This window comes from Myxine glutinosa, chromosome 5, assembly GCF_964187855.1.
Source record: "Myxine glutinosa chromosome 5, kmMyxGlut1.1, whole genome shotgun sequence".
NCBI classification, from domain to species: Eukaryota; Metazoa; Chordata; class Myxini; order Myxiniformes; family Myxinidae; genus Myxine; species Myxine glutinosa.
Window position 1 is genome coordinate 13,026,256 of NC_136265.1, and position 72,089 is coordinate 13,098,344.

A 72,089-nucleotide genomic window follows, 5' to 3' on the forward strand; every position below is an offset into this window, starting at 1 on the left:
TCATCACATTTTGCTGCTTGCTTCTTGCATCTTGCTGCTTGCATCTTCTGTGTGCACATATCGAACCGGCAAGCCCCCGGACCGGCATACAGGCCATTCCTGCTCTTCGGGGCTAAATAAACTTACAATTCTTCTTGTCCCTAGCACACAATACTAAAAATGCACAAAAACTGTGTTTATTGTATTTTGCCAGCAGGGCCAACCCTATATGGTCCGACTGCGTGACATTTATGCCACTCAAAACAAGTGGTCCAAAGATGCAAGGTGAATTTGCAGCAAGGTGCTACACAGCCGAAGTGTAAGGCCACAAAACTTGTGGTCCATAAGTGTAATGTAATGTGCAGCAAAGTGTTTGTGGCAGCAGGGTGCTGCACACATGCAGCAAAGTTATAACAAATGAAAAGCATATGGCAGCAAAGTGCTGCGCAATTCAGCTGCACAGATGTAGCAAAGTGCAGCAGGGATGCTGCACAGTTCGATGGTGCTGCACATTTCCACCTCCAAAATGGTCCTGGGGTGGGGGGAGAGACAAAGCACGACCAGCAAAGTGGAAATGGCACAAAGGTACACAGAAACACAAGGTAATGCAGCATGAGGGGTGCGGAAGAGCGAGCAGAGCAAGCTCGTCCCTAACCGTCCGTACCCCCCAACGTCGGCTTACACTACCCTGGCCCTTTTTGTATTTACAAATTCGTCTCTACGTCTTGTCTCCCATATCCCCCTCTAATACCAAATTCGTCTCCCAATCCCTCCCAGGAAGGAAGGAATGGAACAATCACAATGTCCCATTACGTCATGATGCGTCTTACACTCAAACTGTTCACTTGGCCTTGGTGCGGAGCTTCGTCCTCCTCGGTGAATGGATGTGGATGGCGCGAAGGGAATTTCTCTCATCCTAACTACTCTACTGACATTAACTCTGAAACTACCCGGGGTCGTACCCTGCCAATTGGCCATCCTTAATCTATGTGGTTCTAAAAACCGAATCCCCATTGACCACTCTGCGGTGCCATCCGAATTTGGGTCTCACTCACCAATTTTTCATACTGTGCCCTTGCACAATTTTGGGGCTGGGTCGAGTGGCTCCACTAGCAGGTTTACCTACCTGCGCACCTCCGCCACTGAAGTCGCCACCCGAGCTTACCTGCACCTGCGACGACCTAAACTGGGGAAGGCCCCTTCTGGCACTTTACCCCTTTGATGCCCTCCTTGGCATTGGGCAACCCGGTCCTTCCCTTGGATCCTCGGGCCCCACTGAACAACTCACAACTACTCTAACTGTCTCCCAGAGCCTACCTGCGGCCTCACCTGGCCGACAATCTACCAGTGGCGGAGTGCCCCAATAACCATACTCACCAATTAAGCCACACGCCCAGCCATTTCACTGACTCATGCACCCTCCAAAGCACTACTTTGCCACTACTCGCACCACAGGTGTCAATATCCAGACAATTTACCTAAGCCCACTACCTGACTTTACACTACCCACCCCAGGCATTCGTGAATGGGTCCATCTCCCCCCATTCACTCCTTCGCACCATGCATTCCACACCAAGCATTCCACACCACTCATTCGCACACCATTTATTTCACACACCTTTTGTCTCGTACACCTTTTGTGCTCACACACATTTTTCATACAACTCAAAACAATTGCATTTGTTTTAACACAATTCCTCTTGTTTTCCACACACACACAGCATCATCTATCGATCTGCTTTTCCCCATAAAACTCGTGCTTCCCAGTCATCCCATTAAACTATGCACTCCCTCGTCATTATCATCCTTCTAATCTCTCTACATCCCCACTACAGTACAATGTCCCTACTTAAATCTTTTGTCTTCTAAAGTCATGTAATTCCCTATCAATTATCCTAGCCCTCCCTCGACTAGCTTCGGTGCCCCATCGAGTACCACGTGGTCCGTGCAGTTTAGGTAGTGGAACCCGATTTGAGCGGTTCTATTCGTACCACGCTTAGCCAATGAGGAAATCACAGGAACGATCGAATGGAAAAAGGAAGAACACAGGTTTAATTATGATTCCCTCACGTATGCACAATGATCGGGGACGCAGAGACACAGAGCAGCACTTAATTGCGATTGGGCATGTAGAGAGTATGGAGGTTGTGGTGAGTGGGTTTGTGAGGAGGTGGTTGGGAGTGCCACGCTGTTTGACGAACATTGCCTTTTATGTTCAGGGTGGAAAACTCCAGTTTCCCTTGACATCATTAACCGAGGAGTTTAAGGTGGTGAGGGTGCGGGAGTTCATGATGTTGCGGGATTCAAGTGATGCAGTGGTAAAGAATGCTCTCCCAGAGAAGAAGGGAAGTCGGAAGTGGAATGCAAGAGCAGAAGGTGGACGAGATGGAGGAGCAGTTGCAACAGGAGGAGGTCATGGGGATGGTCCAGCATGGGAAGCATGGCTTGGGGTGGATGAAGCATGAGCGATGGGGGAAAGGCATGTGTAAAAGAGAGAAGGAAGATGGTTGAGAGGGAGGTGAGAAGAAAGGAAGAGGAGGGGAGATATGTGAAAGCAGTCGGTCAGGCACAGCAAGGTTCTTGGACTAGGTGGGAAGGTGTGCAGGTGAGGATGTTGAAGTGGCAAGAGATTTGGAGGATGGAGCCAATATTGTTGAATTTCCTGTTGCGGGCAACGTATGATGTGCTTCCGTCACCAGTAATCTTGAGATTGTGGGGGTTGTTGCAGGAGGAGAGATGTTATTTGTGTGGAGGTGTGGGGACGGTTCAGCATGCACTGAGTGTATGTTCAGTAGCATTGGCACCAGGACAATACAGGTGGCGACATGATCAGGTGCTGGCGGTGGTGGTGCAGATGGTGCAACAAGAGGTGCTGAGGTCGAGAGAAAGAAGAGTGGAGAAGGAGACTGATGGGGGAGAGGTGTGGTTTGTCAAAGAGGGCCAAGTGGTAAGAGGTGGAAGGAGGAGGAGGTGGAAAGCAAGAGGGCTGTCAGATGCTTGTGATTGGCAGGTGGTGGCAGACCTGAAGCCACAATTGGTATTCCCAGAGGAGATCTGTGTGACAAGGTTGCGGCCTGACATTGTCATTTGGTCAGGTGCAACAAGACAGGTCATCTTAGGAGAATTGTCGGTACCTTGGGAAGAGAACATGGAGGAGGTGCACGAGAGGAAGAGAGGAAAGTACAGTGAGCTGGAGGCAGAGTGCCGAGAGAAGGGTTGGCGAGTTTCGTGTCAGCCATTTGAGGTGGGGTGTAGAGGGTATATTGGCAATTCCTTTTCTGCATTTCTTGCTCGGCTGGGAGTGTGTGGGACAGAAAGAAGGAGGATGTGTGACAAGGCGGCCCAGGTTGCCTTGAAAGGCTCACTTTGGATATGGAGGAAGTTTATGGAGCCACGTCGAATGGTGTAGGTTGGTTGTTTTTTTTTTTGTTTTTTTTTGTTACTATTATTATTTCTTATTTTGTGTATATGAGTGAGTGGAAGAGGGTGTGTGTTTTTGCATGAGTGTGTGTTTTTGTATGTTGAGTGGTGTATGTTGTAAGGGTAGGTGGTTGGTGTTTTGTGTGTGTGTGTGTGTGTGTGTGTGTGTGTGTGTGTGTGTGTGTGTGTGTGTGTGTGTGTGTGTGTGTATGGGTGTGTATGTGTGTGTATGAATGATCTGGTGTGTTTTGTTGGTGAGTGGTGAAGTGTATAAAGGTGGGTGTTTGAGTGTTCCACCATGTTTGTTTGGTGCTGTGGATTCTGGATGCGGAGGTGTTGTTGTTGTAGTCTGTGTTCGCACTGGCTGGGTGTGGGGGTATGTAGGCATCCAGGTGTAGTTGCTGCATGTGGATGTGGATGTGCTACTGCTGGCCCACCTTAGCTGACCGTATCGAGGTTGAAGGGCCGAAACGGGATGATGCTGTGGACCTCGACTGAGGACCCGGTCAGTGCGGCACACTTGTGACCAGGTGTGTCTTGAACTTATATATATATTTTGTATACTGCATGAGTATGAATCGAGAATGGATCGAGGAATGGCTGGAGGGATGAGAAGGGCAGACGGTCCACGGAACGGGCGGCAAGGAGGTCCGGGGATCGCGGCACGACGTCGAGGTCCCGCCTGAGCGTCCACGCTCCGGTTCAGTGGCAAAAACCCGGTCGTCAGTGCTGGTTGGTATCACCGACGAGCGTGCCGACTCTCACTCGCCGCAGGATGTTTCGCCGCAGGATGTTCGCGCCACGAAATGAATGGTCGATCCTCTCTCCCACCTCTCTCAACTTCTCGGGTTGTGCTCCCAAATTGATCTGCTCTCACCGTGGCATCTGCATGAATCGAGGCTCGTGAAAGAGCTAACATTTACTTCACAAACAAATCAACCAGACAAACAAAATATATAAAAAGAGGGAGCGGAAGACAAGATGGGGAGAGAAGGGGAAGCACACAAACGTGTGGTGTGTGTGTGTATATATATATATATATATATATATATATATACATATATATATATATATATATATATATATATATATATATATATATATATATATATATATATATATATATACATACATATATACGAGGTGTGTTCAAAAAGTATCCGACCTTTGTTCATAAAAAATACTCGTATCCAGATACAACAAACTTACACTAATCTCCTTCAAAGTAGTCTCCTTGGGCTGCCACACACTTCTCCCAACGGTTCTGCCACTGTCGGAAGCAGCGCTGGAACGCCTCTTTTGGGATGGCGCGCAGCTGGTCCGTCGCATTCCGCATGATGTCTTCTCTGGACTGAAATCTGGTCCCTTTCAGGGGCATTTTCAGCTTGGAGAAAAGCCAGAAGTCACACGGAGCCATGTCGGGAGAGTAGGGAGCCTGACGAAGCACAGGTGTGTTGTGTTTGGCCAAGAAACTCTGTATCAAATGTGAAGAATGGGCGGTTGCATTATCGTGATGGAGCTGCCAATTGCCCGCTGCCCACAGGTCCGGCCGTTTGCGTCGCACAACGTCACGAAGGCGATGCAGAACCTATTGGTAATACTTCTTGGTGATGGTTGTGCCGTGTGGTGCGTACTCGTGATGAACCACGCCACTGGAGTCGAAGAAGACGGTTTCAGCATGACTTTGACATTGCTGCGGACCTGCCTTGATTTTTTTGGCCTCGGGGATGTTGGATGTTTCCATTGTGATGACTGCAACTTGGTTTCTGGGTCGTACCCATAAACCCAGGACTCATCGCCAGTGATCACTGTGTTGAGGAAGCTGGGATCGCTGTTCACAGTCTCCAGCATGTCCTGTGCGATCTCCAAACGGAGTTGCTTCTGCTCAATCGTTAGCAGCTTTGGTACGAACTTCGCTGAGATTCTCCTGAAGCCCAAATCCTCCTTCATAATGGAATGAATGGATCCAATGCTGACGCCCACCTCGTCTGCAAGTTCTCTGATCGTGATTCGACGATCCTGCATCACCAGGGTCCTCAATTGGTCAATGACGATCTCATTTCGGGATGTTGAGGGCCTACCCGAACGTGCTTCACTCTCCACTGATGTGCGGCCATCTTTGAAGCGGTTGTACCACTCCTTTATCTGTGTGGTGCTCATTGCTTTGTCCCCGAAGGCCTGTTGAATCTTGCGGATCGTTTCCACTTGGGAATCGCCAAGCTTTACACAAAATTTGATGCAGTAGTGTTGTTCAGGTTTTTCCGTCATTTTGTCAAAAACGAAAATCCGACGGCGCTCACTTACACTTCCTCACTCATCGGCGGTCTGCCGTCGAATGACAGCTTCTGCAGATGGGGAAAAATTCACGCGTGCGCATTAGGATCGCCTACATACGTGCACCAATCAACGCCTCCCTAGCTTCATTTGTTTACGCACGACAAATTAAGGTCGCATACTTTTTGAACACACCTCGTATATATATATATATATATATATATATATATATATATATATATATATATATATATATATATATATATATATATATATATATATATATATATAGTTACGTATATATATATATATAGTTACGTATATATATATATATAGTTACGTATATATATATATATAGTTACGTATATATATATATATATATATATATATATATATATATATATATATATATATATATATATATCAGTCACTATGCGACCTTCATATCATCAGTGGAGAACCGCCAGCAAGGTGTCCCATACAGCTGCTGCTGCACCTTGCTGGAAGCGATACGCACCGCCTGCCACGCGGTGACCTTATCTCTGGTATCCACTCATCATATGGAGTCGACCTGGTTGCGGTTGGGAGTTACTAATAATGGTATCTGTAATCTGGTTCTCCAACCTAATGAGCGGACAACATGACGTCATCGCCATGCACGTCCGCCTTGCCTGCAAAGTTCCAGAGGAACCATCTAGCAGTGCGTCATTACGGATTATAAATACAGATACTGTCACAAGTGCATGCAAAACTCACAGTTACCGACCTGGTTTCGCCCTTGTTGGGGCTTCATCAGGGCAACGCAGTGAGGCTTTCCATACACTTGTAACTCTGTGACCCTTTCGGTTTTTATATCAGTCACTATGCGACCTTCATATCATCAGTGGAGAACCGCCAGCAAGGTGTCCCATACAGCTGCTGCTGCACCTTGCTGGGAGCGATACGCTTAGATTAGGTTGGAGAACCAGATTACAGATACCATTATATATATATATATATATATATATATATATATATATATATATATATATATATATATATATATATATATATATATATATATATATATATATATATATGTAGTTACGTATATATATATATATATATATATTTATATGTATATATATATATATTTATATGTATATATATATATATATTTAGTTACGTATATATGTATATAGTTGGTATATATATAGTTGGTATATAGGTTGGTATATATATAGTTACGGATCCGGGGGGACGGCACTCCCGTTAGCAAGGGGGGGTTAAATCCCCTTGTCTTGTTAAGCTGGCCGTCCGACCGTTCCTGGGGGTATGACGTCACGCCCAGTCAGCGCTGAATAGGGTAGTAGGCCAATCCTTCCTCTGACCTAAGTACCAGCGCCTTCCGGTACGCGAGGAGATACTCCCGCCCGGGCCGCAGCGTAATAGATGGATAGCAAAGCGAGCTGCGACGCGGGCCGTTAACAAAGGACTAAACCCGATTATAAAGCGTTGGCCGAAATCGCGCCACCGGTACTCAATTGGGAAATCACTAAAGCGATCGGACAAGAAAGAAACCAAAGAAGAAGAAGGAACAGGGATTTATTAATTATTTACACAAAAACCAAAACCAAAGAAGAAGGGAACGAAAGTAATTCACAGAAGAAGAAGAAGAAGACACAGCGCTAATCCATAAACAGTCTTACTTAAACCCACAGGACAATACAGACAGACTCACACGAATAGGGAATTGCAGGCAGGAATGGCTGGAGGGATGAGAAGGGCAGACGGTCCACGGAACGGGCGGCAAGGAGGTCCGGGGATCGCGGCACAACATCGAGGTCCCGCCTGAGCGTCCACGCTCCGGTTCAGTGGCGAAAACCCAGTCGTCAGTGCTGGTTGGTATCGCCCACAAGCGTGCCGACACTCACTCGCCGCAGGATGTTTCGCCGCAGGATGTTCGCGCCAAGAAATGAATGGTCGATCCTCTCTCCCTCCTCTCTCAACTTCTCGGGTCGTGCTCCCTCACTCATCTGCTTCTCACCTTGGCTCTTGAACCTCCTCACGCGTCTGCCGAAGCAGTTCCTTGCAGTCCCTTTTATTGGCCTTGGCCGTATCAAGCCGCCAGCCCCGCTGACACGCCTACCGGTGGGCTCACCTCGGCGATGGTTGGTTGGCAAGGGCTCTCTGACTCCACCTTTGATGACGAGGTGGTGCCACGCCCGTGATTTGGCGGCGCCTCCCCCCTTCTTTCCGTTCTTGGCTTCGTGCGTAATAGAGTTTGGGGCGAAGAAAACAGCCCAATGCAACAGCGGCGAACGCCGCCTTACTGTTACTGGCACTTTGAAGAGATGATTGAGGATATTGAAAGGGGACCTATCTTAGTTGATTGATGCAACGTAGAGTCAACTATTGGAAACACAGCCTTACCTGGAACACATAATAATGACATAACTATTGAGAGATCCTAAAGTGTCCTAGGTGTTGTACATGGACTAACTAAGGTGCAATCGTTAATTAACAGCCAATTAAGGGGACATCTACACAGGGGTCATTTATAAGGGAATTTACTACTAAATTTACATGTGAAGGTTCTAAAATCCGTAACACAGCACCCTCATTCCTCACGGCACGGCTCGGGCCGAAAAAAAAACTTTAACTTAATGCGACACGCAGGTGTAATACCCCTCTACTATTAACCTTGCCCTTGAGTGCGACAGTTTAAAAACACAATTAAGTATGTCCCGCTTGCTACGTTGCATCCTGCCTAACAGATAGTCCATGGTCCAGGATCCCAAATTTCCAGTATCGGTACCACCCGGGGTGACTAATTATCTTTGGTGTTTTTAACTTGCTATATGTCTCTAGTTTGCATTTTGATATGATAGCCCTTGCAGACTCACAGCTTTTAGAGTTTATCACTTCTTGTAATGGACATGCCCCATGGATGAAAGGCGTGAACACACACTTTACCACTATCCTTTATTCTCACACCACAATCTTTCTGTTAAGAATCAGTTCAGTCACAGACAAGCATAAAATACCACATAGGGATCCTTTCTTACCAGTATCACGAATGTAGGCAGTCATTCTCGTACATAAAGGCAGATTTTGTAGATGAAGTGGGTTGTTTTCAAAAAAATTCGAACTTAACTTAACAAAATATTTATGCAAGTTGAACAAAATATTTATGTTTTTGTCAAGTCACACCCTGTGACAAATCAGACTCTAGGTTTCCTGTTTTAAGCAAGGTCTTTGATTCAGTAGAATCAACATGCATCCATGACACTTTTTCTTTGGCTCTTAACATTATTAAATGAAGTACAGTTTCACGTTTCTGTTTGTGCATAATTATGCCACCAAGTTATTCATCATCACCATCATCCATATCAGAGTCAGTTAAATCCACTTCTGGCTCTTCTTCACTGGCTTGGTTGCTGCATGTTTGTAGTTTGCACATGTCTGTGCACTTCAGGCCATTGCTGAGGCAGTTACCTGCTGGTAGTTTGCATGACCGCACACATTTGCAGGAGAGCAGCTGCAGCACAGCATCTGGTGCAGGCGAGCCATGCATCCACTCAACAGCCAGCTTCCCATCCTCATCAGTTGTCCAATCACAGTCCTTTGGGCTTGGAACATAGGGCTGGCTCTGCAGACATCTCCTCCAGATGGCAGCTTGATAGTTTGCACGGCGAGCATGCATGCATAGACAGTCCTCACAAGGAGGGAGTTGACTTGACTCAACTTCTCCACGTCTGGCACAGAACAGTTGGTATCGAAGCTTGTTGACTTCAGATGTGCGGCTAGAAGGCATGTACATATGGCAGGTGATCTCCTGTAGCTTCTGGAACAGTACTGCAGATACTTCCCATGAACGTCCAAGTTCCATGAAAGCTTCCTGGTAGGTCTTGTCAGACTTCACCTGCTTCAAGGTCGTCATCTTCCCACGGCCAGCGAATGCACTGACTGTATCACAGCCCGTGAAGGCATGCATACCAATCAAGGCATCACAGACAGTACCTCCCAGTGCATGGCTTAGCTTGGTGATGTCCAGGAACCTTGTCCGGTTCTTTGTTCCACATTTCTGGTACATGGGACATGGGATGTTGCTGCTGACCCCCAGGCAGATAACCAAGACGTCTGTATCCTCAGCAGTGATGACAACAGACTTGTAGCCAGATTCTGCTGCATGAAGAGCATGGAGTAGTAGGCGAGTATCAGCTTCTTCCTGTGAGGATTTTAGCTCTGTGGCCTCTTCCCATTGTTCTTTGGTGATCTTGAAGCAAAGCTGCTCACAGGTAACATGAGTACCTTGTCCTCGAGTTTCTCTCTCTGTCTTGGCCCCTTCCATTCCTCTACCAGAAACTTGATCAGGCTTGTTTTGTTCGAAGGACTGCTGAGCAGTTTCCTCCATTGCTGGATGTTGTGCCCAGGTGCAATGTTCCGGAATTGGATTCCAGTGTCTGCACCCCTGTTGACTCTTTCTGCATCTTTAATGGACGTCTCCTTGTAAACGTCAAAGACGACATCGATGCGATGGCTCTTGGCACCTTCATGGAGAACACTTGACAAGGCTGATTCTGCCAGCTGTGAGAAGGTCTTGTCATTCCCTTTCAGTTTCTGGACCAGGCTCATCCCATCAATGACAGTTGCTGATGGCTCTGGGAGGAATTCTGCTGGAGAAACGTTCTTCTCCAACTCTCTCGCTAGGGCTGCTTTGTTGGTCTTACGGAGAGAGCCATCACCGTTGGTGAGAGCCCATGGCAAAGGCCCCAGGGGATGTGCCAAGACATCGCTCATGTGTAGCTTTCTGTTTTCCGCAACAAGGATCATCTGGCCAAACAGTTTCCTGTCAGCCTGTAGGACCACATCTTTGGCACGACCTTGGTTGCGTGGCTTCTTTCTGATGTCAGAGAACGTTTTCAGTTTCTTCTTCGTCATCTTGTCATGGAACTGGGTAGATGGTGCACTTGCGTGCATGTGTTCCTGCTTGAAAGTTTGATATGCCTCCTCTCCTATCCTGCGGGCCTCCAGAAGGTCCTTGGCCACTAGTTCTGGTGGTGCGGCTGTAGCAGTTGACAAGCTGACAAGCTCTCCATGATCAGGGTTGAAAGGATTCAGCCAACTCGCGTCCATCAGCTGAACAAGGGACTGGACATCAGCCTCATCTCTTCTGATCCTAGGCAACTGTAGGTCTGGATGACTGAAGTCAGAGTTATGTTGACCTATCATGCCCCTCAGCTGCCTTAAGTACCTGCTGCGGTACTCGGATGTCAAATAGTGTCTAGCCACAGCTCCACCTTTCAGGCTGAAACCTTTCGTACCTCCAGCTGTCTGGGTGTCTTTGTTCACAGTCTCCTCGATCGTCTGGTCCACAGGTATCCGTCCAAAGGGATTCTGGCTCCCAATCTGGACTGAAAAGCCACCCTGCATGAAGTGGGCATGCACTTCAGGATGTTCAATAGGCAGCCGAGACATCGTGGCATAGTAGTAGGTCAGGGAGCGGGCGTAGTTTACCTTGTCATAGGCAAAACACCATGGGATCATCTCTCAGATTGCTGCAAGGTGAAGCATCCAGTTGCCCTCTCTGGAAGCTCGAATCAGGCCAAGCATGATCTCAGACATGTCCAGGTAAGACATCCAGAATGCTGATAGGCTGTGTTCACCTCTGAGGGAGTCCAGATAGACTTGAAACAGCTTCAGGATGCATGTGCATGATTCATTTTCAAGCAGCTCTTCGAATGATGCCTGACACACTGCTGTGGAAGCTGGCGATGCTCTTCAGGGTTTCTTCCAGGTGGTGAACTTCTCCTGCATGGTTGTCCTCTATCCAGGGAAGGAAGCCTTTCCAGGCAAGCCTCATCAGTGCCTCGTACACAAGCTTGTGTAGTCTAACTGCTCTGTTGTATTTGCGACCTTCCAGCAGCCCAGCCACTGAGCCTTCTGCAATGACACCCGATTCAACACACAGATCCCTGAGCCCTGCATCCTGAAAACGCTGCCCTATGGTGGAGAGGAGATTGCAGATTGTGTGGAAGGCCCCCATTCTGATGATGATGTTCTTGAATTTGTCTTGTTTCCACACTCTCTGCAACCTTGGCATAGAGTGCTTGGTCAAACACACAGACGATCTTGTTGAGCTGTAAGGACTGCATGATGCCAAGTGTTTGCTCCAACACTTCATTCACAGTGGACATTTCTGTTGCAGGAGCGCTGATAGTGGGCAGGTAGCTCACAGTGTCCTTGATCACTGTGGTGTCACTGCGGATCTCGATGTTGAACCCAGTCCAACTATTGATGCTCTGGTTCTCAGAGTCTGACATCCGAGTCAGGAGCCAGACATGGTTCTTGGTCTTTGCGTCTTGGACCTCTGGTTGTGTCGGCATCTGCAGTCTCAATATTTGGTGGCCCAGCTCGCTTCCCAACATTGTAGGTTGGCAGCATTAATGGGGTAGAACTGATGCTTCTTTTCTTGGACTTTGTAACTACAGGCAGGACATTCTGTGGCATGGGGCCTGCCACTTTGGGCTGGACAGCAATGCCGTTGACTCTGTGAGAAGTACCTGCTCCACTCAGTGTCTCTTCAAGACTGTCAATGTTGTCCCAGGCCAGGGTTGTGAACACACCTGGGTAGATGTTTCCTGGCAGTGGGATGTCATCCTTTGAGAGTTCCAACTTCTGGATACAAAGTGCTGTGTCAATCTCCTCAACCTGTGAGTAAGAAACACAGTGGCCAAGGCGATTCAGAGTTCGTATCATTTCTGTGTTTCCTGTCAAAGACTTCACAGCAAATGGGAGAAGTATGTGCTTGGGTGGCTTTGTCTTGCCACGGGTGACAGCAAAGACCAAATCACTGCCAAAAGAAGTGGCAAGACGTTGGACTCTCTTGGAGAGATTTGCACAGTCACACTCTCCAGTCAGCAGGGTATACAGGAATTCCTTGACCAATTCGGGAATGACACTCTGCTCTGTATTGGGTGGCCATGCTTGACTGATGTCTTGCTTCTTGATCTGGTTCCTCAGCTGCATTGCTGCTTTGGTTAAGACATCTCCAGAGCTGGCAGTCCTTGCTTCTTGCAGATCCTTCTTCATGTTGTGGGCTTGTTTGGCAAGATCATCCATGGAAAGGCTGTCTGGATAGAGGAGAATCTTTCCTTTCTCATCAGAGACAAAGTGGAGTGATCCTCCCAGCTCACTTTCCAGCTTACGACGAACATGTTTCTTCGTTGAGGGTTTCATTTGCGTGATGCCATGTGCATTCATGGATCTCTCTAGCCTACCTGTGAGGTCTGTCATAGGCAGTATTTCAGGATTGGGAAAGAATTCATTCCTGATATACAAGAAGAGTTCCTCGTAGGCTTGTCTCATTGCTTCCTCATACTCTGCATCCTCTCTTTGTTCATTCTCCTCACCTGCACCAGAGCTGGCAGAAGACTCGTCTTTTGTGTACAGTTTGTAGCAGGACTTGTGGTAATGTCCCTCTGCAGCAACAAGGTCTCTGCTCAGTAAGGCACGGATTCTTGGATCCAGTTTTTTCGTTGCTGCGTTGCGAACCCTGGCATCTGCACGTAACTCAACACACTGGATGAGGGGTTCCCTTGTATTGTGTCCTTTTAGGTATCTGCTCGACCTGTTGCAGAAAATGCAGATTTTATCATACACTCTTGATGTACCTGGCGCATCCCTAGCTGATCTTCTTGAACTGACCTCTCCACGTTCATCTTTGGGGTCTTTGGAAAGGAGAGAGTCAAGAGACTTCTTCATGGTGAAAATGCTACGGCATTTGCGATGATACTGCAATTGTGGTATTTGTCCTTCTTCAATGCCTTTGGCTATATCCAGAAGTGGAGCATGCTGTCTGATCTCTGCAGCCCTGAGCAAAGTGTTCCATGAGTCCAGATCTTGTGGTGACACCAGGGAGTCGGAGTCTTCATTAGAGCAATGAATGACACAGTCAGTGCGTGCTCGCTTCCTTGGCAGGGTGGCACCTTCATCTCGACTTGGTGGATCCATCATGTACACCTCAGGACGTCAGCACACTACAGTAGACACCTACAATGTACAAGCAGCAATCCGTGTTCCAGCAATCCAATGCATTCTTTGTTCTGACAGTACCATTGAAAGCAAAACAAAATCTGATCTAAGATCTGCCACATCTTGACCTCACTGGTAAGTTAATCCTAGAAAAGGAAAGGATATTACCATAGTTAACTGATCTTAACTAATCAAACTTAATTAACCTTAATTAGAACTGCAAAAGTTAACTTACATAGCCAGATATCTCACCAGTTCCATCAAAGGAGCTGAAAAAAAAGCTTACATCTATCCGCAATTAACTCTTCCTAGAAAAAAAGCTGAACGTGAGTACACAATTATCCAATAAGAAAGTACAGACAAATAGGAAATGCATTTATTTTGCTCTGATGTTTAAAAATTACAATATAGTAGCATTTCTCACATGGTTTTAGTTCTGTATTGACTGAAATTAGATGTGATCTTTGCATACCGCAAGATTTAAATGAATTACGCAATGATGCTATTGGGTGAATTTGAAGTTTTTACAAAAAACTGACAAAGCTGCCAGTGTGGAAAGGCTATCACATCTTAATGTACTTATATTGACCCAATAAACATTTTAGTACCACTTAGGTTTGGTCACCCCAGGTGGTACCGATATCTGGCCTGGCCCATGGACTAAGATTCACACCCACAGGATAATTCCGAATTGCGGAATTATTTGCAAACTATACATTTAGCCGGTGGGGAGCATGTTATTTACAAGTGACATTATTTTGACTATTTACAAAACGGCAAACCCAGGACCTGTCATTTCTTTGGGAGACAAAGAGAATCCTGCGGGAGGGAGGAAAAAGCATGCACTGCACCGATACACCACCTCTACATGCCCGAGGATGCAGAATTGATATTGCAATGCATCCACGAGCATGAATGCACCAATAAGCACCAACAAGTGCTACATTGCACACACAATAAAAACAAACTGATGGTCTTGTTCCTCTTGCTGCTCCCTCTGCTGGCCAACGTTTCTTCCAGATGTTGTTCTTTCTTCGTGTTCTTCATGTTCTTGGCTTGCGGCCTATTTGGTGGGTATAAAAACACAAGGCACAAATCGCGTCCGTTTTTTATTTATTTATGGCCAGCAGGGGCCAACTATGGTGGTCCACCTGTAGGGCATAGTGCCACCTCACCGAGGTCCGCAAGCGAAGATCTTTTTCTGGCCAACCTGGCCGGTCCCAGCAGAGGGGTCAGGCCCCAAAACGTGGGGTCCATCAGTGGTGCTCGGCCACAGAACCGTGGTCCATATGAGTGTGGTGCTTAGCCACAAACGTGTGGTCCATAAGGTGGTGCATCGATCCAGGCAGCTGGCAGCGGCGGCTCGGGCACACAGATGCGGCTCCCGCACGCTCTCCCTCAGTGCCCAGAGAGCACAGTCCATGGGTGGGGAGGAAGACAAAGCAGAGTCAGCGATGGGTAAGGGTGCAAGGGTACACATCAATAAAGGCAATGCACAGGTGAGGTGCGCCTGGAGATCGAGCGGAGAAAGCTCATCCCTAACGTACGTCACCCCCCTCCCCCCCCCCTGTCACCTACTCTTCCCTCGCCCCTCACCCCGTATTTACACGACAATTTACAAATTCGTCTCTATCGTCTCGTCTTCCCCATATCTCCCCGAATCCAAATTCATCCACAATCCCTCTAACCAAATTTGCCATCACCCAATTCATCATCAATCCCTCTTAAGGAGGAAGAGATGGAACAACCAGCACAATGTCACCCCCACGTCATGATGCGTCTCACATTCCAAAAAACATTTGCAACACAAAAATAAACAAACCATGGTGTGGAGTTCTGTTATCACCTCAGGTGAGTGGATGTAGATGGTGCGAGGAGATTTCAATCCTAACTATCCTCTAAATGACTTTAACACTTTTACTCTACCTGGGGTCTTTCCCTGCCAACCCTTTGGCCATCTTACACTATGCGGTTCTAAAAACCGAACTCCCACTGCCCAAACTGTGGTGCTCATCAATTTGGGGTCTCACTCCCCCGATTCAACTCCCTGTGCCCTCGCACAATTTCGGGGCTGAGTCATGTGGCTCCCCTAGCTGGTCTACTCACCTGCACACCTCCGCCACTGCAGTTGCCTCCGAGCTTACCTGCTCCTTACCCTAACCTATCTAACTGGGGAAGGCCCTCCCTGGCATTTACCCCCTCGGTGCCCTCTCTGGCGCTGGGCTACACGGGTCCGTCCTCCGGATCCTCGGGCCCCACTGAACAACTCTACCGGCTCCCAGAGCCCACCTGCGGCCTCACCTGGCCGACATCCTCACAGTGGCGGAGTGCCCATTTAACCACACACACTAACAGGCCACACGCCCAGCCATTTCCACTTCACTAATGCACCCATCCAAACACCATTCTACCACACGCACCACAGATGCCAATATCCACCACAATTTACCTACACCCCCTACCTACTCTTAAACTACCCTCCCCGGGTATTCGTGATAGGGGTCCATCTTCCCCATCCACTCCCTTCGTACCAACCACTCCACTCCACGTTTTCCACACGACTCACTCCACACCATCCATTCCATACTCCATGTATCCCAGACCATTCATTTCATCCAACCATTCTCCATACACCTGTTCACTTGCACACCTGTGCTCACACCTGGTGCCCCCCTGCACCCTCCTTCCTCCGGGACCATTCGCTCAATACAACTCACAATCGCGCTTTTCACCATACGCTGCTCCATCACCTCCTTCACACACACACACACATCTCTCACGAGCAATTCCTCATTTGCTCAACACAAAGATTCTCACACACACGGCATCATCTGATCTACCTGGTGCCCTTCTAAAACTCGCGCTTCCCAGTCGCCCCTTATAATCCACCTAATCTATTATCCGTCCCCACTACAGGTACAATGTCACTACTTAACCCTACAGTTACCTATTGTCATTTCTCTAGGTCCCTAATCCATTTATCCTAACCCGCCCTCGGCGAGCTTACACTGCCAAACCCCATAAACTATAGCTCATGTGCCCGGGGATGTGAGGGATGGCAGAGTTGCCCTTCCTCTACATTGGGCGTCTCCCACTATCAATTTCGCCCATCCAATTCTTGCCAATCAAAATTTGCCAATCCTCTTCGCCAATCAAATTTACCAATCCAATTTGCCAATCATATTCCCTATCCCTACCATTGTCCATTAAACTTGAGCCTCGGTGCGTCATTCCATTCACAAAGCCGAGCAATGAATGTGGGTGGTTCGTCTACCGCGGTTGGGTACGTCCGGCACTCGGTTCAGGGGAGGAGGTTTACTCGGGCCTAGATTCCAAGGTCCACCTCGGCGCGGAGCCTTTCGGTCTCCCACCCGATGGCCCAATCTCGCCCGGCCGGAACACCGCAACCACAAGGGGGCGCCGTCCTGACCCTTCCTACCTTCCCTCGCACCGGGCTGCCCGCTCCACTTAGCAGAGCGCAAACGCGACCGTGCAGGGCAAAGCCCCGCGCGGATCGTGCATGGCGCTCCCAAGAGAAGCGACGCTGCACCGATCCCCGCCGGCTCCCGCAATACCCACAGCCCGGCACGGACCGAGGGCTCGCGTCGGCTAAATGTCGGTCTAACCGCAGCTCTGTTTAACGTCGATGCTTCACTTGCATGCTCACACCACGCGTTCTGTTCCTTATTCACACATCCAGGTGTCTCCATACACTTTGTTATTGCACTTCCTCTTACACACCACCCAGGTACTCTCATTCCGCTCACAGACGTCGTTACACACCTGACCACCGCACACCTCCTTGCACACTCGTCGTTCGCACACTTCGTCAACACACCTCCTCGCGCCCACTCCTCGGTCACATCCTCTGTGACAACCATGGGTGTGCACTCCTTTGCACACCCAATCACGCGCTTCAATGTGCCGTCCCGCACCCGCGCCACCACCACCTCACTCTCCGTGTCACTCTCACCACCACACTGTCGTGCCTTCACTCTCACTCTCGACAGCACACTCACTCCTCGGCGCACATTTTTTCCTCGCAAGCGTGCCATTTTCTCTCACAGCGCACCTTGGACCTCCCACAAACGCCCACGGTACGCTGGGATCCCAAGCGCGCGAAAAGAGCCAAACATCCTCCTGCAAAACCTCCTAGCACCATACACAGCCCGTCTCACCTTCGGGGTTCTTCTTCTTCGCTCCACACGCATCTGCAAATCTTTATAAGGATCAGCAAGTACGGCATCAGGATGTGAATTCAGACCTTGTACATTATGCATCTCTCCCTTCGCTAATGCCTCTATGCTTGCCGTCTCTCCAGACCCAATTTCCACTATTGGTTCGGTTTCTTTGCCGATTTGAATTAATTATTTTCCTTTATCTTCCTTTCCCTCGGCGACCGCTGGCTCTATTAAAATTTCCTTTTCTACTTCGGTGGTCGCCGGCTTCCCCATTCCCCGGGTCGCGATCTCTACCCCGGTCCAGTTACCTGCGCCTTGCTCCAACTCGCTTTTCCCACGCTTCTCAAGCCGCGTTACCTCGTCGCGTACCGATGCGCCCCTCCCGCCCGATCTGCGGTCTCTCTCCCTCTCCAATTCCTTTGTCTCATACCAGGCTTGCCCCCTCGCTAGCCCCTCATTAATTTCTCGGGCTCGGCCATTTATGCCCTCCAATTTTCCCGTATCACGCCTTGTTTCGTCTATCATGGCGTCCATTTTTGCATTCATCTGGATTAGCAATAGTTCAATGCTCACCCAGTCTTGCACAGTGGGCCTGGCTGTCGCCGTCACGTACGGGAGGCCGCCATTTTGTGTGCCTGCAAACCCCTCTACCGCATTCTCATTGCTTTCCTCCTCTCTCTCTCCCAATTCCTCCCTGGGGTCCTGGGTCGATTCTACCCCCTCCTCTATCTCCCCTACCGGCATCCGATCGCCTTGATCATCCATGGCACGATTTTAAAATTTAGATGTTTTAATAAAATTTCGGCCACTCGTAAATTATTTGATATAAAAAAAGTTATATTTTATAAAATGTTTTAGACTGTTAACAAAAGATTAAACCCGATTGTAAGCGATTCGGCCGAGAAAGAAACCAAAGAATAAGAAGGAACAGGGATTTCTTAATTATTTACACAAAAACCAAAACCAAAGAAGAAGGGAACGAAAGCAATTTACAGAAGAAGAAGAAGACAGCGCAAATCTTTAGACAGTCTTACTTAAACCCACAGGCCTCCTCTGGGCGTTTTATCAATTATGTTTGACTGCCAGACAGAGAGACAGACTAAAAACAAAATACCTCCCTCCTTTTTGCACATGTGCAATCGGGACGAGATTCCGTCCCATTTGCCAAATTCGGAGCCAAAGTACCGCTAAAACTGCAGGTTTGTGTGCTTCGGCATACTGTATTTTACTTTTAGGCAAATTCTTTTTATCTTGATTACAATTTAATAGACTGTCCAATTGATTATAATGCTCCGTTCGAGTGACCCACTCTGCTCACGGCGATACAGCAAATTATGAACTCTGTAATGACGAATTATCGTTTTTCCTGGCACGTTGTTTGCATTGTATACAAGGCCCTATGTTTGAAATCTTCGAAATAGAGATTATATCGTCTTAATTGATTTTTTTCCAAATATCAAAAGAAAGTAATGTTTTTGTGTCACCTTTGTGGGGAAATGCACCACCCAGCTCTGCTGGCGACAAAATGGAAGCAATGCTATGCAGAATGTTGTCATGGCAATAGTAGTAGAAAATGGGGTTTTGGGGAAATTTCCCATCGCCCTAAGGGGTGGGATGAAAAATTTTGCCACTTAAATTCCTCTCCAGCTTCCTCTTAAATTGCACTTTGTTTTCTTCCTATAAAATGCCATTCTGCAGACAGCTGGAGCGATTCCCCAAGTACAATGGTGTGCTGGTGTACTACTATCTGTACAAGGGCATGCGGACGCAGGAGAAGGATAACTCCCTGATAGCAGAGGCTGCCGAAAAGGCCAGCGTCACATATCAGCACGCTTACGTAAGGCCTCCTTCTGCAGCGGTTAATCCCGGAAACTATCGCCCTGTGTGTTTTTGCAAAGAGTAGGCCATTGTGTGCAGGTTCTGTGATCTATCATTGGTTTCATGTGCAGTCTCGTTCATTTTGTCCTGTTGCCAAAGACGTATGTGAACCTGTGATCCTCCATTGGGATCGGTTTTTAAACAACAACAATGTTCATCAAGAAAGACTTTCCAAGAAGATTAACTTTTCACTTGTTGCACTTTTGTCTTTGCTTTTCTTAGTACTTTATCGGAAACTTCCGTCGAGCAACTGGTGAATCCCGTACGCGAACGCGAAGGGACGCCGGTCCATGGGAACCTCCTCATTTCCCTTGCCCCGGGCCTCTGCAGCAACACCTCACACAGTATGGGCAGTCGGGCTCGCCGAGTTTAGAGTCAGGTTTGGGCCACAAATCTCATGTTACCTGCTTGTGCCTTGTATTGAACATCATTTATTAACTGCTTGTTGAGAAGGAACCTCTGAGCAAAGGAATGGTCTTTTGTGTCTTGATCTCGAAAATGGCGGCATGCAAGATGTCAGGTTTTGCCCATTTATTTGCTTTTAACAAGAGCACATTGTACTTTGTGGGATGCAAACATAATTGTAGTAATGAGAAGTCTTGCTACTGTCCTTGAACTCGTGTGATTCCTTTGCCCAGTAATCGTTGGCTTTCTCTCGACCCTCAGCCTCAGCCGACGGCCATGACGCTGACGGCTCTTCGGAGCTGGCGGAGGGTTCATTGGGCACGTCGACCGGCTACCGGGACGGCTTTGAGGAGCGTGCTGAGGGGGATGGACTGGTAGGCCCGCCGTCTGACGGAGCCATGTGGGGAGCTTGTAGCTCATCACCTTTTCGGGGCTGTGGCCAGGAGGTAAGACTTGACAGCGTCATCGCAGCAAAATCTGGTGTTTTTGTGTCTGCAATGTCTAGTTTATTATCCCCATGCTTTAAAAAATTGGGAGATACTGTAATCGGCTCCTTCCGTCGATCTGTCATTCATCTTCATTCATAAATCATCTGTCATCTTCATTCATAAATCATCTGTCATCTTCATTCATAAATCATCTGTCATCTTCATTCATAAATCATCTGTCATCTTCATTCATAAATAATCTGTCATCTTCATTCATAAATAATCTGTCATCTTCATTCATAAATCATCTGTCATCTTCATTCATAAATCATCTGTCATCTTCATTCATAAATCATCTGTCATCTTCATTCATAAATCATCTGTCATCTTCATTCATAAATCATCTGTCATCTTCATTCATAAATCATCTGTCATCTTCATTCATAAATCATCTGTCATCTTCATTCATAAATCATCTGTCATCTTCATTCATAAATCATCTGTCATCTTCATTCATAAATAATCTGTCATCTTCATTCATAAATAATCTGTCATCTTCATTCATAAATAATCTGTCGTCTTCATTCATAAATCATCTGTCGTCTTCATTCATAAATCATCTGTCATCTTCATTCATAAATCATCTGTCATCTTCATTCATAAATCATCTGTCATCTTCATTCATAAATCATCTGTCATCTTCATTCATAAATCATCTGTCATCTTCATTCATAAATCATATCTGTCATCTTCATTCATAAATCATCTGTCATCTTCATTCATAAATCATCTGTCATCTTCATTCATAAATCATCTGCCATCTTCATTCATAAATCATCTGCCATCTTCATTCATAAATCATCTGTCATCTTCATTCATAAATCATCTGTCATATTCATTCATAAATCATCTGTCATCTTCATTCATAAATCATCTGTCGTCTTCATTCATAAATCATCTGTCATCTTCATTCATAAATCATCTGTCATCTTCATTCATAAATCATCTGTCATCTTCATTCATAAATCATCTGTCATCTTCATTCATAAATAATCTGTCATCTTCATTCATAAATCATCTGTCGTCTTCATTCATAAATCATCTGTCGTCTTCATTCATAAATCATCTGTCGTCTTCATTCATAAATCATCTGTCGTCTTCATTCATAAATCATCTGTCGTCTTCATTCATAAATCATCTGTCATCTTCATTCATAAATCATCTGTCATCTTCATTCATAAATCATCTGTCATCTTCATTCATAAATCATCTGTCATCTTCATTCATAAATCAGCTGTCATCTTCATTCATAAATCATCTGTCATCTTCATTCATAAATAATCTGTCGTCTTCATTCATAAATCATCTGTCGTCTTCATTCATAAATCATCTGTCTTCATTCATAAATCATCTGTTGTCTTCATTCATAAATCATCTGTCATCTTCATTCATAAATCATCTGTCATCTTCATTCATAAATCATCTGTCATCTTCATTCATAAATCATCTGTCATCTTCATTCATAAATCATCTGTCATCTTCATTCATAAATCATCTGTCATCTTCATTCATAAATCATCTGTCATCTTCATTCATAAATCATCTGTCATCTTCATTCATAAATCATCTGTCATCTTCATTCATAAATCATCTGTCATCTTCATTCATAAATCATCTGTCATCTTCATTCATAAATCATCTGTCATCTTCATTCATAAATCATCTGTCATCTTCATTCATAAATCATCTGTGATCTCATTCATAAATCATCTGCCATCTTCATTCATCAAACTCCTCCTAAAGGGTTGTGCAGATATTCACCACATTTGGTAGTTATGATTGCCACGTCACAAGAAGGTGCGGTAATGGTGTCACTTTTGGCTCAGTCTTCTGGTGTGCTGCGCAGGATCAAAAGGTCAAATAACAAAAAATGCAATTCCAGGCACATTTGTAAATGAAACTGTAAATGAAATTAACGTTGGGGCACACATGAAATATGTCATGGATTTTTGCATTTGACGTCCCAGTTCATGCCTTGGGGTTTGAGGTCATACGGGGTTAAAACAGAAGATTTTTTTTTAAACCCAAAATTTCATGTTGGGTCATTCCTGGTGGAACTTTTTGCCATCTTTCAACTTTGCTTGAAGTGGGAAGCGTGGGGATTTGCGATGGCACGTCGTCGACTTCGCTCTGGTTTGATTTTAGGAGTGTAAGGGCCACCCTTTGTCATTTTCATCGTTACAATCCTTGAACCCACCCAACGTTACCCTGAGGATCTCAACGAGTCGAACACAACGTGTGTAAGGGAAATGCCTGCTGGAGGGTGGGGAGTGGTTTGATGGAAAGTTGATGATGAAATTGAGAAAATTCAAATCAGGAAAAGGAAGAGAGAAGAGCTTTGTAGAGGGTTATTAGAGTAGAGAGAATATGGGGAGTGAAATGAATTTATGGAACGTGAAGGTCGAGGATACGTACATAAACATTGCTGCGTGTTGGTCACTTGGTCCACTGCATGGTTTTTGTACACCGCTCCTTTCCTATGCCATTTCCAGGCGCTGCATGACGTCATCGCTGGGCACCAAAGGGGGCCCGGCAATGACGCGTGCTGACAGGGACTCGAGTCACTGAATCGAGTCACTAAATTGGGAAAACAACTATTTTTGAGGTCAAAAAGTCAAAGGTCAACTCAAGTTCAAACTTCTAAAATCATGAATTTTCACCCGAAAAATCATCAATTTTAATCCGATTGACTCGAGCTTTGATTAAGATCGTCAATTTTAATCCGAATGAAATTTACAATTTGATGTATCCATGGCAACCTTTTTTGGGGGAGGGGATTTTGCAAGTATCGTGCTCTGCATGACGTCTTCTTGTTGTATTGTTGATGAGGAGGTTGTTCCAAACATTACAAGCCATCGGTTCAAAGGGAAACACTAAACAGGGAAACCCTAATTGCTCTCCCGGTAGTAATCAGCGTGGAATTTTCATTAGGGTGCTGAGATACGGCCTACTCTGTGAAATTTAGTGTGGCATATTTTACGTCCACTCGGAGTGAACCCTGGCAGATGTTAAAGTCGACACTGTTCAGATAAACTCCCTCGGTTTCTCCACTTTACATCCATCAAGCCGACATTCTCGGACAAACTCCCTCGGTTTCTCCACTTTACATCCATCAAGCCGACATTCTCGGACAAACTCCCTCGGTTTCTTCACTTTACATCCATCAAGCCGACATGGCTCGGACAAACTCCCTCGGTTTCTCCACTTTACATCCATCAAGCCGACATGGCTCGGACAAACTCCCTCGGTTTCTCCACTTTACATCCATCAAGCCGACATGGCTCGGACAAACTCCCTCGGTTTCTCCACTTTACATCCATCAAGCCGACACTGCTCAGACAAACTCCCTCGGTTTCTCCACTTTACATCCATCAAGCCGACATTCTCGGACAAACTCCCTCGGTTTCTCCACCTTGCATCCATCAAGCCGACATGGCTCGGACAAACTCCCTCGGTTTCTCCACTTTACATCCATCAAGCCGACATGGCTCGGACAAACTCCCTCGGTTTCTCCACTTTACATCCATCAAGCCGACATGGCTCGGACAAACTCCCTCGGTTTCTCCACTTTACATCCATCAAGCCGACATGGCTCGGACAAACTCCCTTGGTTTCTCCACTTTACATACATCAAGCCGACACTGCTCAGACAAACTCCCTCGGTTTCTCCACTTTACATCCATTACGCCGACATTCTCGGACAAACTCCCTCGGTTTCTCCTCTTTACATCCATCAAGCCGACACTGCTCAGACAAACTCCCTCGGTTTCTCCACTTTACATCCATCAAGCCGACATTCTCGGACAAACTCCCTCGGTTTCTCCACCTTGCATCCATCAAGCCGACATGGCTCGGACAAACTCCCTCGGTTTCTCCACTTTACATCCATCAAGCCGACATGGCTCGGACAAACTCCCTCGGTTTCTCCACTTTACATCCATCAAGCCGACATGGCTCAGACAAACTCCCTCGGTTTCTCCACTTTACATCCATCAAGCCGACACTGCTCGGATAAACTACCTCGGTTTCTCCACTTTACATCCATCAAGCCGTCATGGCTCGGACAAACTCCCTCGGTTTCTCCACTTTACATCCATCAAGCCGACACTGCTCGGATAACTACCTCGGTTTCTCCACTTTACATCCATCAAGCCGACACTGCTCGGATAAACTACCTCGGTTTCTCCACTTTACATCCATCAAGCCGACATGGCTCGGACAAACTCCCCAGGTTTCTCCACTTTACATCCATCAAGCCGACACTGCTCGGATAACTATCTCGGTTTCTCCACTTTACATCCATCAAGCCGACATGGCTCGGACAAACTCCCTCGGTTTCTCCACCTTGCATCCATCAAGCCGACACTGCTCGGATAACTACCTCGGTTTCTCCACTTCACATCCATCAAGCCGACATGGCTCGGACAAACTCCCTCGGTTTCTCCACTTTACATCCATCAAGCCGACATGGCTCGGACAAACTCCCTCGGTTTCTCCACTTTACATCCATCAAGCCGACATGGCTCGGACAAACTCCCTCGGTTTCTCCACTTTACATCCATCAAGCCGACACTGCTCAGACAAACTCCCTCGGTTTCTCCACTTTACATCCATCAAGCCGACATTCTCGGCCAAACTCCCTCGGTTTCTCCTCTTTACATCCATCAAGCCGACACTGCTCAGACAAACTCCCTCGGTTTCTCCACTTTACATCCATCAAGCCGACATTCTCGGACAAACTCCCTCGGTTTCTCCACCTTGCATCCATCAAGCCGACATGGCTCGGACAAACTCCCTCGGTTTCTCCACTTTACATCCATCAAGCCGACATGGCTCGGACAAACTCCCTCGGTTTCTCCACTTTACATCCATCAAGCCGACACTGCTCGAATAAACTACCTCGGTTTCTCCACTTTACATCCATCAAGCCGTCATGGCTCGGACAAACTCCCTCGGTTTCTCCACTTTACATCCATCAAGCCGACCCTGCTCGGACAAACTCCCTCGGTTTCTCCACTTTACATCCATCAAGCCGACACTGCTCGGATAACTACCTCGGTTTCTCCACTTTACATCCATCAAGCCGACATGGCTCGGACAAACTCCCTCGGTTTCTCCACTTTACATCCATCAAGCCGACATGGCTCGGACAAACTCCCTCGGTTTCTCCACTTTACATCCATCAAGCCGACATGGCTCGGACAAACTCCCTCGGTTTCTCCACTTTACATCCATCAAGCCAACACTGCTCGGATAAACTCCCTCGGTTTCTCCACTTTACATCCATCAAGCCGACACTGCTCGGATAACTACCTCGGTTTCTCCACTTTACATCCATCAAGCCGACATGGCTCGGACAAACTCCCTCGGTTTCTCCACTTTACATCCATCACGCCGACACTGCTCGGATAAACTACCTCGGTTTCTCCACTTTCCATCCATCAAGCCGTCATGGCTCAGACAAACTCCCTCGGTTTCTCCACTTTACATCCATCAAGCCGACCCTGCTCGGACAAACTCCCTCGGTTTCTCCACTTTACATCCATCAAGCCGACATGGCTCGGACAAACTCCCTCGGTTTCTCCACTTTACATCCATCAAGCCAACACTGCTCGGATAAACTCCCTCGGTTTCTCCACTTTACATCCATCAACCCGACACTGCTCGGATAACTACCTCGGTTTCTCCACTTTACATCCATCAAGCCGACATGGCTCGGACAAACTCCCTCGGTTTCTCCACTTTACATCCATCAAGCCGACACTGCTCGGATAACTACCTCGGTTTCTCCACTTTACATCCATCAAGCCGACATGGCTCGGACAAACTCCCTCGGTTTCTCCACTTTACATCCATCAAGCCGACACTGCTCGGATAACTACCTCGGTTTCTCCACTTTACATCCATCAAGCCGACATGGCTCAGACAAACTCCCTCGGTTTCTCCACTTTACATCCATCAAGCCGACACTGCTCGGATAACTACCTCGGTTTCTCCACTTTACATCCATCAAGCCGACACTGCTCGGATAACTACCTCGGTTTCTCCACTTTACATCCATCAAGCCGACACTGCTCGGATAACTACCTCGGTTTCTCCACTTTACATCCATCAAGCCGACATGGCTCGGACAAACTCCCCAGGTTTCTCCACTTTACATCCATCAAGCCGACACTGCTCGGATAACTACCTCGGTTTCTCCACTTTACATCCATCAAGCCGACATGGCTCGGACAAACTCCCTCGGTTTCTCCACTTTACATCCATCAAGCCGACACTGCTCGGATAACTACCTCGGTTTCTCCACTTTACATCCATCAAGCCGACATGGCTCGGACAAACTCCCTCGGTTTCTCCACTTTACTTCCATCAAGCCGACATGGCTCGGACAAACTCCCCAGGTTTCTCCACTTTACATCCATCAAGCCGACATGGCTCGGACAAACTCCCTCGGTTTCTCCACTTTACATCCATCAAGCCGACATGGCTCGGACAAACTCCCCAGGTTTCTCCACTTTACATCCATCAAGCCGACACTGCTCGGACAAACTCCCTCGGTTTCTCCACCTTGCATCCATCAAGCCGACACTGCTCGGACAAACTCCCTCGGTTTCTCCACCTTGCATCCATCAAGCCGACACTGCTCGGACAAATTCCCTCGGTTTCTCCACTTTACATCCATCAAGCCGACACGGCTCGGACAAACTCCCTCGGTTTCTCCACTTTACATCCATCAAGCCGACATGGCTCGGACAAACTCCCTCGGTTTCTCCACTTTACATCCATCAAGCCGACATGGCTCGGACAAACTCCCCAGGTTTCTCCACTTTACATCCATCAAGCCGACATGGCTCGGACAAACTCCCCAGGTTTCTCTACTTTACATCCATCAAGCCGACATGGCTCGGACAAACTCCCTCGGTTTCTCCACTTTACATCCATCAAGCCGACATGGCTCGGACAAACTCCCCAGGTTTCTCCACTTTACATCCATCAAGCCGACACTGCTCGGACAAACTCCCTCGGTTTCTCCACCTTGCATCCATCAAGCCGACACTGCTCGGACAAACTCCCTCGGTTTCTCCACCTTGCATCCATCAAGCCGACACTGCTCGGACAAATTCCCTCGGTTTCTCCACTTTACATCCATCAAGCCGACATGGCTCGGATAAACTCCCTCGGTTTCTCCACTTTACATCCATCAAGCCGACACGGCTCGGACAAACTCCCTCGGTTTCTCCATTTTACATCCATCAAGCCGACACTGCTCGGACAAACTCCCTCGGTTTCTCCACCTTGCATCCATCAAGCCGACACTGCTCGTACAAACTCCCTCGGTTTCTCCACTTTACATCCATCAGGCCGACCCTGCTCGGACAAACTCCCTCGGTTTCTCCACTTTACATCCATCAAGCCGACACTGCTCGGACAAACTCCCTCGGTTTCTCCACTTTACATCCATCAAGCCGACACGGCTCGGACAAACTCCCTCGGTTTCTCCACTTTACATCCATCAAGCCGACATGGCTCGGACAAACTCCCTCGGTTTCTCCACTTTACATTCATCAAGCCGACATGGCTCGGACAAACTCCCCAGGTTTCTCCACTTTACATCCATCAAGCCGACATGGCTCGGACAAACTCCCTCGGTTTCTCCACTTTACATCCATCAAGCCGACATGGCTCGGATAAACTCCCTCGGTTTCTCCACTTTACATCCATCAAGCCGACACGGCTCGGATAAACTCCCTCGGTTTCTCCACTTTACATCCATCAAGCCGACACGGCTCGGACAAACTCCCCAGGTTTCTCCACTTTACATCCATCAAGCCGACACTGCTCGGACAAACTCCCTCGGTTTCTCCACTTTACAGCCATCAAGCCGACATGGCTCGGATAAACTCCCTCGGTTTCTCCACTTTACATCCATCAAGCCGACACGGCTCGGACAAACTCCCTCGGTTTCTCCATTTTACATCCATCAAGCCGACACTGCTCGGACAAACTCCCTCGTTTTCTCCACCTTGCATCCATCAAGCCGACACTGCTCGGACAAACTCCCTCGGTTTCTCCACTTTACATCCATCAAGCCGACCCTGCTCGGACAAACTCCCTCGGTTTCTCCACTTTACATCCATCAAGCCGACACTGCTCGGACAAACTCCCTCGGTTTCTGCACTTTTCATCCATCAGGCCGACATGGCTCGGACAAACTCCCTCGGTTTCTCCACCTTGCATCCATCAAGCCGACACTGCTCGGACAAACTCCCTCGGTTTCTCCACCTTGCATCCATCAAGCCGACACTGCTCGGACAAGGGCCGTCGTTTCAGCTCCATATCGGGTATTGCTTCCACTCCTTCGGAACCCGGTTGTGCAGCCATATTGTGCAGACCCTATTAATATTATGTTTGTTTGATGACACAGACCAACTCCAGCCTTGACAGTCTAGAATTCCTCCACATCACCTAGTTTTCTTGTATACACTATCCAGGCTCGTGGAAGATCAGCTGTTTGTGTGAGACCATGATCAGTTGTGTGTTAAAGTAGCATCTACATATTACGTATGCAAAAAAAGGCAATTTGTGTTGCTAACTCTGCCCCCACCTCTCCCTTCTCCCATTCCCATGTGCCATACAATTATTTTCCCTATATTTTTTCATCTCTCAATTTTTTCCCCTTCACGTTCATTTCATCTCTTGCCTTTTCAAGCCCCACTTCTTCCTCTTCTTCTTCTTAATCATCCTTCCCACTCCGCTGATGTTTAGGTAATTGGTAGCTGGGCCCAAACATAATGGAATAAGTTATGTGACTTGCCATTCCATACTCATGGGGGCGCTCTCCTTCCAGATGGAGCTGGTGACGGATAGTGATCGGTGAGTTCCTCATCTTTGCCCTTGAGTTTGTAATGTACGAGGTGTATGTTTTTTTTTGGGTTTTTTTGTGAACAGCTGTGGCATCTAGTTACCGAGTAATTTCATAGTTTTAACACTAATGTACCCTCAAGGCACTGTTTAGTTTACACAGACGGGAAGACCCTAAGGAAGAATGCTTTGATTGATTTGATAACTGTGTATTTACTCCTCTCTACCAGGATTCTTGAGAAACTCAAGGCAAATAAAGACATAGCAAGGTAAACAAAGGCCTAGTTTTCCTGCTCACTGCCAGTTTTGTAATTTGTTTGTAAATACCTTTGTTATTGTGATATTTATGTATATATGTGCATATACAGTGCATTCAGAAAGTATTCAGACCCCTTCACTTTTTTCACATTTTGTTATGTTGCAGCCTTATGGTGAAATCGTTTAAATTCATTTTTTCCCTCGTCGATCTACACTCAATACCCCATAATGACAAAGAGAAAACACGATTTTAGAAAGTTTTGCAAATTTATTAAAAAGAAAAAACTGAAATATCACATTTACATAAGTATTCAGACCCTTTGCTATGACACTTGAAATTTAGCTCAGGTGCCTCCCATTTCTCTTGATCATCTTTGAGATGCTTCTACACCTTGATTGGAGTCCACCTGTGGTAAATTCAATTGATTGGACATGATTTGGAAAGGCACACACCTGTCTATATAAGGTCTCACAGCTGACAATGCATATCGGAGAAAAAAACCAAGCCATAAGGTCGAACGAACTGCCTGCAGAGCTCAGAGAAAGGATTGTGTCGATGCACAAATCTGGGGAAGCCGACAAAAAACATTCTGCTGCATTGAAGGTTCCCAAGAGCACAGTGGCCTCCATAACTCGCACAGTGGCCTCCATAATTCGCACAGTGGCCTCCATAATTCGCACAGTGGCCTCCATAATTCGCACAGTGGCCTCCATAATTCGCACAGTGGCCTCCATAATTCGCACAGTGGCCTCCATAATTCGCACAGTGGCCTCCATAACTCGCACAGTGGCCTCCATAATTCTTAAATGGAAGAAGTTTGGAACAACCAGGACTCTTCCTAGAGCTGGCCGCCCGGCCAAACTGAGCAATCGGGGGAGAAGGGCCTTGGTAAGAGAGGTGACCACGAACCCGATGGTCACTCTGTCTGAGCTGCAGAAATCCTGTGTGGAGATGGGAGAAACTTCCAGAAGGACAACCATCACTGCAACACTCCACCGATCTGGGCTTTATGGCAAAGTGGCCAGACGGAAGCCTCTCCTCAGTGAAAGACACATGAAAGCCCACTTGGACTTTGCAAAAAAGCACCTGAAGGACTCTCAGACTGTGTGAAACAAGATTCTGTGGTCTGATGAAACCAAGATTGAACTGTTTGGCTTCCGTCTGGCCACTCTGCCATAAAGCCCAGATCGGTGGAGTGTTGCGGTGATGGTTGTCCTTCTGGAAGTTTCTCCCATCTCCACACAGGATCTCTGGAGCTCAGCCAGAGTGACCATCGGGTTCTTGGTCACTTCTTACCAAGGCCCTTCTCCCCCGTTTGCTTAGTTTGGCCGGGCGGCCAGCTCTAGGAAGAGTCCTGGTTGTTCCAAACTTATTCCATTTAAGAATTATGGAGGCCACTGTGCTCTTTGGAACCTTCAATGCAGAAGAACCTTTTTTGTAGGCTTCCCCAGATCTGTGCCTCGACACAATCCTGTCTCTGAGCTCTGCAGGCAGTTCCTTCGACCTCATGGCTTCGTTTTTGCTCTGATCTGCATTGTCAGCTGTGAGACCTTATATCGACAGGTGTGTGCCTTTCCAAATCATGTCCAATCAATTGAATTTACCACAGGTGGACTCCAATCAAGATGTGGAAACATCTCAAAGATGATCAAGAGAAATGGGAGGCACCTGAGCTAAATTTCAAGTGTCATAACAAAGGGTCTGAATACTTATGTGAATGTGATATTTCAGTTTTTTCTTCTTAAAAAATTTGCAAAACTTTCTAAAATCCTGTTTTCTCTTTGTCATTATGGGGTATTGAGTGAAGATTGATGAGGGAAAAAATGAATTTAAACGATTTCACCATAAGGCTGCAACATAACAAAATGTGAAAAAAGTGAAGGGGTCTGAATACTTTCTGAATGCACTGTACAAAAATCCACCAATCAGTGTTTGCTTTGTGACTTCCTCCTCTTTATCTCGTTCAGGAGGCTGGAGCGATTCCCTAAATACAACCGCGTTCTGGCGTACTATTACCTGTACAAGGGTATGCGGACGCAGGAGAAGGACAACCCGCTGATAGCAGAGGCTGCAGAGAAGGCCGGTGTCACGTACCAGCACGCTTACGTAAGTTAAATGGCCAGGCTGTCTGTTGTAAGGCTAACTGGTTACGGAAGGTAACTGGCCATGGATACAAGTTTCTTTTTTTATCCTTTTATTCGCATTAACTTCTTGCACAGAACTTCATCGGGAATTTCCGGAGAGCGACGGGAGGTTCCAAGGTGCGTGGAGCACGGATCAGCATGAACTGTGTGTCCGGTGTGACCGGCTCTGTGGACAAGGGTGTGGAGCAGCTCCCTGGGTGCAAGAAACGCAGAAAAGGTCAATCGGGTGAGCTAAGTTAGAGGGAGCAGAGATCATAGTGTTGATGATTGGATTAAAATCCCACCTCCTCGCCCCATCCTCACGAGACGAGACTGGCCCTGCCCCCTACCCCTCCCCCCCCCATCCTCCAACCATTTTAGACCATTTTTAGTCCCATTTACGTGTATATATATATATATATACACGTAAATGTCCCATTAGTCATTGTCCCATCAGTCCCAAACGTATATTCCCATTTACTTGTGGCGTTTGTATTCTGTATACTAGCAGATAACCCAGCTCCACTGGGCTGTTGTAAGGGAATTTGCTCCCATTGGAGTAGAATATCTGGGGAGTTTGCTTGGAATTTACTTTGATGGCACAATAGCAAGGACCTTTGGAAATTCACGTCATGTCGAATGTGACTTCAAGGCCTCAACCCCCTTCTTCCTCAATTCCTCATCGTACCCCCTCACCCTCTGAGCCCCATGTCTTCAAACACCTTCTTCCAGCTCTATGTCCCCTCTCTGCCCCCCACCCCCAACTCCTTGTCCTCTCCTCCCCCTTTTTTCTTCAGGTCCTCAACCCTTACCCTGCCCTCCCCCATCCCACACCACCCCAAGTCAGCATAAGAGTCAACAACTGTTAAGACTGCTGAGGGTTTTCAGTGAAGTAAATCAACGGAGAGGTCATTAATTATACGTTGACAGAATTGACAAAATAGTTTGTGGTTATATTATCTTTTTTTTTTACTTCCTGCAGGTCTGCGAACCACCGACATTGAGCTTATACACCACCAGTGTGTGCAAAAAACAATGCACATAACTCGAAATTGAGTGATATCGATATTTTTAGACCTTCACATGCAATGCCGGGCGGAAGAGCTCTTAAATGAGGTATCATTTGGCATTACACGTGCTGTGGATACTATGTTTACACCGTTCAGAAACAATCGCGCAACTTGCGGTTATATAGGTATGTAGAATAGATACGATTTCCAGTCCATTTGATTCCTGACTGTGCTTTGGTGTGTGTACCTGTAGGTAGTACGATGCCTGGCTGGAGCCCCCAAGCCTCACCTGTGCAGACGGTGGGTACTGTGGGGTATCCGGGTGGTGAAAGAGCGGGCGATGACTCTGCAGAATCCTTTGGCATAATCAGGCAAAATCTGCAGCGGATCCAGCAATTGGTGTGTGCACAGCACTTTAACATTCACTGTTGTCAATGGAAAAATGTTTGCAGATTAGCCACAATGGTCGAGCCTCGATTTCACATTTTATTACGTCAATTCAAAACGTTCGCTTTCTCCACCATTACATGTTAGCTCCAGTCCAGACTTCTTCACCATTACATGTTAGCTCCACTCCACACTTCTACACAATTACATGTGACCTTCACTCCGCACTTCTTCACTATTACATGTTAGCTCCATTCCAGACTTCTACACCATTACATGTTACCTCCACTCCACACTTCTCCACCATTATGTGTTACCTCCACTCCACACTTCTCCACCATTACATGTTAGCTCCACTCCAGACTTCTACACCATTACATGTTACCTCCACTGCGCACTTCTTCACCATTACATGTTACCTCCACTCCGCACTTCTCCACCATTACATGTTACCTCCACTCCACACTTCTTCACCATTACGTATTAGCTCCACTCCAGACTTCTACACCATTACATGTTACCTCCACTCCGCACTTCTCCACCATTACGTGTTACCTCCACTCCACACTTTTCCACCATTAGGTATTACCTCCACTGCGCACTTCTTCACCATTACGTGTTACCTCCACTGCGCACTCCTCCACCATTACATGTTAGCTCCACTCCAGACTTCTACACCATTACATGTTACCTCCACTGCGCACTTCTTCACCATTACATGTTACCTCCACTCCGCACTTCTCCACCATTACATGTTAGCTCCACTCCAGACTTCTACACCATTACATGTTACCTCTACTCGCACTTCTCCACCATTACATGTTAGCTCCACTCCAGACTTCTGCACCATTACATGTTACCTCCACTCCGCACTTCTGCACCATTACATGTTACCTCCACTCCGCACTTTTCCACCATTACATGTTACCTCCACTCCGCACTTTTCCACCATTACATGTTACCTCCACTCCAGACTTCTACACCATTACATGTTACCTCCACTGTGCACTTCTTCACCATTACATGTTACCTCCACTCCGCACTTCTCCACCATTACATGTTAGCTCCACTCCAGACTTCTACACCATTACATGTTACCTCCACTCGCACTTCTCCACCATTACATGTTGGCTCCACTCCAGACTTCTGCACCATTACATGTTACCTCCACTCTGCACTTTTCCACCATTACATGTTACCTCCACTCCGCACTTTTCCACCATTACATGTTACCTCCACTCCATACTTTTCCACCATTACGTGTTACCTCCACTCTGCCCTTCTCCACCATTACATGTTACCTGCACTCTGCACTTCTGCACCATTACATGTTAGCTCCACTCCAGACTTCTGCACCATTACATGTTACCTCCACTCCGCACTTTTCCACCATTACATGTTACCTCCACTCCACACTTTTCCACCATTACGTGTTTCCTCCACTCCAGACTTCTACACCATTACATGTTACCTCCACTCCGCACTTCTCCACCATTACGTGTTACCTCCACTCCACACTTTTCCACCATTAGGTATTACCTCCACTCTGCACTTCTCCACCATGACGTGTTACCTCCACTTCGCACTCCACCATTACATGTTAGCTCCACTCCAGACTTCTACACCATTATATGTTACCTCCACTGCACACTTCTTCACCATTACATGTTACCTCCACTCCGCACTTCTCCACCATTACATGTTAGCTCCACTCCAGACTTCTACACCATTACATGTTACCTCCACTCGCACTTCTCCACCATTACATGTTAGCTCCACTCCAGACTTCTGCACCATTGCATGTTAGCTCCACTCCGCACTTTTCCACCATTACATGTTACCTCCACTCCGCACTTTTCCACCATTACATGTTACCTCCACTCCATACTGTTCCACCATTACGTGTTACCTCCACTCTGCCCTTCTCCACCATTACATGTTACATCCACTCTGCACTTCTGAACCATTACATGTTAGCTCCACTCCAGACTTCTGCACCATTACATGTTACCTCCACTCCGCACTTTTCCACCATTGCATGTTACCTCCACTCCACACTTTTCCACCATTACGTGTTTCCTCCACTCCAGACTTCTGCACCATTACATGTTACCTCCACTCCGCACTTTTCCACCATTACGTGTTACCTCCACTCTGCCCTTCTCCACCATTACATGTTACCTGCACTCTGCACTTCTGCACCATTACATGTTAGCTCCACTCCAGACTTCTGCACCATTACATGTTACCTCCACTCCGCACTTTTCCACCATTGCATGTTACCTCCACTCCACACTTTTCCACCATTACGTGTTTCCTCCACTCCAGACTTCTGCACCATTACATGTTACCTCCACTCCGCACTTTTCCACCATTACGTGTTACCTCCACTCTGCCCTTCTCCACCATTACATGTTACCTCCGCTCCGCACTTCTGCACCATTTTGTGTAACTTCCACTGTGCACTCCAATTCCTTCAGATGGAGGATAACCAACGGTACGGCTGCGAGGGTGTCGCTATGGCATTCTGTTTCCAACCGAGCACGGCTCACACCCAGGAACCCCTTCTGTGGGTGCTCGGCTCGCCGGAGGGGAAGAGCTTGCTCGCAGAACATCGCATCGGCGATTACGTCGCCCTACTATGGAGAGCCAAGCGTAGTGCGTAATAGCTGACACCGACGCACGATCGTCATTTTGTGGGATGGGCGCTCGCTGGCTTGGAGATCTCAGGATAATTTGGGTTAAAATGCAGCGCCGTTGGGTTGGTGCATGAAGGATGATGAGTTGTACTCTATAGTCCGTCACCATTGCGCTGTCATGGTGCAAATGTTGTACAAGTTTCACGAAATGGCATACAGTTGCCAAGCATGCTTTTCGGCATTACAAACCCTGAAAGCTTCATTTGTACGATTGGTCACCTGTGCTGTCGTCTGTTATGTCATGAGACGATGGCTTTGCATTAGTAAGTGTTACGTTAACCGTGTGCCGTTGCCTTGCAGTCAGAGATGTTGAAATCAAGAAAATGGAGTCAAATCCTGACAATTCCAAGGTAATGACTCCTCATTGTAGTTTAACCAGATTTGTGGTTGGAAAGTTTATTTTGCACCACAAAGTGTTTCCTCCGTCGGTTTGCAGGCGCTGGATGAACTCGGCCAATGGGACGAAGCCGATAAGGACGGCACAGGTAGCGGTGGTGGGGGCGGGGGTTGCATGTTTTGTGTTGTCGTCGTCACCTGTAGTCAATCGTAATGCATCAAATGTGGAAATGGATGGGCACTTGGAATTGAATGAAAGTGATACGCTGAAAGGCCACCATTGGAGTGATTCCTTCATTCCTTCTATTACAGAAGGATCAAATGCCTGGTTTTGATGCCCATTTTATTCGTCAAATTACATTTTCACGATGGGTGTTAAAATTATTGTACAAACTGGAGATTCGCAAGATATGCCACGAGAAAGGATCAGTGTGTATACATTTAAAAAAAATGCATTTATATATATATATATATATATATATATATATATATATATATACATACACACACAGTGTTTTTATTCATTATACATAATTATATGTTGGTCTTCTTCTTCTGTATGTAGCACAAGGCTGCAGGATAGCATCATTGGCTGATGCCACGGCTGTGCTGTTGATGCAGTGCCCCCTGTAGGTTAGAGAAGGAATTTGTTTTACCCGATGCACGCGAAGCGAAAGCAGAGTTAAGCAGTTGGTTCAATTTGTCTGTACGTCTCTGTCTGTCTACAAATGTCAGATTTGATCAAGGAAGAACTTGATTTTAATTGAATGTAACATTTTGAACACGAATCGAAAACAAACCTGTAGTTTATCAGTACTTTGGCTCTGATTCCATCCCGATCACACGTGCGCAGAAAGGGTGGGATCATTTTTTTTGTTCTGTCTGCCTGTCAGACATTCAAATAAAACTGAAAATCATTCCAAACAGGAAACCTACTGTTTTTAAGGATGTCATGAAGGATACAAACCACAGGCATGAAGAACTAATGTAACATGCTAAATAAGGTGGTGTAAAATATGCGGTGTCAACGGCGGTAAACTTCCGGAATCTTTTTCTACAACCTTCAAAATCTTTGTTGATTCAATTGAATTTCTGGAGAACACAAATCGTCTTCTTAGTACTTTCAAAACCCTTCCGTTTAACAGTACTTGGACCAAATATCATGGCATTTTACATCATCACGACCAATCAATTTTTTCTGCTCACAGACCCCGCCCATCATCACGACCAATCCATTTTTTTCTGCCAGCAGACCCTGCCCATCATCACGACCAACAAATTTGCCCGCCACCCGTGTCATTTTTTTTTTACGGCATCGCCCATAGGGCAAAGCAGTCTAGAACAGTGCTTGTCCTTCCGTTTGTATGTATGTATGCATGTACAGTGCATTCAGAAAGTATTCAGACCCCTTCACTTTTTTCACATTTTGTTATGTTGCAGCCTTATGCTGAAATCGTTTAAATTCATTTTTTCCCTCATCAATCTACACTCAATACCCCATAATGACAAAGAGAAAACAGGATTTTAGAAATTTTGCAAATGTATTAAAAATAAAAAACTGAAATATCACATTTACATAAGTATTCAGACCCTTTGCTATGACACTTGAAATTTAGCTCAGGTGCCTCCCATTTCTCTTGATCATCTTTGAGATGTTTTTATACCTTGATTGGAATCCACCTGTGGTAAATTCAATTGATTGGCATGATTTGGAAGGGCACACACCTGTCTATATAAGGTCTCACAGCTGACAATGCATATCAGAGCAAAAATCAAGCCATGAGGTCGAAGGAATTGCCGGCAGAGCTCAGAGACAGGATTGTGTCGAGGCACAGATCTGGGGAAGCCGACAAAAAAAAATTCTGCTGCATTGAAGGTTCCCAAGAGCACAGTGGCCTCCATAATTCTTAAATGGAAGAAGTTTGAAACAACAAGGACTCTTCCTAGAGCTGGCCGCCCAGCCAAACTAAGCAATCGGGGGAGAAGGGTCTTGGTAATAGAAGTGACCAAGAACCCGATGGTCATTCTGGCTGAGCTCCAGAGATCCTGTGTGGAGATGGGAGAAACTTCCAGAAGGACAACCATCACTGCAACACTCCACCGATCTGGGCTTTACGGCAGAGTGGCAAGGCGGAAGCCTCTCCTCAGTGAAAGACACATGAAAGCCCGCTTGGAGTTTGCAAAAAAAGCACCTAAAGGACTCTCAGACTGTGAGAAACAAGATTCTGTGGGCTTTCATGTGTCTTTCACTGAGGAGAGGCTTCCGTCTGGCCACTCTGCCATAAAGCCCAGATCGGTGGAGTGTTGCAGTGATGGTTGTCCTTCTGGAAGTTTCACCCATCTCCACACAGGATCTCTGGAGCTCAGCCAGAGTGACCATCGGGTTCTTGGTCACCTCTATTACCAAGGCCCTTCTCCCCCGATTGCTCAGTTTGGCCGGGCGGCCAGCTCTAGGAAGAGTCCTGGTTGTTCCATACTTCTTCCATTTAATAATTATGGAGACCTCTGTGCTCATGGGAACCATAAATGCAGCAGAATTTTTTTTTGTCGGCTTCCCCAGATCTGTGCCTCGACACAATCCTGTCTCTGAGCTCTGCAGGCAGTTCCTTCGATCTCATGGCTTGGTTTTTTCTCTGATATGCATTGTCAGCTGTGAGACCTTATATAGACAGGTGTGTGCCTTTCCAAATCATGTCCAATCTATTTAATTTACCACGGGTGGAGTCCAATCAAGGTGTAGAAGCATCTCAAAGATGATCAAGAGAAATGGGAGGCACCCGAGCTAAATTTCAAGTGTCATACCAAAGGGTCTGAATACTTATGTAAATGTGATATTTCAGTTTTTTCTTTTTAATAAATTTGCAAAACTTTCTAAAATCCTGTTTTCTCTTTGTCATTATGGGGTATTGAGTGTAGATTGATGAGGGAAAAAATGAATTTAAACGATTTCAGCATAAGGCTGCAACATAACAAAATGTGAAAAAAGTGAAGGAGTCTGAACTCTGAATGCACTGTATGTATGTATGTCTCCTCAAACGTATACCAATCAGAGCTGAGGATCTGGTCACAAGACAGGGTGAAATGATTACGTCTGATGTCATTACAGCGTACAACAGCTGACTCCACACTCCGGCATTTTGATTCCAATGTCGTTTAGGCCGAACATATCGTCGAACCTGTCATATATCACAATCGCCATGCTCCACCTTTACGTTTTTGTCCCCCGTCGCACAGCGGAGCGAAAGGGGGACTATGGTTTTCCCCTCCGTCCGTGTGTCCGTCCGTCCGTCCGTGCGTGCAGGCGTGCGTGTGTGCGTGCGTGCGGGCGTGTGTGCGTGCATAAGCGAAGGACCGCATTCGAATTTGGTGTGTGGGTGCAAGCCACGTCAAAATCCAAGATGGCCGCCGCCATGTATGTCTGATGCCATGTATGTCTGAACCTTGTGAGCTGAATATCTTGAAAAATAAGCGAAGTACCAACTTCTAATCTGGTGTGTCGGTGTGTCTAGGCACAAGCAAGAACGCTGTTTAAAATTGGGTCGCTACGTCAAAATCCAAGATGGCCGCCGCCATGTATGTCTGAACCTTGTGAGATGAATATCTTGAAAAATAAGCGAAGTACCGACTTCTAATTTGGTGTGTGGGTGTATCTCGGCATAAGGAAGAACGCTATTGAAAATTGGGTCACCACGTCAAAATCCAAAGATGGCCGCCACCATATATATGTCTGAACCTTGTGAGCGAAATATCTTGAAAAATAAGCGAAGTACCAACTTCTAATCTGGTGTGTGGGTGTGTGTAGGCACAAGCAAGAACGCTGTTTAAAATTGGGTCGCCACGTCAAAATCCAAGATGGCCGCCACCATATATATGTCTGAACCTTGTGAGCGAAATATCTTGAAAAATAAACGAACTACCAACTTCTAATCTGGTGTGTGGGTGTATCTACGCATAAGGGAGAACGCTGTTGAAAATTGGGTCGCCATGTCAAAATCCAAGATGGCCGCCTTGCATCTTCCACTTTGTCAACTCGCATCACTTCACCGACGGGGGACCTAGGCGTAACGCTTGTTCATTCAGTGTGAAACACAAACAAACGGATTGTTAAAATGATCCTCAATTATCGAAAGCAGAGTCATTTTCAAGATATTAAAGTATCAGCAGTTTTGTGTCCGGCTGTCACGCTATGTCATTACGTCTATGATGTCATTACGATGGCTGACTCCACCGACCGACATTTTAATTTACGAGTGCATCCGCTCACTATGGGAGCGGCAGAAAGGGTCATTCCTCTTTGGGTTGTATAGATTACAGTCAATTTATGGTCGGGTCTCAAAAACATTAGGTGTGTTCATTTTCCAAGTTTGTTGTGAAGAGATCGCCAAGTGGTTTAAGCATTCGAGCAAGCACTCCATTCAAACCCGTTAAGGAACGGCTGGTTTGGAAAGCGCTAGCTAGCTGCTTGGTAAATGAGCACAACCCGGGCTTACTCCCTTTCAGTTTCGTGATAAACAGCAGGAAAAGTGGGTTTCATTGGTGGTTTTCAAAACCAAACGTTAATTGGTGGGTTTCAAAAGGCCGCTATGAAAAAAGGCACTTTTGCGGCAGGAAGTGTCATGTTATTTACCCAACCCTTGTGGGGTTCATAGATCACAGTAGATCTTCGCTCAGTTCTGAAAGTAAAGCTTACCTCATGGATGTTGGGATTCCTCCAAATTTTTTTGTTCAATGTTATAAACAGCATTAGCGACTGTTTAAAAAGCTAATCATACGTGTTTGTGGTTTATAATATTTTACAAGCCCAGCTACGCCACTTTTAGACTTCCGGTCTTGTTTTCTCAAGACTGCATAGGGTAAGGTGTTCTATGAACTTGTCTAGTTTATTCAGGGGCTGGCAATACGTCGTCTACTCTTCACGAAGGGCACTGTGGGTGGGATCTTTAACATCCAGCTGAAGGAAGGTGCACACATTGATGAAACACTGGGATGACAGTTTATAGCTCGGTCGGGATTCGGACCCAGACTAGACAGCTTAGAGGAGAGTGTGCCTACCTCTGGACCATCCTGTCAGCCCGTATATTGAAGGGTAAAGAAAATAATACAAACGATGCGTTTTTGACATGTGGGTACGATCTCATTCGTGGCTATTTATTTTTTAAATATTTTTTTGTATACAAGATCGAGGCTCGTGAAAGAGCTAACATTAATCACAAAAAAAAGTCAAACCGACACATGAAACATAATAAGGGGAGCGGTAGACAAGATGGGGAGAGGGGGAAGAACACAAACACAACATTTGAGAGCAGGGACATCGAGAGAACTGTGGGAGGGAGCGGGCTTGGGTGGAGGTGGGAGAGGTATGAAACATATGGACACTGCAATGACTTCCAGGAAGGAAGTTGGAATTTCAAAAAAGTGGATCTGGGGTGAATTAGCGGGGGTAGAAAAGATCAAGGTTTTGGATGGGGGAAGATCAGAGATGGTGGTGAACGGCTGTTTTAAAGACCTGGAGGGAGGAGTGGGATTGAAGGGAGTGGGGGAGTTTGTTCCAGAGGTGGGAGAAAAGGGGAATGAAAGAGTGAAGGCGAGCAGAGAGCCTAGATTTTGGCAGTTTAATAACCATAAGAGGGTTGCTGGCATATCTTGTGCGACCTGCAGGAATATTTGGGGGACAGAGCACAGAGAGAGCTGGGGGAGCAAGGCCGGAGAGGAGTCGGTAGAAGACAGAAAGACCACCAACCTGCCTGTGGTGAGTGAGTGAAAGGCCCTCGGAGTTAGCTTCATCACAGGAGATTCCAATGATTCTGAAAGCTTTGGTTTCAACAGTGTGAAGCCGAGCTAGGTGTGAGGCAGGAGCACCGACCCAGAGGGGGGAACAGTATTCCATTGAGCTGCGGATGAAAGCCTTGTATGTGGTGAGGAGCTGATGTGTGCCAAGACAGGACTTCGCATGATGGAGGATGCCCAGTCGGCGACTGGCTTTGGAGGCCAGCTTGGAAATATGGTTTTCCCAAGAAAGATCATGGCAGATAGTGAGACCCAAAAGCTTGAGTGACAGAACTTATTGGAGAGGATTGTTGAGAAAGTAGATGGGAGGGTTTTCCAGTCGGTCTTTTTGGAGAGACATTGTAAGAGTGTGAGATTTGTCAGGATTGAAAGACATGTTCCACTTGTTTGCCCAGTCTGTGATTTTGTCCAGGTCTGCAGAGAGTGAGGAGGCTGCAGACTGCCGATCTGAGGGATGAGGAATGGAGCGGCAGAGAGTGGGGTCATCAGCAAAGAGATAGAGAGGATTTTCCAGAGTGTTGGAGAGATCATTGATGAAGACCAGAAATAGCACAGGGCCCAGAACACTACCTTGGGGAACTTCAGCCAAAACAGGAAGGGGAGATGAGAGAAATCCATGCAGGGCCACTCATTGACTACGACCAGAGAGGAAGTCTGCAAGCCATGCGAGGAGATTTCCATGGATACCATAGGGGGAGAGTTTGGTGAGCAGAGCGGGGTGCCAGACCGTATCGAAGGCACGTGATATGTCAATGGAGAAACCTTGAACCTCACTCAGATCGACATTTGAAATTTTCTCTGCATTGGACCTTTCCTTGTTTGTCTTGGTTTGGTCCATGATTTGATGTCACAGATCGGCCGGTGGCCTCGTTTTTCTTTGTTTTTTTTTTTTCAACTCCTTTCTTCTGAACTTGCTCCCTCTGCCCTCTGACTCTGCCACCTCTCCCCTGAATCCTCTTCTCCATACCATGTGTACACATCATCACTCCATGGCCTAACATTGGCCTAGTGGCATCCAGTTAGAAATATAAATGACTAATAGTCAGGTTCATTATGTTCAGATTTATAATTTCGTTCTTTTTTTGTGGAGATTAGCAAACCTATACATTTTTGGAAAGCTTATAGCACCAGGAATCCGAAAAACCATGTTTCCATTTGCGCAAATTTTTCTTTGGCGGCCATATTGGATTTTCAAAATGGCCACCATCGGAAACCTATTTTTCGCGATATCTCAACATCCGAACCACCTAGAGTGCTGATTCCAACACCTATACCCACATTTTTGGGGATGAGGAATCACATGAAGCCATCTAAAATAATCTACTCATTTCATTTCATTTCATAATTCATGTACATGAAAATAATCATTTCAACATGTTCAGTTCATGTACATGGAAAGTCATTATATCAGACCTAATAGTTCATTTAAAATAAACCTCATGAAGCTCACAATTACTTACCTGTTGTCGTTTTATATATTTGCAGGTCTTGAGAGAAGATGAGTGAAGTTACGACTCAGCCCACACAGTGGCAGCACTGCATAATTTGTCAAACTGCTTCAGCAAAATATGGAACGCTTGTCCAGCAGCCCAAACCGGACTCGTTTGAACACTTGCTACAAACCCTTAATGATAGAGCAGCCTACCATGATGGAAAATATGTTAAAATTCACAGTCGCTTAAAGGATGAAACAAGTGAAAGTCTGCAATTCAATAATGCAGTTTGGCATCGTATCTGTTATTCAAATGCAACCAACAAAGAGAAGGTACAACGTGCCAAAGACCGCCATCAATATCACATTTCAGCCGGCTCCTACACAGAGAAAAAACGTGGACAAAAGCGAAAAAGCACAGAACTGGACGAACCATCAACTTCCACCACCAGTCCGTTTACACGTTCTGCAACAGCTCCATTCATTAAGGAACATTGCTTTTTCTGCCAGGAAGATAACGAGCAAAAATTGTACACATTGAGAACAGAAAACGGTGGGAAAGCATTACACGATGCTGTGGAGCTGTCTGGAAATCTCACCCTGCAAACTAGGTTAAACACATCCATCTCACCCACTGATGCACATGCAATCGATGTTCAATACCACAAGTCATGTTGGACAACAAATGTATTCCATGTGTTACGTACCAAGGATAACAAGGGAACAACAGAGAGAGGTCATCCGTTTCAAACATCATGTTTGATTGAGTTGATTAGCCTTGTCGACTGTCAAACTCAGAATAAACAATACTTATCCATGGCACATATTGAAACAACATACATCAACTTGCTTGGTGGCACAGATGCATTGGCGCACCACTTCCCTGCATATAGTAGACACTGGCTCAAGGAGAGAATTCTTCTAGAACTACCACACGTAACGTCTGTTAGGCAAAAGGACAGGAGAAAACCTTCTGTTCTTTACTCCCCAGATGCATGCGAATCCGATATGGTTCAGTCTGCCATGATAGAAAGTGAAGTAGACGATCTGAATATTATCTATAAAGCAGCAAAGGCATTGCGCAGAATTATCAAGAACTTCCACCAACAGGAAAACTCATCCGATGCTATACAGGTCACTAGCAGCACAGATGATGTTCCAGCAGCACTCCACGCAATGATCAGATGGGTTATGGTGGGGCCAACAGAAACACTAGAAACTGAAAAACGAACCACTCACGTTAACAGAGAAGTACTCACTGTTAGTCAGATGCTATTGGGTGGATTCAAATCTGACAAGCAAGTGAACTATAGGCCCAAAACTGATTCTGCGATCTTCCGATCAACCAAATCACAAGAAACTCCACAGTCTCTAGGATTAGCCTTGGCAGTTCACCATGACACAAGAAACAAGAAACTCCTGGAAAGTCTCTGCTCTCAAGGTTACTGTGTCTCGTACAGTCGTGTTATGCACCTCGAAACAGCCCTAGCAAATGCCATTGTGGAAAACACCCTGAAGTTCCAAGGACTTTATGTCCCTCCATTTTTGAAGAAGGGAACTTTTGTGTTTTTTGCAGCTGATAACACAGACTTTGCTGAAGACAGCGTGGATGGCAAAGGGACAACCCATGGAACAATCATTGCTGTTTATCAAAAACGTGACACTCAAGGAGAAACATTGGCGCCACAACTGAGCATAGCTGACACTACCAGTTTGTCAGTGACCCCGTACCAGGTTCCTATGCTTCATTGTGACAAGCCGGTGCCGAAAACCATAAAGAGAACAGACACATTCCACATCAGCAAGGATGGTATATCACCAGCGTATCACCTTACACATCTAGGATGGTTGGTTGCTTCTATGATCACCAGAATGCAGAAATCAAACAGCACATATATACCTGGTTGGGCAGGATACCACTCATTGCTGTCGGGTAGTCACAGTTTGACACAAGTCGGAGTCTTACCCCTTCTACCTGAAGTAGCACACGAGTGGTCGACTCTTCTGACCGTCATCTCTCAGACAACTCAGCTAAAGAACTTAGTTGTTGGTACAAGCCACCCTACAGTCATTTCCTGGGATATGGCCCTCTATGAAAAGGTGATAAGGCTGCTGGATGCAAGGCCAGACCTGAAAGGTACCGTTGTACCTCGGCTTGGCGAGCTGCATGTGGTCATGGCTGCTTTGAGAGCCCTGGGTACTTCCATTGAGAACTCAGGTATTGATGACGCGTGGATAGAGGCCGACCTCTACGGACCTTCAACAACAAGGCAGATCCTGAGATGTTCGCATTACAAACGCACTCTCCGTGCTCATATTTATTCATATATAGCACTTTATGAAATGGCGCTGGACCTGTTCTTCAAAGATTATCCACAGTTGAAAGCCGTTTGCTCAGATATGTCAGAAGAAATAGACGAGGCATGTTCAGAAAAGGACAAGTTCACCAAAGCCACAAGTGTGAAAGAAGCCAACACAAAACTGTTGAATGTCATCACTACAGCTGATGTTGTGAACATATTCAAGACTTGGGAAACAGAACAATCCAAAAAAGCCATGTTCAAGTCCTTGATGAATTACCTGCATCGAGTGGAGACAATTCTGTTCTTTGTGGAAGCTTCTCGGGACGCAGATCTCAAACTCCACCTCGAATCTGGTGAGGCACTCAGCAAGCTATTTTTCTCCATGGATCGTATCAAATACAAACGTCTTTGGCCGCGATACATAGCAGATATGTATGACCTGAGGAAGACGCATCCGGCCACATACAGGGAACTCGAGAATGGAAATATCTCAGTAACGAAATCTAGCATCCCCTTTGTATCAATCGGTGCAGACCACGCTTGTTAACAGGAAAACAGAGCAATGAAGATTCATTCTGGACTTCCAGGCATCTCCAATAATGCCAATGCAAGGCAGAGATTCTTTATGGCCTCTCCAGAATTGTCACGGCTGACCAGAGAATTCAAAGATCAGTTCGACACCAAAACAGACAAAGTGACAGAACACCACGAACTTAGTCCGAGGGCAGTGAATCTGAACAATACAGCGGTTGAAAAGATCAAGGCTGCTATCATGAGTCATGGCAATCCATTTACCACAGAAGGAAATAGCATATACAACTTGATCACACATGCCTATGTCCCAGAGGAGCACACGTCACAAATCCTGAATATCGACAACATTGGTCAACACTTGTACGAAGAGTATGTTGACGAAAGAATCAACGGAACAGTCAGCTTATTTGCACCCGTGAAAAAAGAAAACAACACGATGTACTTGTCTGGTGTGAAGAAGACCAAGATCATGCTCAGGGACAAGTCAGTCGACTTGAAGGAAACAAAAGACTTGTATGGAAGGCTGATGATATTGACAAAATCAAGCCGTGATGTTGACCAGAAAGACGCAATAGGCAACTACGAATTCACCCTTACACCTCGCGCCTTGTTCGCACCAAACGGTGACCTGCTTCCTTGCCTTGACAAGTCAAAGTTAATCCATCTCCTTGTGAAACATGGAGACTTAGCTCCGGGTGACTTAGCTCCGACCTCAAGTCCTCAAGCTCAAGTCCATAACTCTGCAGCTATGAAAATAGCAGTAGTCGACGCCATGGTTCTTGTACAGAAATTGTCGACAAAACCAGCTGCAACAGTAACCGTTGAAGATCTCAGTGTCAGCTTTAATACCAGATTGATGTCACTGACAAGACATTTTGACGAAGTTATCCTCGTGTTTGATACTTACAAGGCCGATTCGTTGAAGCAAAGCACAAGACAAAAAAGACGAGGGGGGCACAATCCAGTCCAGTACCAAGTGAAGGACAATACCAAGATCCAACACATCACCATGAAGCGGTTCTTGTCACACGATCAGACAAAGTCAGATTTGGCAGAATATCTGGCTGAGAAAACGTTGGAGTACAACAGAGATGCCTCCAAGCTGATAATTATATGTGCAGCAGGAAAGGCCAAGAGTAACAAAGGCGTGCATTTTGAAGACAATAATCATGAGGAGGCAGACACTCTGATGATTCACCAAGCAGTGCTGGCAACTCGCCGCAATCCCAACGCAGAACAGCTTACCTTCTTCTCTCCTGATACGGATGTCCTGGTCTTGGTCATAGCTAACTATGATGTTCTGCTCAAAAACACTGCTGTCTCCCTTGTGTCGGGCCTTGTGCAAGTACAACCAATCTGGAACAATCTTGGCGTCAAAAAGGCCAAGGCATTGCCAGCATTCCACACATTCACAGGAGCAGACAATACTGGACGGTTTTCGCGAATAGGCAAAACAACATGGTTTGAAGCTTTCGTCAGAGCCGATAGTGACGTGATACAGGCCATGAGAATGCTCGGTGATGCTGCAGATGTGACCGCAGATCAGATGTCCAACTTGGCAAGATTTGTATGTGCAGTGTACGTACCAAAGGGAATATGTATCAACAGCATTCCGGAGTTGCGCTGGTACCTCTTCTGTAAACACATGACTGAAAGTCACAAGTTACCTCCAACGCTAGGGGCTCTAAATCAGCATGTTGATCGTGTACATCTTCAGGCAAGGGTATGGGCTCAGGCTACTATCGCACATCAAGTGTTCCTGGATCCACAGCAACATGGCTACTTCAAGGACAACGATGGGGAATTGAAACCACTAATGACAGATGTACCACCAGCACCGAAAGCAATACTTGAGATGGTCAGATGTCAGTGCAAAGGAGACTGCTCATCGAGACGGTGTTCGTGCCGTGCCAATGATTTGGCATGCACAGACTTGTGTTTGTGCAGCTCCGAATGTGAAAACGACGATGACTGTCAACCTGTTCTCTGCTCTGACGACAGTGATGAGGACATTTGAAAACCTATGAGGACAAAATGTTGATGAATGTTGACAAAGATAAAATTTCATCTATGGGAAATATTCTATGTTCAAATAAAAGTAATTATTACATGTATAATTATGGATTGTATAGCCTCATCTCTATATACTTACCTCTTGAATACATAAATCACCTGTTTAGGATATATGAGGGATGTGGTTTCATAATTATGATCCGTGTGCCACAATGTAGCGAAACATCACTCAATGTGGTATACATATTCAGAAAAAAACATGTTTCCTGAAAGTGGCCATCTTGAAAATCCGCTGTAGGCTGCCACCTGGTATCCCAGGGTAGGTGTAGATTATTTTAGATGGCTTCATGTGATTCCTCATCCCCAAAAATGTGGGTATAGGTGTTGGAATCAGCACTCTAGGTGGTTCGGATGTTGAGATATCGCGAAAAATAGGTTTCCGATGGTGGCCATTTTGAAAATCCAATATGGCCGCCAAAGAAAAATTTGCGCAAATGGAAACATGGTTTTTCGGATTCCTGGTGCTATCAGCTTTCCAAAAATGTATAGTTTTGCTAATCTCCACAAAAAAAGAACGAAATTACATAACAAACCTGACTATAACACCACTTGTCACTGAGCCGAATTCCCCCATTTCATTCCGCCTTATAAATAATTATTTCTGCCATGTCACGATGGGAATAGAGCCTGTGATGGATGCTGTGAAGAGGAACATGTTGAGATGGTTTGGTCATGTGTTGAGGAAGGATGAAAGTGACTGGTTGAGAAGAGTGATGGAAATGAATGTAGAAGGAAGTCGAGGACGGGGAAGACCGAGAAAGACTTGGCTAAAGATGGTGGGAGAAGAAATGCAGGCCAGGCGGTTAACAAGGAGAGATGCAGAAAATAGGACAAAATGGAGAAGATTATCATGGGGACCGCAAGGCTAACCCCCACTCGAGCAGAGAAAATGGCCTTAAAATGCCTGTTGTTGTTTGTTATGTCACCACCACTACTTGAACGAGTATCTGTCAATTTTTGCACCTTCTAAGTACCTGTGTCATTGTCGTCTGAACGTGTCTAATGTATATCCCCCCCATGTCATCTCTTTTCCAATGTAAAAAGGTCAATTATCACTAATCTTCCCTCAAAACCAACACCTCTTCATCCTGTGATTAGTCGTGCTCTAAATCGACCCCTTCTGCACGAACAATCTGACAAAAGGCACAACAGACGAACGGGCCTCGTTACCATACCTGTACCATTCCTTCATACCTGCATACAATGCTTTTGTTGATCCTTCCCAACATTCTCTCATCCCCTATTCCATGCATTTGACACTGTTCTGTCTCCTTGAATCTTCCCTCAATCTTTTTCCCACTCCACTCACTGCAGCATTCTTCCATTAGGAAAACAATCTATTTCTATTATTACTCTAACCCCTGCTCTAGCGGGGAATATGGCCTTAAAACGATCATTCATTCATTCATTCACTCTCAATACCTGGAACATTACTTCTCTTTCTACATTTCTACATCATATTTCATCTGCAACAGATTTGCCCATCTGCGCTCCCTGCACTTTCCAGACAAATTAACGTCAGCGTACCTTATGGTCTCCCCACCTCTCCACCCCCGCCATTCCCATCAATTATTTGATGTCCTGAACTATATTTTACTCTCTGTCCTCCCTTCATGCCTGGACTGCCACCCTGCCCTCATCCCTGGCTCTCTTCCTTGTTGTTATCCTGACACTGCTCCCACAACCCCTCACCTGCTCCTCACTGGTTCTTTAACTCTCATCTCACCAGCATTTTATCACTTGTGCAGGGATTGACTTTGGCCGCTATTCCGCGATATTCTCGTATAAAGTTGGAAAATATCGCATACATTTTTGGCCAGAGCGATAAAAAAATCGCATAGAGCGTGTCAGTTGTCGCGGTATAGTTTTCAGGCGAAACAGGCGAAAATCGTGTACTTACTACCGTACTGCTTTTGTCAGGTCTGGAAGTTGTCAAAGACAAAGCTATTCTAAACTGTAAACAGACCGTAGCCATTTTAATTTCGCTTTCACGCTTTACGGTAGCCGTGACAATGTTTTGCGGCATTAAACGACGGCTTTTCGGCAACCACGTGTTCGCTGTCTGCAGCAGTTTCTGGATTACGCTTTTTCCGAAAATTCCGCCGAAAAAGAGACCTCCGCAACCACAGCCTGATGGGCAAAGTCTAAAACGATTCTTTATAGGTACCGGCAGTAGTTCTAACACCGAGGACAACCAGGATGATCCAGCTGGCGACCGTGTGCAGGGCGAAAGCGGGACAGTGGCCAGGGCCGCCACAGTGCAGACAACTACTTCCGGCAAAACTTTAATAACGTTTCAATGCAGCTGTGTCCTTAAATTCGGAGACTGGCTGAAATATGATGCCGATCAGAACAAAATGTATTGTTCACTGTGTAGATCGGAGATGTTAGTCAACAGTCTAAGTCAAGGCACAAATAATTTCAAAACGACTACAATAACCCGACATATATCGTCATCTGGAAACTGGTCGATGATGATGATGATGTCGACGATGATGATGATGTCGATGATGATGATGATGATGACGTCGATGATGATTATGATGATGATGATGATGTCGATGCCGATGTCGTCGTCGATGTCGTCGTCGATGTCGTCGTCGATGTCGTCGTCGTCGATGTCGATGTCGATGTCGTCGTCGATGTCGATGATGATGTCGTCGATGTCGATGATGATGTCGATGTCGTCGACGATGATGATGATGCTTTACAGTCTAAGGTTAAGAACATTGTTTCTTGTCTTATGATAACAATCTATCTTCAGGGAGGTGGACATTGTCATGTGATCAAACAACATGACTTTTGATGTTTTCAATCAGTATTATTAAATGTGATCAAACGTGCTAATTCATGGCAACTTACATGTTAAACTTATCTGTGGCATGGTTCATCGTTTACGCAATAAAAGCCACAGGGAGTGAGATAGTCTATTTGAATGCAGAAAGAAACACACAAGTCTTTGTTTTCTTGACCATATTTATTTTTAATTAACACCCCGAGAATAATGAGATTTGACGAGCGCGAGTAAAATTTTATCTCAAAACAATTTTGTATAATCATATCGTGTTTGGAAAAAATCTCATTGATTTATACACAGGGAGGTTTTCTCCCATTGCTAAAATCCTCCAGGAGAATCCCTGCCTGTGTCTGCATTTTATCCTCGTTATGCGAAACTTAAACTCTATGTCTCGATATTATTTTAAACAAACTTCCTACCTGGTGATCCTTACCCTTGTTTCTTTGTGTCAGTTGAATTTTGACTAAATTTGAAATAAAATATAAAATAACTTTAATCTTGATACTCCTCTTTGTAATTATACAAGTTACATGATATCATTTTATTATTCATGCGTTGATGTTCTTTTCCCCGTCCTCATCCAGCCCTTCCACAAAGTGCAGACTGTGGTCACGAGGTTCCCAACGCATCCACGTCTGAGCCTGGGCCCAGTCCCCCAAACCAACCTCTGAGAACCAACCGTCGGCTCCCGTTTACAAGCTCTGGCGGAGGGTGGAACGCGAGGCCGCATTGTCACATGGAACAAGGACACGGACGTCAATGACATGCCGAATGCACTTTGGGCGGTGACTTGAGGTCATTCGTTCTCCTACGGATCATGGAGCAGTCGGTGTCACGTGGCACATCGCACTTGTGGCCGAGCGTAGTCCCAGATCGAGGTCTGCATTTGATCCTCGGTTGTTGGAGATGCGCCGAGCAGGAACTGAACGGCGCTTTTCTGAGCTTGCAAGCAAATGAAGTAGAGAAACGTGCATTTAGATGATGGTTGAGCTGCTGCTCGGGGTCTCTTTACCAGCAAGCAGACCGGCACACATCCCAACAGGACGAGCGGTGCGTGCATTGGTGTGCCACGTGGGTGTCAGAAATATGGGAACCGTCTCTGTCAGATCCGAGCCTGGCTTCCCCTTCCACGTGCCGCGTCATTCACAAGGGCATTGTCGAGCGAATGTTTCATCGAAGACTAACCGCACAACTTTTAAGTAGTTTGTCTACCTGGGAGAGGGCTGGAACCCGGCCGAGTTATTGTCCATCACAATTGTGAGCATACAATGTACAATTCGATGTATGTGGACATGATGGTGTTGAAACCTAGTTTGAATATGAAGAAGATCCTGTTCTGTTCAGTCCAGGTGAACGTTCCACCTTGTGTGCTATGCACTCTCAGAGGACCCGGTCGTGCCAGGATTCACGACAAGGAAGTGTCCTCTGCACGTTGTTATACAAGCTAATGTAATATCAGCCAGCTCCTGTTCATCTTTATTTTTCCTCCTCACACCTCTTCCTTTTCCTGTGTTTTCCTCTCTTGTTTTTTTTTCCCAAGCTATCCACCGTGTGAGTTTCTCCCTCATTTCCTGCCTTCCAAGCTACTCCCCTGCCGCCCCCTTCACTACTAAAGTCTCATATCAACTTTTTCTTTTGTTTTGCCGATTCCTCGAGTCCAGAACGGCTGCGCGAGGACTGTTTATTTTGAAGTTACTCGGACCGTGGCACGAAGCTCCACCGACCGTGGTACCTGCTTTGTCAGGTGTGCAATCTCGGTTTGCTCCGAACACATTTGCCTTGACCCCTCTTCCAGGTTTTCTCGCTCGGGCTAAAAGTGCCAGCTCTTACTGCCCGTTCTCACCGAGGCTCAATGATGGTAACGCTTGTTGATGCTGCCTTATTGTGCGGGTGCCCCAGCAGGCCAATATTTTTGCTGTGCTTGTCCCCGCTGCTGTAATGAAGGAACACTGATGTGTTGGAAAGGATGGGACGGAAGCTAGTTTATGTTTTCACTTTGGAGCAGCTTCCACCGCTGTATCAGGCTTCCAGTTGTGGCCGTTTTAACTTTGGTTTTGATACTGATGTATTGTATGTAAGTTAGTACATATTTCCGAAATGTGCTTGCTCTCTTGCCCCCTCCACCACCTCTCCTGAAGTATCTGGGGGATTGCTTTCTGCTTTGGTCATTGCCCAGGTGGTATGGGGGGAGGAGGAGGAACAGGAGGAGGACATTGGGGTGGGTGGTGTGTTAGAAGAGTAAATAAACACTACATCTTAGGTTCTGCAACACAATTCAATGTGGGAATAGATTTTGCTATTAAAAAGTTTTACTTGATGACCTTGTCTTTTGTGATAAACTGTTTTTGTTGCACTTTTTGGCCAATTGAGGAGTTGGGGGGGGGGGGGGGGGGAGGCAGGGGCATTGTGAGGGAGGAAGCACATGTTGATGCGTCCATATTGGTAAATGTTGACGATATGACAACCGTGGATCATGAAATGTATAAGAAAGGAACCGCAATACAAGAAAGGAATCATTTTCAGTTTTACTCGATCCTCTTTTGACAACAACTTCCCCAAACGTTTTGGATGGGGAAGGTGGAGGGTAAGGGGATGGAGTGTTTGCATGTTTGTAGATGTTGAATCTTTTTTATGCTGAAGGCTCTAGTCACAGACTATATAGTCCTCTGAGGCCAGGCCTTAAACAAAATGAGCTGCATTGATAGAAAAGTAAAGAAAGAAAGAACAGTCCAAGACTTTTTGAGGAAGTAAAAAATCTGCTTTTTGAAAATGGGAAGGTCGTAAGTGTTTGAAAAGACACGAGAAGGGAAAGAGTTCCATCGTTTGGCAGCGGAGGGGAAGAAACAAACATCAAAGCACCACCATTGCGTTGCTACTGGCCACACAATAATCATGTGATGTAGTGGCTTGTCGAGTATTCCGTGGTCTCGCTAATGGCAGAAGTACGTAAGCAGCAAGTTCTTGCGAGCAGAAACCGAAGCAATATAACGGAAGAAGTGACAAACTTCCCTGCAAATGTCTGCTGTTCTTTTTCTGCTCCAATCGGTTCATCTGATCATTTACTTGTTAAAGTGGATCTCTCTCTGGCCATTCTCAGAGAGCCTCCTTAGCGTCGACGAGTCTGGCATTTCACTCTGACCAACTGGCACGGTCTTCAAGCAGCCATCAATCATCTGGACTGGTCTCCCATCTCTACTGCCTCTGAGATCAACTCTTCATGGGAATTCTTTCAAAGTAAACTGCTCTCTCTCATGAACATATTTATCCAATCTTGTCTTCAGTTGTCATACCCTTCCTCCCGTCCATGGTACACGGAATCTTGTGGTGAGGCAGTTGCCCTGAAACAACTTCCCTTCGCCTCCTGGAAGGCAAATCCAACGGAACCTTCCACCAAGCTCGGAACAAGTGTGTGTCCACCCTCAGGAGAGCCAGGAAACAATATCTCTCTACACTCAAGACTGAACTCTCAAACTTGTCTCCCTCCTGCAAATCCTGGTGGCATCTGGTCAAATCTGTTTCTGGTGTTTGTTCCCCCTCCATCCTCTCCCTTTCCTCAAACGGCTACACAGCTGACACTGCATGTGAAAAAGCTGAATGCCTCAACTCTGCGTTTGCCTCAAAATATTGTGTCCAAAACCCGTCTCTCTACCTGTACCCACCTTACCTAGTCGAACCCAGCTGCTCCTGGACAACGTGTCCTGCTCTCCTGACAAGGTGAAGAAGTTTCTGTCAAACCTCAACTGGACCAGACGGCATCAGCCCCCGGGTCCTAAAATCCTGCTCTGCCGCTCTTTCACTCCCTCTCTCTGTTCTCTTCACCCTCTCTTTTGCTCAAGGTCATCTGCCAGCATCTTGGAAATCAGCAAACATTACCGCTTTACACAAAAAAGGTGCAAAAACAGATCCTTGCAACGACAGACAAATCAGCCTGCTCCAAATTATCAGCAAAGTCATGGAATCCATCAGTGCTTCGGATATCAAATCCTTCCTCTTCTCCAATGGCTTGATCTCTGATGATCAATTTGGATTCAGACTAGGTCATTCTACTCTGGACATGCTGCTTCTGCTGTCTCAACAATGGATGGAGGTCCTCATTGCTAAACAGGAAATCAGAGCTGTCTCCCTTGACATATCACGTGCCTTCGATACGGGCTGGCACCCCACTCTGCTCACAAAACTCTCCTCCTATGGTGTCCATGGAAATCTCCATGCATGGCTTGTGGACTTCCTCTCTTGTCATAGTCAACATGTGGCCCTGAATGGATTTCTCTCATCTCCTCTTCCTCTTCAGGCTTGAGCTCCCCAAGGCAGTGTTCTGGGCCCTGTGCTTTTTCTGGTCTTCATCAATGATCTCTCTGACTCTCTTGAAAATCCTCTCTATCTCTTTGCTGATGACTCTACTCTCTGTCGCTCCATTCCTCATCCCTCAGATCAGCAGTCTGCAGCCTCCTCACTCTCTGCAGACCTGGACAAAATCACAGACTGGGCAAACAAGTGGAACATGTCTTTCAATCCTGACAAATCTCACACTCTTACGATGTCTCTCCGAAAAGACCGACTGGACAACCCTCCCATCCACTTTCTGAATAATCCTCTCCAAGAAGTTCTGTCACTCAAGCTTTTGGGTCTCACTATCTGCCATGATCTTTCCTGGGAAAACCACATTTCAAATCTGGCCTCTAAAGCCAGTCGCCGACTGGGCATCCTCCGTCGTGCGAAGTCCTTCCTTGGCACACCTGAGCTCCTCACCACATACAAGGCTTTCATCTGCAGCTTAATGGAATACTGCTCTCCCCTCTGGGCTGGTGCTCCTGCCTCACACCTAGCTCGTCTTCACGCTGTTGAAACCAAAGCGTTGAGAATCATTGGAATCTCCCGCGATCAAGCTAACTCCAAGGGCCTTTCACTCACTCACCGCAGGCAGGTTGGTGGTCTTTCCGTCTTCTACCGACTCCTCTCCGGCCTTGCCCCCCCAGCTCTCTCTGGGCTCTGTCCCCCAAATATTCCTACAGGTCGCACAAGATCTGCCTGCAACCCTCTTATGGTTAAACTGCCAAAATCAAGACTCTCTGCTCACCTTCAATCCTTCATTCCTCTTTTCTCCCGCCTATGGAACAAGCCTCACTCTCTTCAATCCCACTCCACCCTCCAGGTCTTTAAAACAGCTGTTCACCACCATCTCTTATCTTTCCCCATCCAAAACCTTGATCTTTTCTACCCCCACTAATTTCACCCCAAATCCACTTTTTTGAAATACCAACTTCTGTCCGGGAAGTCCTTGGTGTCCTTGTGTTTTATACTTCTCTCCCCCCCCCCCCCCCCCCACTTCCCACACCTCCTCCCCACAAGCCCTCTCCCTCCCACACATCTCCCTGCTCTCAAATGTTATGTTTGTGTGCTTCCCCTTCTCTCCCCATCTTGTCTTCCGCTCCCTCTTTTTATATATTTTGTTTGTCTGGTTGATTTGTTTGTGAAATAAATGCTAGCTCTTTCAAGAGCCTCGATTCAGTATACAAAAAAATAACAAAAAAAACAATCTGTACCAATCACTGCACATGTACCTCCTTTTTCTGCTGACAGCATATCTATTGCCATACGATTTTGTAATGCCATAGTTCTTGTTGCTGCCAGCTCACTCGTAAGTTTTTCCAATCCACTCGCTGTTTTATTTGCCAACGTCTCCACAGCTAACGCCATTTGCCTAAGTTCTCGTCCTGCCTTCCCGGTTCCATAAAATGGAAATATTACCATTCCAACCCATTCTCCCATATTGATAGTCCTTTTCTGTCTGGAGTGCAGGACATGCATTGGTGACTTTTTTAACAAGCGCATGTGTGGAAGTGCAAACCCAAGAAAGCATGATCCGGACCATCTCTGCGGGAGATACGGATATGCCTTGTGTCCACATATAAAATATGTATTATTATACGTCTACTCCTCATCCATTCCCCAAGTACCTTCCCAATAAAAAGTTAAACCCTCCGAGCCGTTTGTTCCTAATGGGACAGGCAGTCTCATCCAGCCCAGTTCGTAACCATAATTGTGGCATTTGGAGGTTCCCATAAACCTATCATTCCTGGAGGTTTGGGGTCTGGTGATACACATCAACCCTTTCATTTGTTGTTGAATAGTCACGTAAGAGGGCATTTTTTCCTTATCATATGTAGGCCTATAACTGGCCTCAAATTGGTAGCAATTATATCCTCCTCTTTTCCAACCAATTTTCCCTGACATCGAGCCCCCAGCATCTGCTGCTATCAGGCTGCCTGGGAAGCGGCCACATAATTCCTCCCAACCAAAAGGAACTACCTCCAATGGTACTCCGTTCTCACTAGAATGTGGCATTTGTGTACATATCCAACAATTACTTTCATTTGCTATATCAGCTCTTGTGTGGGCTAAATGTAGAAAAGTATTAATTCTGTGTAATCCATCGGGTTCTAAAGGTGTCTCCCCATCTTCCATCAAACTTCTCTTTTCCTTATGTCCTACCACATAATCATACATCTGTATGTCGGCCACGAGTGTTGCATTTTGTTTTCTCATTACTCCGAAATAATCCATGCAACACAAAGTCCCTATTACTAGAAAACCTATTCCTAGGATAAATATCACCATTTTCAAGAAGTATCTGAAGAAGAAGCCTCCGGTTTCTCCTGATTGTTCGGCTTGTCTTAATAAGATCTTTCCCATTGTCCCACCTGTATTCATCTGTAAAACATGTGAGCTACCTCTTGTATACGTCCATACCTATAGCATAATTACATGTCAATAAAATTCAACATTGTATACTAAAGAACTCACAACTAGAAAGCTTTCTACCAGATTAATAAAAAGAAATTCCTTAATAGTTAGCATAGGTCCGACTATTTGCCTTTCCCTGATCCCCCTATATCCAGGGGTCGAAGTAAACCCCCTGGTCATGAGTGTGGTTGTGATGTGTTGTTACTCATGTTGCACTAATATCAGTATATGATTGTATGTCATGTAGGCGAAAATAAGTGTCATTATTTTTAGGTATCAGGTAGAAATGCTAAATGTTGAAAGTGCAATGTTTATCAATGCAAGGGGTGATAAAATGTATTCCAAATTAGTGAAAATCATGACTTTTATGTATCTGCCAATTAAGGGCTGCTAGGTGCAGCCTCATTTTCTGTGGGACTGTCATCCTTAGCCCCATGTGCTCACTTGCATTGAGAGGCATGAATCCAACTTGGTCTGCCTTGGCATTTCACTGCAGTATGCGTTGTAAGCAGCACCTGATGTAGTCCTGACCATTGTGGTTTCAACGCAGTTTTCATTTGAAAATTTTTGATGTACACATAATCTCCAGGTTTAAAGGAATGGCATTTATTCTCTGCAGGTTCTGGTAAGGCTTCCTTCACCTGGGAATGAAACATCTTCATTGTTTTGGTCAATTCAATACAGAAGGAGTACATCAAATCGTCCATCTGGTGAATATCCATCTCCTTAATCGTCAGGGGAGGTGAATGAAGTACCCGCATTGGTATTCCCATCAAGATTTCATGCGGGGATAATCCCGTTCTCCTATTGGGAGTAGCCCTCATCGCGAGGAGTGCAAGTGGGATAGCATCCGGCCATTTCAAGTTAGTCTCTGCGCAGATTTTGGCCAACTTGTTCTTTATCACTCCGTTATGTCGTTCCACTGCTCCCGCTGACTGAGGATGATAAGGACAATGAAGATGAAGGTTTATTACCTTCGCAAAAGCGGAAGGTTATGTTTTGATCGCTGTGTATTTATTTGTATGTCTGTGTGTGTGTATGTTAATCGCATAACTCAAAAAGTATTCAACCGAATTGCATGAAATTTGGTGGGATGATTGGTTATTATACGGGACACATTTGATTAGATTTTGGGAAACAGATTTGCTCAAATTCTGACTATTTTTAACTCGATCGTATTTCACTCAAAGTTATGAGCGACTGAAGAAGAAGATGTCCATCCAGGACGTCATCACTATAACGCGATCTCCCGCGATCATTTCAACCTCAAAAAAAATTATAATTGCAGATTTGTCAAGAGATGAGCATATTAACAAACGAATGAAACAGATTTGCTCAAATTCTGACTATTTTTAACTCGATCGTATTCACTCAAAGTTATGAGCGACTGAAGAAGAGGATGTCCATCCAAGACGTCATCACTATAACGCGATCTCCCGCAATCATTTTCAACCTCAAATGAAATTCAAATTGCAGATTTGTCAATCGGGGAGGCATATTAACAGACGAATGAAACAGATTTGCTCAAATTCTGATTTTTAAAATCGATCGCATTTCACATAAAGTTTCACATCGCATACACTCCCATGCCAAGTACAGAACAGTAGCTGCGGCGAAGGTATGCGCTCTACCGAGTGCCCGGATTCTAGTTTGCATTGCTTTGCCCAATTCCTCACAACCTCTGCTGTGAAATGCATTCCCTGATCAGAAGAAATCCTGCAAGGAACTCCAAAGCGACGTATGAAGTCCTTCAACAGAATCTTCACTGTTTTCGCATCTGCATGTCGACAAGGGTAAGCTTCTACTCACTTTGTAAACATGTCTACAATCACTAAAATAAACTCAAATCCGGCGCATTTCTCCATTTGAATAAGATCCATTTGTAAATGTACAAACGGACCTGACGGTGGGGGGTGAGCTCCTTGTGTACTCTTTTCACCTTTTCCTGGATTATACGCCTGACACACCTGACATGTAGCACAACATTGCTCTGCCACAGGCATAAATCCAGGGGCATACCACTGTTTTGACACCGATGCACACATTCCTCCTTTGGCTGTATGACTCACCCCATGAGCCAGACGAGCAATCCATGGTAACAGCTGACGAGGAGCAACGACACGCCCATCGCGAGAAGTCCGCAATTTGATTCACTGTCAAATGTGCATCCAGTCTGTACCCACATGTCTTTTTCTTGGTCCCCCACCACTCCTTGCATGGCGCTGCCGTCTTGCAGCGTTGGGGTGTTTTCAGGAATCCTTACAGGTCCCTGTATAATCACTGGGTCTTGTTCAGAGTTTGCCACAAGCTTTGCTACTTCATCTGCCCTCGCATTGCCCTGCGAGACCTCATCTCTTCCTCTTTTCTTCATTATTTAATCAATCGGTTAAAAAGATTGCCAAACATATATATATATATATATATATATATATATATATATATATATATTAGGCCATGGGCTACCTAGACCCCTGGTGCACCCCCCCCCCCCCCCCCCCCCCCCCACCAACCTACCACCCAAGGTTTTTTTTAAGCCTTGGGGTGTCCTGAACACGAAATTGAATGTTAACAGTGAAAATATAGGGACGAACTTTCCTGCGTCAAACACCATGGTGACTATCCGTTAACACCTGTTAACCTTCACACAAAAATTTTTCCAATTTTTGAAAAATTTGGTAATGTTGGAAAAATTTCCAAATTTGGGAATTCTGGGAATGTTAGGGAATTCTTTACCGGACGAAATTTAGGGAATTTAATCCACAGTACAAGATTTATGGAATTTAATCAGCAAAGCCGAGCCCCCAATACAACATATGGAATTTAAAGCCGCCAACGCGATTCATGGAATTCATGTTTTCTCCAACACTCTTTACGATTATTCGCCATACAGTTTTTGTTTTCAGTTATATCTCCTGTTGTACATGTGAAAATATAGTTAAGTTCTACCCAGGCAATTCTGAAAGGACTTCGTCACAGGTTAGTTAAGTTTTTACTAATACATGTCGTGTGACATGGCTATGAAAATTCACAACAATTGTAGTTAAGTTTCAATTTCCAGTGTACCATTCAACCAAGTGAATATATACGTCTCCTGATTCTCTTACCTTGGTTTTACACATAAATACTAAATATTACACATATATTTGATTGTCTTCTGTTTCTAAATATGACTTTAAACGTGTCTTTTCAGGTCCAGTGTGAATGCACCAAATGACGCAGCCTGATCATGTCTGATCCTACTGACCCCTCCACGCCGATGTAAACTGGTCCACCTCCCCAGAAAAAAACATGACACGATAGTGGTTCTACAAGTAATGAAGAAACACAGACACAGAAACATATTCCCGAATGCATTGTCCATGTTCCAGGATTAAAGTATGGACCACTTCAGCTTCTTTCGAGCACCAGTACCCGCCTAGAACAAATTGTCGAAGTTGCAGGACATCAGACAAAGACGGCTTTCCCAACCAGTGGATTCTACACACAGGATGAAAGGATCATGTGATCTAATACCCAGTACCCTGTCAGACCATCATGGTTATCACCGACAATGTTACCAACGCTTCACTATGAATCTGGATCGCCTGCAACCATCTGAACCATCTGACCCACTTGAAACAGGTACTGCCCCCAGAACAAGTCGGTCGTCCGAAGTTGTTCGCGTCCTCTTCAACCCCGACTGTTTATTTTGTAAGTCTGAAGGGAGGAAGAAGATCAAATCAAGTGGATCGTGGACATCAGAAGGTTTGTCAATGTTTGAATTTGACGAAGGGAAAAATGTTTGTCGCAGTCAGCTGAGGAGCGAAGTGATGAGAGCTTGCTACGTCAGATCAGAGGGCATGACCTGTTCGCATGCGAGGCCAAATATCACAAGTCCTGTCGGGCCAAATATGTACAGAAGCCGCAAAAGTGGAGAAGCACTGACGATGAACAGCGGAAGAGGCAAGCCGACATGGAGAAGGCACACGGAGAAGCATTCAAGGCTGTCTGTAGCATATTGGACACAGATGTCCTCGAAAAGAAACAAATTCTGAAACTAACGGATTTACGCAACATTTACATATCATCCCTGCAGGATTCGCAATACCCTAATCCAGAATATAGGAGCGCCACTGCATCCCTGGGAATGGCCCAGCGAACCGTGGCATCGCCTGCATCTCGATTATGCCGGACCTATTAACGGCAGCATGATTCTAATAATTACGGACGTGCACACAAAATGGATTGATGCCTTTGTGACGCTGGTACTGCTCCACTATCGACACGGATACAGCTGTGAAGCATGCCTACGAGCTTGGATCCGCTGATCCAAGCTCGTAGCACTGACGATGAACAGCGGAAGAGGCAAGCCGACATGGAGAAGGCACACGGAGTTGTGTGGAGGTTAACAGGTGTTAACGGATAGTCACCATGGTGTTTGACGCAGGAAAGTTCGTCCCTATATTTTCACTGTTAACATTCAATTTCGTGTTCAGGACACCCCAAGGCTTAAAAAAACCTTGGGTGGTAGGTTGGTGGGGGTGGGGGGGGGGGGGGGGGGGTGCACCAGGGGTCTAGGTAGCCCATGGCCTATATATATATTATATATATATATATATATATATATATTATATATATATATATATATATATATATATATATATATATATATATATATATATATATCTATCTATCTATCTATCTATCTATCTATCTATCTATATATATATATTATATCTATATATATATATATATATATATATATATATATGTATATATATATATATATATGTATGTATGTATATATATGTATATATATATATATATGTATGTATGTATATATATATTATATATATATATATATATATATATATATACTATATATATATATATATATATATATATATATATATATATATATACATTATATAGATATATATATATATATATATATATATATATATATATATATATATATATATATATATAGATATATATATAGATATATATGTATATATATATAGATATATATATATATATAGATATATATATAGATATATATATAGATATATAGATAGATATATAGATAGATATATATATATAGATATAGATAGATATATATATAGATATATAGATAGATATATATATAGATATATAGATAGATAGATATATAGATATATAGATATATATATATATATATATAAACCCCAAAATATAATGAAATGGTTATTTACCCTATCATGGCGCGCAATCGCTGTCTAAATCCTTATACAGACATCGTCATCGGTAGAAGCGATGGGTATGATACCCACAGCCCTGACAGAGTTTGAAATGTCCACAATCAGTCCCCGTATATTTTGAAACCAACCCAGAGTTTATCCAAACAAGGGTTTTGTGCAATTTGGTCTGAAAAATCGATCCATATTTCCCAAAAAAAAAAAAAAATTAATAAAGTACGCCAACGGGATTCGAACCTATGGCCATGAGGATCTCGTCCCAAGCGCATTTACTCACTTGTCCATCACAGAGCTGGAACACTAATCGGTAACAAATATATATCTAGGTGCCGTGCCTTTCGTGTGCGTCAGACGGGCATCAGAACTATCGCGCAAGGCTCGAGTGCGTGCACAAAGCATCACGAAGCGTGCACGAAGCGTCCGCTCTGCCAATACGAAACGATGAGACACGTTGCGCATTGCACGTGCTCAGGCGGGCGAACATCAGCGCTGCTCGGTTTTCAAGCCTTGTGTCACGCGTCAGATGGACCGCAGAGCGATGGTTTACGTGCGTTTCGCCCGCACGTGCCGTAATCGTGCCATGTAGACACGTTGCGCATTGCGCCCGCGCTCAGCGTCTACGTGCCAAGTCACGTGATTCTTCGCTAAACGGTTCTTTCTCAACTCTCCATACGAATGCACGCAAAACGCAAGATGTTACGCAGCAAAAAGCACGAAACAAACAGATATTTACAAACACTGCACGGATTGGTCTCTTTTGAGCCCTCGCTGTTCATTCACTGTCTGTCACCGCATGTATCTGATCATCCGGCCTCTGCTCGCTCGCTCGCTGAATACAAAACGCGCGTCAAACGGACCTTGGGGCTCACGGCTCCGCTAATGAGATGCAGCACGTCTCCCCATGTCACAGAATTTTGCTCGTATACAAAATCGCTCACAAAATCTAAAATAAGCGCAGAAATACTCGCAAAAATAATCGCATATAATCGCTAATGATCACAAATAATCGCTAATAGATGTACCATTCTTTGTTCTGTTCATTCCTCTGCTACCACTGGTGCAGGACAAAAGACAACCATAATTTATGCATGATTACACGTTATGGGAAATCAATTTCATCTCATCTTCCAGGAGCCAGAGGGTGAAAACAGAGTATCAGAACGTCACCCCTAAAATGTATACCTTATCCAATATACAAATGTACACCTCATCCAATATACAACACACTTTAGGTTGGCCAACCAATACATATTGTACATTATTACACCTCCATTTCAGTGGATCTTCACGTAAACACAGCACCATTCCTGAAGACCAAAGGGTCTCAGTGGATCTTGGCGTAAAACATGGCACCTTTCCTGAACTGTTTCCTCCATATATATCTGTAATTCCAGGGCTTTCTGCATAAATGCCTTGTGGAATCGCCCACCGACCACATCTCTAAATACTTATGATATACACACAATAACTGTACAAATCTCGATTCTACCTGCATCCAGATTCAGCTCCTCCAGGTTCAAATTGCATACCCCTTTTGAGGTTGGCAGGATACAGCAAAACATCGTAATGCACAGGCAGACCCCTCATACCTTGAAAAGTCGCCTGGACGCGTTTTGAAGCTGGAGGCCAAGCTCTTCCAGCGTTGCAAACCCGGGATCTCCACCAACTGTTGGAGCTGCTTTCAGACTACTTTCTCAGCGAGACTTCTCGATTAACAATTAAGAAACCTCACTGAGTTCAAACCGAGATTTAATCAAATATCGCGGAGAGAAAAACCAACACTTATTACATACTTACACGCAACAAAACACACACAAACGACGCGTCGTTCAGTCAAATGAATTCTCCCTCCAAGCCTCGCAGTCTTTCTTTTAAATAGGAAATCATACCCTCTTATCTTCCAGTTGGAATTTACGAAGGCTTCGTCAAGTCAGAACCCTGGCGCCACTGCCATCTGTTTGTAATCATGGAGCGACTCAAAAGTTTGCCCAAGATGATGATCACATGGATGGGAGGGAGAGAAAACCCATTGTTTCTATCCATTCAAGGTCAATCCTTTGACCAATTCCAGCTCCCTAATGGAGTGCTGAACACCAACCCCGTGCGGTCAACATTCTTGCCTCGTGCCATTTGACACGGTGACAAAGGTTGACTCCCAGATGTCCAGTCCACACATTCCTTTGCAGCTTTGAGAACCCTCCTTAAAAGATTCACATTGAAATGCAATTTAACTGTTGTTGGCAATAAATTGTCCCAATACATATCAATTATATATATATAACTAGCTGAGGTACCCGGCTTCGCCCAGGTTGAATAAGAATAAGACAAATATATGATGAAAAGAACATGTGTATTTTAGAGCAATATCACAGTACATTTCCTACATGACGTTTTTTCAATTTTCAATTTCTCAAAACCTCTGGGTATACAACATTTCTGGTTTTCTTACTTGGTGCCAAGACATAAAGATTGCTTGGTTTTCCAACCCTCGAGCAGCCCACGTACAGTTGGCCATGGGCAAACACTTGTTCTGTGAAGTTCAGGCCTACAACCTTCATTGATTGCCCCATGCCCCATGCACCTTGTTGATGGACATAGCAAAACATAGCCTGATGGGGAACCGAATCCTCTTGAAGGAGAATGGAAGGTCAGGTGGAATAAGTGGTATCCTTGGAATGAATACTTTCTCTCCTCTGTATTGTCCTGAGAGGATGGTTGCCTCTAGGACATGCGGCATCATTTGCTGGATTGTCAATCGTGTTCCATTACACAGCTTTGGTGGATCAAGATTCCTTAGAAGCATGATTGGTGCTCCCACCTTGAGAATCAACCTGTGTGTTGGGAGTCCTTTAGCCTGACGACTGTTGAGAAACTCAGTTGGGAAGTTTACTGCCTGATCTTCATCTGTCACTTTGTCAAGAGAATCATAATTTCTTTCATGACCGGGGCAGCGAACGTCATTATGTGCGACTTTACGTCACTCCTACGGATGTGAAAAATTTTTTTTCCTTAAAAATATATTTAAAATAAATAAAATAGTACATAAATTAACAATAAAAGAAGCTAAAAAACAATTTAAAATACAATAAAAAGCACATTAAAAAATATATAAAAATGTACGTACAGTATTCTGTACGTACGCGCAACTGCTGGTTCTCATTCAAAACAGAGGCGAAGTACAGTATTCCTTTACTGTGTCTGTGTTAGCCATGGGTCCGAAGAAGGATAATGCTAGTGTTTCCAAGCGTAATGTGGTTACGATGGAAGATAAGTTAAATCTGATTAAAAGGTATGAAAAAGGTGAAAATGTGTCGGTGATAGCGCATAGACCTTATCGCGAATCGGAACCGCAATGCGTCATAGGATGCAAAAGGGGCAATAGCGTCGCCACAAACTACAACATGGAAGAGCTGACCATATTTGTAGAGCAGAATGTCCCAAGAATGGTTGAGGACCAACAGCAAGCTTTTAATTCTAACCTGAAGAGTGTTGATGATGATGCTGGCAAGACATTCTTCCTCGATGCTCCTGGCGGGACAGGAAAAACATTCCTCATTAATATCATCCTGGCCAAGGTTCGTCAAAAGTCGGAAATTGCTCTGGCTGTGGCCTCAAGTGGAATTGCAGCTGGCCTGGTTTTTTAAACCATTGATATTAAAATAAAAAGTAGCCTATAACCACCGGGATTTTATGCTGATTCCGAATCTGTCTAAAACTTTTCTCCGATGTGTAGTTCTTGGGTTATAAGCGGACATCCAGACAGACACACACACACACAGACACTCCTCCTTTATTGATATAGATTCCACCATTCCGATAGTCTAACAATGGCGCATCCGCACGAGCATCTGCTGTTTTCGTCACATGACCAGATCATCAGCTCTGATTGGAGGACGTTTTTGAGGAACATAATGTTGCGGTTTTGCAAAAAAGAACGGACCCCCTCGAGTTAATTACACGACAACATGTTGCCTGCAGTAGTCAGTTATTTTTTATTAAATGAAAAGACTCGCTCCCTTCCCATTGTGTCGTAAATAAAGCAGATTTGCGTTGAGTTAGGCAGGATTCCAATCCCTCGTATGGTTGTACAAAGACGTTGGTTTGTGGGCGGGGAGAAACAGTCCACGTGATCAACTGCGAGAGTGTTAGGTGGGGAATAAAGCCATCCAAAAGGAGGCGGGGAATGAAACCATCCAAAAGTACGTGGGGAATGAAACCTTCCAAAAGGAGGCGGGCAATAAAACCATCCAAAAGAAGGTGGGGAATGAAACCTTCCAAAAGGAGGCGGGCAATAAAACCATCCAAAATAAGGTGGGGAATGAAACCTTCCAAAAGGAGGTGGGGCATAAAACCTTCCAAAAGGAGGTGGGGAATGAAACCATCCAAAAGGAGACAGGGAATGAAACCATCCAAAAGGAGGCGGGGAATGAAACCTTCCAAAAGGAGGCGGGGAATAAAACCAAAACACTAACACAAGTGCGAAAAGTGGTTTTTCAACATTAACACAAGTGCGAAAAGTGGTTTTTCCACACTAATACAAGTGCGAAAAGTGGTTTCCTTCACTAATACAAGTGCAGAAGTGGTTTCCTGCACCAACACAAGTGTGAAAAGTGGTTTTTCAACACTAACACAAGTAAAAAAAGTGTTTTTTCAACACTATCACAAGTGCAAAAAGTGTTTTTTCCCCACTAACACAAGTGCAAAAGTGGTTTCCTGCACCAACACAAGTGCGAAAAGTGGTTTTTCAACACTAACACAAGTGCGAAAAGTGGTTTTTCAACACTAACACAAGTGCGAAAAGTGGTTTTTTCCACACTAATACAAGTGCAAAAGTGGTTTCCTGCACCAACACAAGTGCGAAAAGTGGTTTTTCAACACTAACACAAGTGCGAAAAGTGGGTTTTCAACACTAACACAAGTGCGAAAAGTGGTTTCCTTCACCAACACCAGTGCGAAAAGTGGTTTTTCAACACTAACACAAGTGCGAAAGGTGGTTTTTCAACACTAACACAAGTGCGAAAAGTGGTTTTTCCACACTAATACAAGTGCAAAAGTGGTTTCCTGCACCAACACAAGTGCGAAAAGTGGTTTTTCAACACTGACACAAGTGCGAAAAGTGTTTTTTCAACACTAACACAAGTGCGAAAAGTGGTTTTTCCACACTAATACAAGTGCAAAAGTGGTTTCCTGCACCAACACAAGTGCGAAAAGTGGTTTTTCAACACTAACACAAGTGCGAAAAGTGGTTTTTCAACACTATCACAAGTGCAAAAAGTGTTTTTGCCACACTAATACAAGTGCAAAAGTGGTTTCCTGCACCAACACAAGTGCGAAAAGTGGTTTCCTTCACTAACACATGTGCGAAAAGTGGGTTTTCAACACTAACACAAGTGCGAAAAGTGGTTTCCTTCACCAACACCAGTGCGAAAAGTGGTTTTTCAACACCAACACAAGTGCGAAAAGTGGTTTTTCCAAACTAATACAAGTGCAAAAGTGGTTTCCTGCACCAACACAAGTGCGAAAAGTGGATTTTCAACACTAACGCAAGTGCGAAAAGTGGTATTTCCACACCAATACAAGTGCAAAAGTGGTTTCCTGCACCAACACAAGTGCGAAAAGTGGTTTTTCAACACTAACACAAGTGCGAAAAGTGGTTTTTCAACACTATCACAAGTGCAAAAAGTGTTTTTTCCACACTAATACAAGTGCAAAAGTGGTTTCCTGCACCAACACAAGTGCAAAAATGGTTTCCTGCACCAACACAAGTGTGAAAAGTGGTTTTTCAACACTAACACAAGTGCAAAAAGTGTTTTTTCCACACTAATACAAGTGCAAAAGTGGTTTCCTGCACCAACACAAGTGCGAAAAGTGGATTTTCAACACTAACGCAAGTGCGAAAAGTGGTATTTCCACACCAATACAAGTGCAAAAGTGGTTTCCTGCACCAACACAAGTGCGAAAAGTGGTTTTTCAACACTAACACAAGTGCGAAAAGTGGTTTTTCAACACTATCACAAGTGCAAAAAGTGTTTTTTCCACACTAATACAAGTGCAAAAATGGTTTCCTGCACCAACACAAGTGTGAAAAGTGGTTTTTCAACACTAACACAAGTGCAAAAAGTGTTTTTTCCACACTAATACAAGTGCAAAAGTGGTTTCCTGCACCAACACAAGTGCGAAAAGTGGATTTCATCACTAACACAAGTGCGAAAAGTGGGTTTTCAACACTAACACAAGTGCGAAAAGTGGTTTCCTTCACTAACACAAGTGCGAAAAGTGGTTTTTCAACACTAACACATGTGCGAAAAGTGGGTTTTCAACACTAACACAAGTGCGAAAAGTGGTTTCCTTCACCAACACCAGTGCGAAAAGTGGTTTTTCAACACTAACACAAGTGCGAAAAGTGGTTTTCCACACTAATAGAAGTGCAAAAGTGGTTTCCTGCACCAACACAAGTGCGAAAAGTGGTTTTTCAACATTAACACAAGTGCGAAAAGTGGTTTTTCAACACTATCACAAGTGCAAAAAGTGTTTTTTCCACACTAATACAAGTGCAAAAGTGGTTTCCTGCACCAACACAAGTGCGAAAAGTGGTTTTTCAACACTAACACAAGTGCGAAAAGTGGTTTTTCAACACTAACACAAGTGCGAAAAGTGGTTTATCCACACTAATACAAGCGCAAAAGTGGTTTCCTGCACCAACACAAGTGCGAAAAGTGATTTTTCAACACTAACACAAGTGCGAAAAGTGGTTTTTCAACACTATCACCAGTGCAAAAAGTGTTTTTTCCACACTAATACAAGTGCAAAAGTGGTTTCCTGCACCAACACAAGTGCGAAAAGTGGTTTTTCAACACTAACACAAGTGCGAAAAGTGGTTTTTCAACACTAACACAAGTGCGAAAAGTGTTTTTTCCACACTAATACAATAGTGCAGGCCCATATGTCATAACAATATTGTTTGTGTTTTTTGTTTGTTAAAATTGATTTAGCAATGGATTCTGCTTCAGAATATTATAGAGATGTAAAAAAAATAGGGTTCCATTTTTTCTTTTACGTCTAATAGGTAGTAATTCGAAGAAATCCAAGATGGCCGCCATAAAATTTGGAAAATACACTTTTGTGCATATCTTTGTATCTAGATATCATATAAACATGAATAATATGTCCTTTTATATGTTTTCAGACCCAAGGAAGCCATTTCTGCCATTGTTTTTACAGAAAAATGCAAGGAAAATAAAATAGTGGACATATACCAGCCAAAGTGGGGTCGGCCGGCATGAAATCGGTTAATTAAGTTTCCACCATCTAGTTAAGGTCTGGTTTTGACTGTGTTGACGAAATGTGAATCTGAATAGTAGTATCTATCTTTGCAGGACCGACGACAGTTCAAGAGTGTCTAGAAAATTACACCTACCTTCAAGATGAGTGACTCACCACCCAGGAAGATTGAGAAGTCAGTAGATTTCGGACTTTGTTTTGTATGCCAAATGGCCATAGGGCAAACAGACTATACAACCTTTGTAACGAAACCAAAACTCTCCTCTGTCGAGAAACTGATGGCAGGTGCTGAGGAACAGTACACGTATGGTGAAACAAAGTTTGCATCATTGAATAGACGTTTGCAATATTCCTCTGCTGAAGAATTGCTCGCAAAAGGTCTCCGCTACCATAAAGCTTGTTACAAAGATGTTACCAATAAGATGCACATTGATCGAGCAAAGGCTAGGTTTGAGAAAGGAACAACATCAGGCAGTGCCGCAGAAATCCGACTGAAAAAGAGAGGACGACCAAGTTCTAGTGATCTAGGGGAAAGCACGTCAACATCCAGAAGGTGTTCCCGAGAACAGACATTTGACGCGCTCAGATGTGTCATATGCCAGGAAGACAGAGGAAGTGAACTACACAATGTGTCAACAAAGAACATGGGACTCCAGATCAGAAACATTGGCCAAGAAACAAGTAATGACAATCTGAAAGTGAGACTGAACAGTGTCATAAGTTCGCCTGACCCATTGCAAGCAATGGCTGAGGACATGAAATATAATTTACCATGTGTAGTTAAGGCCAAACGTGCTATAGTTAAGACGGAAAAACAAACAGAAACAACCAATGTTAACTTTGGTCAGGTGTTATCAGACCTTGAACTCATTGAAATTGTTGAAACTGCGTTGAATGATACTACTGAAAATGCTGTGCTGAATATGAATGAAATTCATGTAACCTATGTCAATTTACTTAAGGAGCACGACTTTCCGGTCTCAGACAACCATAGTTATAAGCCATACCTGAAACAATTGATCCTAGACAACATTGCCGATGTTCATTTCAGCCGGCCCTCAAACAAAACAAAGCCAGAGCAGATTCTTTCCACAAAGCTCAAAGACCACATGATATCAAGCACAATTACAGCAGACAGCATCAAAGACGATTTTAAAGTACTTTTGCGAGCTGCGAAAATATTGAGGAAAGACATCGCATCTTCCCCAGCATGGAAATTTAATGGAACCTTTGCTGATTACAAGCCACCCCCGATGCTCAACATCTTCTGCAAGCATGCAGTCATGGGAACAAGGAAAGTAGGAAATAGCAACAGGGAGGACTCCATTGGTGTGAGTGCATCATTGTTGGCGCAGCACTTTGTCGGTGCTTATAAATCTGACCGACAGGTATCGTACGAACCAAGAAGCGAGGATGGATCATTCAAACAACGATTTGAAACTCCATTGAGTGTGGGCTTAGCTCTCGACATACACAAAAACACACGATCCAAGGCGCTTGTAGAGAAACTTGCACATCTGGACCTCGCCATCTCCTACAAAAAGGTCATGGAGATTGAGACCAGCATTGCCAACTCCGTACTGAAGCAAATGGAGTCCACCGGAG

The 72,089-nt window shown here is 45.1% G+C and overlaps 1 protein-coding gene across 4 annotated transcripts; it reads left to right on the top strand.

Moving 5' to 3' along the window:
* Positions 1–19,461: 19,461 nt before the first annotated feature.
* Positions 19,462–57,225, top strand: LOC137416635 (uncharacterized). Of its 4 annotated transcripts, none has more exons than XM_078777597.1 (12): positions 19,462–19,707; positions 19,971–20,127; positions 20,415–20,599; positions 29,490–29,515; positions 29,734–29,772; positions 31,730–31,868; positions 31,982–32,123; positions 33,149–33,294; positions 35,763–35,940; positions 36,282–36,331; positions 36,418–36,466; positions 57,043–57,225. In XM_078777597.1, exons 1-12 carry the CDS (start codon positions 19,555–19,557, stop codon positions 57,153–57,155), a joined length of 1,377 nt encoding a protein of 458 aa, XP_078633723.1. In that variant the 5' UTR covers positions 19,462–19,554; the 3' UTR covers positions 57,156–57,225. The 4 variants fall into 4 exon arrangements, with proteins under 4 accessions (XP_078633723.1, XP_078633722.1, XP_078633721.1 ...); XM_078777596.1 differs by having other exon boundaries at positions 19,464–19,707; positions 31,982–32,132; XM_078777595.1 differs by lacking the exon at positions 57,043–57,225 and adding an exon at positions 51,828–53,567 and having other exon boundaries at positions 19,464–19,707.
* Positions 57,226–72,089: the final 14,864 nt, after the last annotated feature.

Bases quoted from the DNA above. Each gene is read 5' to 3' on its own strand.
- LOC137416635 (XM_078777594.1), top strand. From the start codon at position 19,555: ATGCCATTCTGCAGACAGCTGGAGCGATTCCCCAAGTACAATGGTGTG. The intron at 31,869-31,981 runs GTAAGTTAAATG...CTTCTTGCACAG, and splicing joins TCACGTACCAGCACGCTTAC to AACTTCATCGGGAATTTCCG. The intron at 32,133-33,148 runs GTGAGCTAAGTT...GTGTACCTGTAG, and splicing joins ACGCAGAAAAGGTCAATCGG to GTAGTACGATGCCTGGCTGG.